At 34.9% G+C, this 72,089-nt stretch overlaps 3 protein-coding genes across 5 annotated transcripts; 2 read left to right on the top strand and 1 right to left on the bottom strand.

Moving 5' to 3' along the window:
- The first annotated feature begins 20,713 nt into the window (after window positions 1-20,713).
- On the top strand, window positions 20,714-36,331 carry LOC129273336 (putative pre-mRNA-splicing factor ATP-dependent RNA helicase PRP1). Of its 2 annotated transcripts, XR_010295366.1 has the most exons (13): window positions 20,720-20,840; window positions 25,609-25,933; window positions 26,430-26,629; window positions 27,480-27,681; window positions 28,149-28,325; window positions 29,060-29,314; window positions 29,923-30,181; window positions 30,493-30,684; window positions 31,309-31,431; window positions 32,000-32,190; window positions 33,020-33,189; window positions 33,581-34,344; window positions 34,483-36,331. XR_010295366.1 is itself a non-coding variant. In XM_054910359.2 (12 exons), the coding sequence occupies exons 1-12, from the start codon at window positions 20,776-20,778 to the stop codon at window positions 33,690-33,692; spliced, it is 2,271 nt and encodes a 756-aa protein (XP_054766334.2). In that variant the 5' UTR covers window positions 20,714-20,775; the 3' UTR covers window positions 33,693-36,331. The 2 variants fall into 2 exon arrangements, 1 of the variants encoding a protein (XP_054766334.2); XM_054910359.2 differs by having other exon boundaries at window positions 20,714-20,840; window positions 33,581-36,331.
- A 503-nt stretch (window positions 36,332-36,834) lies between these two features.
- LOC129273337 (BRCA2 and CDKN1A-interacting protein-like) lies at window positions 36,835-48,282 on the bottom strand. Its single transcript, XM_064107998.1, has 7 exons — window positions 48,128-48,282; window positions 44,180-44,254; window positions 43,529-43,609; window positions 42,855-42,953; window positions 42,012-42,199; window positions 40,468-40,639; window positions 36,835-39,058 (listed from the first exon to the last, which is right to left on the bottom strand). Exons 1-7 carry the CDS (start codon window positions 48,269-48,271, stop codon window positions 38,888-38,890), a joined length of 930 nt encoding a protein of 309 aa, XP_063964068.1. The 5' UTR covers window positions 48,272-48,282; the 3' UTR covers window positions 36,835-38,887.
- Window positions 48,283-48,472: 190 nt separating this feature from the next.
- LOC129273334 (uroporphyrinogen-III synthase-like) lies at window positions 48,473-61,955 on the top strand. 2 transcript variants are annotated; one of them, XM_054910357.2, is made up of 9 exons: window positions 48,473-48,684; window positions 51,047-51,121; window positions 51,865-52,045; window positions 52,891-53,040; window positions 54,237-54,320; window positions 56,098-56,183; window positions 56,924-57,019; window positions 59,051-60,057; window positions 60,120-61,955. In XM_054910357.2, exons 2-8 carry the CDS (start codon window positions 51,062-51,064, stop codon window positions 59,183-59,185), a joined length of 792 nt encoding a protein of 263 aa, XP_054766332.2. In that variant the 5' UTR covers window positions 48,473-48,684; window positions 51,047-51,061; the 3' UTR covers window positions 59,186-60,057; window positions 60,120-61,955. The 2 variants fall into 2 exon arrangements, with proteins under 2 accessions (XP_054766332.2, XP_063964067.1); XM_064107997.1 differs by lacking the exons at window positions 56,098-56,183; window positions 56,924-57,019; window positions 59,051-60,057; window positions 60,120-61,955 and adding an exon at window positions 55,537-55,838.
- Window positions 61,956-72,089: the final 10,134 nt, after the last annotated feature.

Raw genomic sequence — 72,089 nt, 5'->3', positions numbered from 1 at the left:
CATTGTAATGTATCTTTGATAGGAACAGTGACACTACCCCCTCAGAGTGAGGTACACGCACAGGGGAAGTTGACATCATTGCAAGCTGATCTTACTCCACATGGTTATGATGGGATATTTGAACCCTCACTTCATGAGAAGCTTGAAGTAGCAGGAGCAAGATCTTTATCTAGTGCTCAGAATGGGATAATCTTAGTACGCTTGGTTAATCCTTCTTCGATGCCTTTAGAGTTACAGTCAGATACACACTTAGGCCAATTTCATTCTTTGATAGGCGACCAGGAAGAGGAGTACAATGTTGTTAGTGCAATACAACCAGGGACTTGTAAAACTCCTCCAGCTTCTTCCTCTCTTCATAACGTCAGTGATACAGTTAAAAGTCACACCAACTTTATTGATGCTGAATCTGATTTGACAGAGAGTGAACGACGCCAAGCTTTAGAGTTGCTTGAGTCTTACAGTGATATTTTCAGCTCTGGTCCAGAAGATGTTGGAGAAACAGACTTCCTCCATCACAGAATCCATACAACTACAGAGACGCCTACCAGACAAAGAGCCTATCGAACATCGCCAGCTATGAGAGTAGAGATACAACGACAAGTTGATGATCTTCTTGAGCGCAATATCATTGAGGAAAGCCATAGCCCATGGGCTAGTCCAATTGTCATGGTACGCAAGAAGGATAATACTTATAGATTTTGCGTGGATTATCGTGCTTTGAATGCCATTACCATTAGGGATTCACATCCTATCCCTCGACAGGATGACTCCATAGATGCGTTATCTGCGTCTTCCTTCTTCAGTGTAATTGATTTGTCCAGTGGATACTGGCAAGTCAAAATGCACCCTGCTGACAAAGAGAAGACCGCATTTACCACGGGCAGTGGACTCTACCATTTTAACGTGATGCCATTTGGGTTAGTGAACGCTCCCATGACATTTCAACGTTTAATGGAGATTGTTCTTCACCGCTTACATTGGTCTACATGTCTTGTATATCTTGATGACTGCATTGTTGTGGGAAGAGATTTTAATCATCACCTACACAATCTACAAGAAGTGTTTAATCGCTTTCGTGATGCTGGACTAACACTCAAACCGTCAAAATGTCACTTCTTCAAGAGGAAAGTTACATATCTTGGATATGTAATCAGCTCAGAAGGTGTACTCCCTGATCCTAGTAATACAGAGAAAGTGACTAGATGGCCACAACCAAAGACTGCCACTGATGTTAGATCATTCTTGGGTTTAGCCTCTTTCTACAGACGCTTTATACCTGGATTTTCACAGATTGCAGCTCCAATGACTAGGCTTACTCACAAGGGCACACCCTTCATCTGGACCGCAGAGTGTGACGCTGCTTTCTGTCACTTAAAAACTGCTTTGACTAGTCCCCCTCTTCTAGCATATCCTGATTTTAGTCATGGTTTCACCCTATCTACAGATGCTTCACTTGATGCAGTTGGGGCTGTCCTCTCACAAGTACAGCAAGGAAAGGAGAGAGTCATAGCCTACTTCAGTCAGATGCTGACAAGAGCCCAGCAGAAGTGGTCTACGTATGACCGTGAATTGTGGGCGATGGTATGTGCTATTAGACATTTTAGGCACTATCTTCGAGGTCAACACTTCGATATTGTGACAGACCACCAACCTCTTTTGGGTTATAGGAAAGCCCCCATTCAGGATGATGCAACGGGAAGAAGAGCGCGTTGGATTGTTGAGATGAATGCCTACTCATTTGACATACAACATAGACGTGGTCGTTCTCATCAAAATGCAGATGCTATGTCAAGACGCTTAGATGGTCAAAGAAACGGTACGAAACAGGAATCTGTTGAGTGCGATGCGGTGAGGAAAACATCCAAGGAGAAGGTTGATCTAAATATTCATCCTCCCTCTACATCCAAGACTACTGGTACTCAGACGGTTCACCAGCCTCTTTCATTACCGTCATCTACTACTGGTACTCGAACTACATACATTCAACCTACATCAGTTAAATGTGATGAAACTCAGGCAAACAATCTTCCTGACATCGAGAAGAGACCACATGGTGATTTGATTTCTGACCTCGACCTACTTCAACACCAACGGTTAGATGAAGACATCTCTAAGGTTATGGAGTATGTCAAAGATGGGTATCACCCTACTTGGAAAGAACGTCGCCAACAATCTGCTTGTATGCGACGACTACTTTGGCAGCTCCCTCGTCTTGTGATTAAGCAAGGCATCTTATGTAGGAAGACCTATGACAAGCCTAGAGAGATATACACTTACCAAACTGTAATCCCAAAATCATTATTACAGAGAGTTCTACATAATTTGCATGGTCATCCTTCGTCTGGACATTTTGCTGCACAACGTACATTGCAGAGAGCTCATGCATCATTTTACTGGCCTTATATGCATAAGGATATAGTGGATTATGTTAACACCTGTAAGGCATGTGAATCTTTTCGCCTTCCAAATCCACAATACAGAGCAAAGCTGATGACCATTACCACTACACGTCCTCTAGAGAAGGTGTTTGCTGATATAGCACAACTCCCAAGATCTAGGAACGGATATCAATATCTGCTGGTGGTAGTGGATCACTTCAGCAAATACTTGAACGTGTACGCTATGAAAGACCAGACAGCACAGACAGTGGCAAGGCACATTTTTGAAGATTACATCCAAGAACATGGAGTGCCTGAAAGCCTGCACACAGACCAAGGAAGGCAGTTTGAATCCAAACTTGTGCAAGAATTATGTAAAAATCTGGGAATAGAGAAAACAAGGTCCTCCCCATACCACCCTCAGGGTGCAGGTCTTGTGGAGAGAGCCAATAGAGTCCTGAAAGATCAACTAGCCAAGTACATTGCAGACCAAGGTGGAGACTGGGATAGCCATTTACACCAACTTCAATTGGCATATAACTCTAGTGTGCATTCTACCACTGGGTTATCACCCTACTTCATAATGCATGGACGAGAGGCTAGGACTCCAGCCAACGTCAACTTCCCAACGCCAGCAGCTACCTCACATCCTACTTCTACTCCAGAAGGTTATACAGATTCACTGAATAAACGTCTGTCTAAAGCCTTTAGATTTGTGAAGGAGCATACTAGGAGAGCACAGGTAGCCCAACAGGAATATTATGACAAGAGAAATAGGACTATCAATTATTCCGCAGGTGACCTGGTTTGGTTACACGATCCGGTGAACGTGCGGAACAAGCTAGAGCCGAATTGGAAGGGACCATATAAAGTTCTATCATCATGTACTGAGGGACTGAACTACAAGATTTCTAGGAACGGAGATGTAAAGATTGTACACCACAATCGTTTGAAGCCGTTCAGGTCGAGGATGGGAACTCCTACTTCCTCCTTCAGTAAAGCTACTTCCTCCTTCGGTAAAGCTACTTCCTCCTTCGGTACACTTTCTCCCCCCTTTAATATACCATTTTCCTCCCTTAACAGGTCTACATCCTCCAATAGGCCTGCAGACTCTTTTGATATTTGGTGGCAACCACAAATACCACCAATTCCACCCCGCCGGGTAGACGAGGGTCAACTACCAATTCCACCCCGCCGGGCAGACGAGGGTCAACTACCAATTCCACCCCGCCAGCCGGACGAGGGTCGACTACCAATTCCACCCCGCCGGGCATATGAGGGTCAACTACCAATTCCACCCAACCAGGCGGACCAGGGGCACTTACCAATGCCAGCCCCCCAGGTAAACCAGGGGCAATTACCAATGCCAGCCCCCCAAGCAGACGAAAGGTACCTGATACCCATCCCCTTCCCCCAAGAGGATGGAGAACAACTACCAATGCCGGCCCCCCAAGCGGACGAGAGGTACCTACTACCCATCCCCTTCCCCCAAGAGGATGGAGAGCAATTACCAATGCCTGCCCCCCAGGCAGACCAGAGAAACCTGATACCCATCCCCTTCCCCCAAGAGGATGGAGAGCAATTACCAATGCCTGCCCCCCAGGCAGACGAGGGAAACCTGATACCCATCCCCTTCCCCCAAGAGGATGGAGAACAACTACCGATACCGCCATGTCAGGCAAATGTTGAGCAACCGCCACGACGATCACGAAGTGGACGCTTATTAAAACCGCCTAAGAGATTCAAGGACTATGATACTTCGTGATGTCACCAAACCAAAAAAGGAAAAGCGAATAACTTTGATTGGCTGAGAAGTCGTCGTTTTACTTTAGTAACTGTTTTTCTATTGCAATTTACAGAAACGGGTATACTTTTTCTTTTTTTGTAATCCCTGACATTGCCAACTTATAGTATTTGGATAAAAGCTTCTTTTTAATTTTGGTTAATCCCCCTAAAAGTGGTGGCCACTCTTCAAATTATTAACATTATAATTATGAACGTCCTCAACATATGATGTGATATAAAAACTTGATTGGATGTACCTGTTATTTTATACGAAAATGTCTTCGTGAACTTTTTCTCATCAAAATAAGGATGATGATTGTCAATCAAAGAATATGGATAGAAAGCGTGAAAACGGCTGTTGGATATGGAAAAATATCACTTCAGGATGAAGATTATTGAACATTACTTTAGAATACAATATAGCACAAACATTTTTTTAGATAAATACAAATGTTATCCCAAAATGATTACTTTTAGGATGGAGGGTAGAAGGAAGTAAACTTGCAACATAATAGTATGCTACCCAGCTTTAATTAGGCTTGATTCCGGTGGTACCTTTGTGTATCATGGCATGATGTCTATTGTCTACCATCACTACTGTAGTGCGTATACGATGACGTGAAGCAAGACAAAGTCTCAGTAGAGACTACGGTATATTTAGTGGTATATAATATACTATACATAGCAAATGTAGAGAAACTGTTTTTAGCACATTTGATCTCAAATCGAGCCATCATAGTTATAAATATAGATGGGAATTGCTCTATGTGTCTTTATGTGTACAATGCCAAAAGGAAAATTTCCATTAGACAGACCCTGTGAATTGGAATTCATAATTTCCCCCAAAAGGGCAATTTTTTTTTAAACGAAATATAATAACTCATACCTGTATAAAACCATTTCTAATACATGGAAAATAGAAAAAAGTTCTTGTCATGGTTTGTAGCTTTGTGAAAGGAAATCACTTCACATCTAGGACAAGTGTTCAGAAAGCCATTAAAAAAAAAATCATTAGTAAGATACCAAAGAGACATATGGCTTGCTGAATAGGTCCTTTCACTTTTTTTTTTAGGCCAAATTTTATACCATTGCAATGTTGCACAAATTTAACTGTTTGTCATTTTGTTTTTGTTTTTTTGGTGAAAAATACAATAGAAGTTGGAATATTCACTATGGAAAAGTAAAGTTTTCTTTAGAAAATTATCAAGGATTTTGAAATGGGGAAACAGATATCTACACATTTTGAATTTACTTGTAATGCAGAATTTACTGTACATGACCTACCAGCGATTAGTACTTTGCCAGCTAACAGTGATTTTACAAAAGAAACATTTATCACTGGTGCAGTTAGCAAATGCAGAGTTGAATGTACAGTGCTTGTTTTAAGGTTTGTGGCCTTGCAATGGTGTAGTTTGGAGGGTAGCGTCAGAGTACAATGGTATGATGTTGCAAATTTCAATATCCATATGTTAGTATAAAGCAAGTTCTGAAGGCATTGAACAATAAGATTTTCATCATTAAGCTTGAATTGTACTAAAATATTTTTTTTCCAATTTGGAGCTGATGTTTGCAGAACTGACAATGGTCATTGACCTGTGTAGTATAGTAGAAAGCGAAAGCTACCTGGTCATAGCAAATTTGTTTGTGTTTTTGAAAACATGTTTATTAACTGCATTTTCGTGGTAAGTTCAAAATGATAAATATGGTGCCCTTGCACATAGTTTTTTTTGGAACATCAACTTTTTATCAGTACACAGTACATATGTTTGATTGCATTGAAGGGGATACTTGTTTAAGATGATTTCGTATCTCATTTCATGACAACTTTCATAGTGAATTGAGTTATTTTTCAACATTTGGAAAAAAAAAATATTTCTTCTGACAATATTTGGAGAAAAAAAAAATTCTTCTGACAATGAAATCTTAAATAGATTTCCCAATTTCTAAAAAAAAAAAAAAAAAATGAAAACATGAAAATGCAGTATTCTTTCAGGGATTCATTTCCATGCATTTTATTTTCATATTTTGGGAATGGCTGTTGTTTTCTATTCAGGAACTTGTTATCTTGAGGATTTGTGTATGCTAGGTCTCAAACATCTTAGTTTACTAGTATTTTTCATGATTTAAAAGAAAATACACAAATCAAATATTTTTGCAAAGTCGTTTTTTTTTTTACAAGAACCTTTCCACAATATTTTTTTTTAATACATGAATGCTGTTAATATAAAAAAAAGGTTAAAAAATTTGTCTGGTGTACACTGTATGATGATGTTTAATAATACATTACAAGACTGATTTTGGTTTAAAAGAAGGTTGGTTAAAAGAAAAAGAAATGGGGAAGATAGACCATTTAAAGAAAAATGAGGACATTTTTACTGTAAGAGAGAGTATTATGTAGAGCCTTATTTCCATAGTTCAGAGAACTTTATATTTTCATGTACAGGTTAGATGCAGTTCAGTATTCTATAGGTCAGAGAACTTTCTTTATAAACAAGTTGGAATGTTAGATGCAATTCAATTCATCTGCTCAGTCTTTGTGAATTTCACTTCTTTGTTAAGACATGGAGTTGACCTGGATTACCGGTACATGCTTCAATTCATTGATTCTCTGTATGTTCTGTTACACACACATTGACTATACAGTATAGGGCCTACACACTGATTGCTGATTGGTTAATGATTATGTTAATTCGATGTCTATGATTTTGGAGAGGAGACAGAAATAAAGTGAGCCACGTGCTCTTGGGCAGTTCCAGCCTAGCCTTGAATAGAGAGACTTCTCTGTGTTTTTATATTACACCTGTGTAGTGAACCCTAAATCTAACTCCAGTAGCCACCCTACAACAGTTTATTCTTTTTAAAAACCTCCATTGAAACTTGCCTCACCTCCTTTTAAATTGGCTTCACCATAATTCTTAGTACAGTTTATTCTTTTTAAAAACCTCCATTAAAACTTGCCTCACCTCCTTTTAAATTGGCTTCACCATAATTTGTAGTACAGTTTATTCTTTTTAAAAACCTCTATTGAAACTTGCGTCGCCTCCTTTTAAATTTGTAGTACAGTTTATTCTTTTTTAAAAACCTCCATTGAAACTTGCCTCACCTCCTTTTAAACTGGCTTCACCATAATACAGTTTATTCTTTTTAAAAACCTCCATTAAAACTTGCATCACCTCCTTTTAAATTGGCTTCACCATAATACAGTTTATTCTTTTCAAAAACCTCCATTGAAACTTGCCTCACCTCCTTTTAAATTGGCTTCACCATATACAGTTTATTCTTTTTAAAAACCTCCATTGAAACTTGCCTCACCTCCTTTTAAATTGGCTTCACCATAATACAGTTTATTCTTTTTAAAAACCTCCATTGAAACTTGCCTCACCTCCTTTTAAATTGGCTTCACCATAATTCTTAGTACAGTTTATTCTTTTTAAAAACCTCCATTAAAACTTGCCTCACCTCCTTTTAAATTGGCTTCACCATAATTTGTAGTACAGTTTATTCTTTTTAAAAACCTCTATTGAAACTTGCGTCGCCTCCTTTTAAATGAACAGGGCCGGTATTCAATGCTACTCTTAAAGCCACAATTTCAAATATATTTTACTCAGTATTTTGCAAAAGTAAAATACTTATCCATCTTTGGTATTCAATTGCATTTTTTTTGGGCTAAATATTTTGCTTAAATGTAAGTCAGCCATCTACTAGACTTAAGTCTACATATACAAAAATGATACGCACAGAAATACATTCACACATTTGGCACTATTTGGCTCAAAATTTATAACATCACAATGGGTATTAGTATTTAGTTCAATTTGGATAAGGTAAATTCTGAGATCTGATCTGCATACAAGTTTAAGCATTTTGATAAGCCAGCCAAATTGCTAAGTAAAATACTTACAAAAGGCTTAGAATTTAATAGGCAGCCGAGGTATTATTTTCTTCCAGAGGACATGTACAGATTTCTTGTTGACAAAGGATGACATGATGATTATTTTGCAAATATGGCTTATTAAAAAATATATTATGTATATTCCATTTCAGTGACAATTGCATTTTTGGGGAGGGGATATTACGTATTTGGGAATGGAAAAGTTCAAAATTAATGCAAACTTAACCTATTTACGCAGGGGGGGGGGGGGCTCTGAGCTCTGCGATTTAAAAAAAAAGTCTTTTGCATGTTTTGAGACCAGTTTTGCGAAGCCCGGGTACTGGGTTCTAAAAATTACCAAACAATTTGTAAGTGCATATCAGACAAAAATGGCTCAAAATTGTGATATTTGTGTACCACGTCAATGGAATATGCGTTTTCAACCAAAATTCATGAATGCCTAATTGTTTTTAGTTTTGTTGAACTAAACTGATTTATTTTATGCTGTTACGAGAGTCCGAGCATCGTTGAAAAAAAACAATGCAATACAAAGGTAAAAACACAAGAAATACATTATCGAAGAACACCACAAAGAGTTTCTAAACCAAAAATTAGAACATTTGGAGCTTTATTTAGGGAGTTAGAGGAATAGGTATAGTATACTAATTATGCACAAATGAGCATAATCAATTAATAGCAATTTGCATGAAATAAATAACTACACAATTTTGTGGATTATTAAAAGCAATTGCGATCTTTTTCTTCACTATTCATTGTTTTTAGAAACCTCATTGTATAGACTTGCCTCATGCACCTCTCAAGATGGCTTCATCATTTGAATTATATTCTACACTTATCATTCTTTAAAAAAAATCATTGTAGACATGCCTCACCTCCTCTCAAATTGCCTTCACCATAACTTGTAATACAGTTTATTCTTTTTAAAAACCTCCATTAACTAATTGCCTCACCTCCTTTTAAATTGGCTTCACCATAATTTGTAATACAGTTTATTCTTTTTAAAAACCTCCATTGAAACTTGCCTCACCTCCTTTCAAATTTGTAGTACAGTTTATTCTTTTAAAAAACCTCAATTGAAACTTGCCTCACCTCCTTTTAAATTGGCTTCACCATAATACAGTTTATTTTTTTAAACCTCCATTGAAACTTGCCTCACCTCCTTTTGAATTGGCTTCACCATAATTTGTAGTACAGTTTATTCTTTTTTAAAAACCTCCATTGAAACTTGCCTCACCTCCTTTTAAATTGGCTTCACCATAATTTGTAGTACAGTTTATTCTTTTTTTTAAACCTCCATTGAAACTTGCCTCACCTCCTTTTGAATTGGCTTCACCATAATTTATAGTACAGTTTATTCTTTTTAAAAACCTCTATTGAAACTTGCGTCGCCTCCTTTTAAATTTGTAGTACAGTTTATTCTTTTTTAAAAACCTCCATTGAAACTTGCCTCACCTCCTTTTAAATTGGCTTCACCATAATACAGTTTATTCTTTTTAAAAACCTCCATTAAAACTTGCCTCACCTCCTTTTAAATTGGCTTCACCATAATACAGTTTATTCTTTTTAAAAACCTCCATTGAAACTTGCCTCACCTCCTTTTAAATTGGCTTCACCATATACAGTTTATTCTTTTTAAAAACCTCCATTGAAACTTGCCTCGATCACCTCCTTTTAAATTGGCTTCACCATAATACAGTTTATTCTTTTTAAAAACCTCCATTGAAACTTGCCTCACCTCCTTTTAAATTGGCTTCACCATAATTCTTAGTACAGTTTATTCTTTTTAAAAACCTCCATTAAAACTTGCCTCACCTCCTTTTAAATTGGCTTCACCATAATTTGTAGTACAGTTTATTCTTTTTAAAAACCTCCATTGAAACTTGCCTCGCCTCCTTTTAAATTTGTAGTACAGTTTATTCTTTTTAAAAAACCTCCATTGAAACTTGCCTCACCTCCTTTTAAACTGGCTTCACCATATACAGTTTATTCTTTTTAAAAACCTCCATTGAAACTTGCCTCACCTCCTTTTAAATTGGCTTCACCATGACAGTTTATTCTTTTTAAAAACCTCCATTGAAACTTGCCTCACCTCCTTTTAAATTGGCTTCACCATAATTCTTAGTACAGTTTATTCTTTTTAAAAACCTCCATTAAAACTTGCCTCACCTCCTTTTAAATTGGCTTCACCATAATTTGTAGTACAGTTTATTCTTTTTAAAAACCTCTATTGAAACTTGCGTCGCCTCCTTTTAAATTTGTAGTACAGTTTATTCTTTTTTAAAAACCTCCATTGAAACTTGCCTCACCTCCTTTTAAACTGGCTTCACCATAATACAGTTTATTCTTTTTAAAAACCTCCATTAAAACTTGCATCACCTCCTTTTAAATTGGCTTCACCATAATACAGTTTATTCTTTTCAAAAACCTCCATTGAAACTTGCCTCACCTCCTTTTAAATTGGCTTCACCATATACAGTTTATTCTTTTTAAAAACCTCCATTGAAACTTGCCTCACCTCCTTTTAAATTGGCTTCACCATAATACAGTTTATTCTTTTTAAAAACCTCCATTGAAACTTGCCTCACCTCCTTTTAAATTGGCTTCACCATAATTCTTAGTACAGTTTATTCTTTTTAAAAACCTCCATTAAAACTTGCCTCACCTCCTTTTAAATTGGCTTCACCATAATTTGTAGTACAGCTAGTTTATTCTTTTTAAAAACCTCTATTGAAACTTGCGTCGCCTCCTTTTAAATTTGTAGTACACTAGTTTATTCTTTTTTAAAAACCTCCATTGAAACTTGCCTCACCTCCTTTTAAACTGGCTTCACCATAATACAGTTTATTCTTTTTAAAAACCTCCATTAAAACTTGCATCACCTCCTTTTAAATTGGCTTCACCATAATACAGTTTATTCTTTTCAAAAACCTCCATTGAAACTTGCCTCACCTCCTTTTAAATTGGCTTCACCATATACAGTTTATTCTTTTTAAAAACCTCCATTGAAACTTGCCTCACCTCCTTTTAAATTGGCTTCACCATAATACAGTTTATTCTTTTTAAAAACCTCCATTGAAACTTGCCTCACCTCCTTTTAAATTGGCTTCACCATAATTCTTAGTACAGTTTATTCTTTTTAAAAACCTCCATTAAAACTTGCCTCACCTCCTTTTAAATTGGCTTCACCATAATTTGTAGTACAGTTTATTCTTTTTAAAAACCTCTATTGAAACTTGCGTCGCCTCCTTTTAAATTTGTAGTACAGTTTATTCTTTTTAAAAACCTCCATTGAAACTTGCCTCACCTCCTTTTAAATTGGCTTCACCATAATACAGTTTATTCTTTTTAAAAACCTCCATTGAAACTTGCCTCACATCCTTTTAAATTGGCTTCACCATAATACAGTTTATTCTTTTTAAAAACCTCCATTAAAACTTGCCTCACCTCCTTTTAAATTGGCTTCGATCACCATAATATTCAGGTAAGGTATATTCATTCTTTTTTTAAAAAACATCATTGTTCACTTCCCTCACATAGATCATTTGGCTATATATAATACCTTTTATTCTACACTATTCTTCCCTTAAAAAAAACCTGATTGTACTCCTGCCTCCCCTGATCTGACATTTGCCTCTCAACGTACTGGAAATAGATACCCTTTTTTCAATATTTTTGTGTTTTTGACACCCTTAATTATCACGTTACGTACGTAACGTGCCCTCTCTTGAAAAAGACATCCTTTTTACGTGTTTTTTTGGTCGCGCATGGTATAACTCGTCAATGTAAGTGGCCCCCCGGGCGTACTGTACATAGTGTTATTTTATTATCTCTTTATATCGGAAACTTCGTTTTACCGAATTGCCATGCACTCTCTCCGACGCGTTTGAAGTCTTAGACAGCATGGCATACTACCAGCCGATGGTACACACACGCACACACACACACGTTATTTGACAACTTGTCTCTGGAGCCAAAGTTCCTATAACTATCTGCATGCCTAGCCTGCACGCAGTGTGTATTGAACACGCACGACCACGATCTAATGAATATTCATCGGCGAGACTGACGTCATTTTACGAGTCTCCTTTCAAACTTGGATCATAAGTGCCTACCACAATTTTTCAAATTACAAATTCTATGGTATTTTTCATTGGTCAGCGAAAAAGAAAAATAAAATAGTTTTTCCTATTCTCGCATACGAGACATGACATGGAAATAATCTTGATTATTTTTTTATATATAGGCCTAAGTGAAAAGGGTCATTCTCAAAAAAATGTTACAATTCACAAAAAACGTGTAGATAACCATTGATCCTAGATAACCATTGAATTTAACTCTTCATCACTCAAACTCTTGTATTTTTTTTAAATCAAACATGATTATCATGTCACGTACGCTTTTCCATCTCTTTCGTTTTCCTGTTGATCGACGAGGTCCGTCTGTGAGTGCTGGGGCTGGATTCTGGAGACCTTTAATCTCTCTTTTTCTTATTTCCTTTTCTATTTTAATTTCCCCTATTTCCTTTTAATTTAACTTGTTCATGCTCTAGTTGTTATTTTGATTTTTATATGTTATGCAACGACAAGAATATTTATTAGGAGGCTGCACTCTACAAGCTCCGCTTTTTAGCAGCCTCCTCCATTTCCAACCTGATATGTAATAATCTTGAATATAATTTTTGTACAGGAATACTTGAAATATGTTTTGTTATCTATATGTTAAAATGTACAAAATAAACTGTAATTGTTGAAAATGGAAATAAACGAAATGAATGAAATGAATGAATGAATGTATCGACGTTCTTATGGCCGCTAGCTTCACAACCTTGAACATTTTTTTACAAAAATATTATCAAGACAATGACATTAGCTCCACAAAGCATATATATGCGACCAGTGTCCAGTGACTAGTAAAGCTCAAATTTTATTACAAAAGCCTTTTATTTTTGCTTTTTGTTAAAATCGACACTGTCTCTGCATGGTCAGTTTTAGATTTTAATATCATTCTCTGTTATAAGTAGTCTGTATTTCTTACCTACATTAATGTCTGGTGAGGGCAGCTTGGTGTAAACGTCTGACTTATTGCGCTTATCCTAGTATTTGATGATCACTTTGTAATTATTTTCACTTTTAACTTTGTCCCAAATTCATTTTAACCTCCGTAACGAATAGTGCCACAAGTTTTTTCTCCCTTTCAAACTGACTGATATTATATGATAATGTGTCTGCAAGTAGAGTGATATTCATTCATAGATAATTGATAGGGAATTATCATATGTGTTTCCTGTATTACACGGAAATGAAGGACTATTTAAAAAAAAAGAAATGTATAACTAATCAGCTTTAACATCCGTAACACACCTTAGGAAAATATGCACTTTGGCAGTTCTGTTAACGATTCAGTATTATAGGATAAGAGACACCTTTCATAATAAATACAGTTTTCAAAGGTATAGGGCTGCTAAATAATACCACGGTCACATTTGCTCTACGGCGGCCGTATACGGCGAGTCGGAAACAGCCGTTTTATTCGTTTTTATTCAAACCACCTACATGTAGCTGGTACAAAATATGTTAAAACGGCTGTTTTCGATTCGCCGTATGGCCGCCGTAGAGCAAATGTGACAGAGGTATAAGGACCACGTTGGACCATAAAGCATAAAAACATTAACCTCCGTAACGCATTAACCGTCCGTAACATTTTTTCTTGAATATGCTACAAATTTGTGCTTTACTGAATCACTCTGGATCATACAGATATAAAATACCCTCCACCTAGGTACCCATAAAAATCATAGCTATTCATCCTTGTCAAATCATTATTACACAACTGATTTTCAACATCACTTTGAAAAGAGAGAAAACTGCCAACAAAAGCAATTTCCCGAGAATTATTTACGATAGTTAATGCTTTGGAAATTGAAATAATTCATACTACAAATTTTGAATATTGGCATTTCTAATTTCCTTTGCTATATAAGTTATTTCAGTAATTGTTACGGAAGTTAATACACTTCTCTGCTGTACTTTGCTGAGATTGATAGTACGAATCTAGTTCCACAAAAGGTGTGGCTTTGTCTAATGCTCATGAAGTCGGCAGAAACGGTGGAAAGGGAAGAAGGAGAAACAATAAGCTTTCATGGACAAGGAAAGAGAAAGAAAAACTATTTGCAATGACTCATGAGGGGGATTAATATATCACCAACCACAAATGTGAGAGCGAAGCGCGACCTAAAACTTTTGTATAGTCTAACCTGAAAACTTGACATTCTAAGCATTTTTTTTAAATATCAGGATGTTATCTGAATAAACTATTAATACGAGTGCAAAGTGCTAAGCTGATTTTTTTTTCGTATTCTGACTGCCGCTTGACATTATAAACACTATTTGTACCAAATACAAGGATGCATGGGTATCTTAATTGATGCGACTGAAATTTTTTATATTTTGATCTTAAAAAATAATTAATGGACGTTTTAATTTGAGAACAAGATATATAGCCAATGAACAATTATTGCAAATGTAAAACGTGCGCTTTTTGAGGTTTAGACCCCAAAACGGGACATTCTATTGACTTTTTGTAATCATAAAAAAGGGTGGATGTCTTGCTAACTGAGGAAATGATGCGCAGCGAGTGCGAAGCGCGCAAGCTGAAAATATGTGTCATTTTAATATGAAAGCCAGACATTTTAAGCACGCTTTCAAATAAAGAGGATATATAAATTGAATAAAAAATAATTTCATGCAATAAAATACAAAAGAACAAGTGGGGATTACATGTGTAATATGTACACCATCAATGAACTCTTGTAATATTCATGAAGATATGCATATAGACTAAACTGTTTCACTAAAATAATGCAAATCTTAAAAATGGCATAACTCCGTTATTCCTTGTTCGATTTTGAACATATTTGCAGTATTTTGTTTGTCTGATTATTATCTGCTCAGATCACATTTTTCTTTCATTTTTTCAGCCTGGATGACCCCTTTAATGCGCATGAAAAGCGCTGAAATAATTGATATAGGCCCACTGACATGAAAACATGGAAAGGGATATTTTAAACACTCACGGTTTGTTGGAATTTATAGGAATGAAATACGTATTTCGATAATCAAACATTTTGGCTATTTATCATTTTTTAAATCACGAACAGGATGCGTAATTGCGTATCTCGATGAAACAAAATAATGAAAAAAAAAATATCGCGATTAGATAGATTCCATTAATAATTTGTGTATATTAACTTACAAACGTGAATTTTTAGCCTCTTGTTTCATTCACCTTCCTTTTTTTATTCATTTCCCCATGTCCTTTTTGCTTTTTTAAATGTTTTTTCTCTCTATCTTTTTGGCTATTGGCAAGCGGCTGGATTCCTCGTAACCCTGCAGAAAACTCATCCTGGTTACGGGCCTGCGATTGTTATATTTTGTTTATTGCCAGAAAATTTTAAGATGAACTACAATTCTGTGGCCCGGTTTTTCGGTTTTCTCATTCCAACTGTGAACAACAACGACAACGAAAAATACAGTTGTCTGTTTCCTGTTCTGTTTTTAACATTTTTTTTAGGGGGCGGCAGAATTAAGCTATGCGTTCCACATTTATTTTTATTTATTAAAAAAGGTTATACGAATACCTAAATATGGATTTTCCTAAGCTAACAAAATAAATATTGCAATTTGTAACTTGATTAAACTTCCGTAACAAAGATTGACAAGGTTAAATGCCACTCGAGGATTTGATTGTAAAGTATTTTGGGATTCCCAGAATTGGCCATGCGTTAATATTGCTTAGGATCTTGCTTAGGATTACTTAGGGCCAGAAACTTTTAAGATGAACTACAATTCTGTGGCTCGGTTATTCGGTTTTCTTATTGCAACTATGAACAAGAACGACAAAAAATATGACAGTTGCCAGTTTGTTGGTCTGTTTTTAACATTTTTTAATGGGGGGTGGCAAAATTAAACAATGCGTTCCACATTCATCTTTAATAAATTAAAAAAATGTTATACGATACGAATACCTAAATATGGATGTTCCTAAGCTAACAAAGTAAGTATTGCAATTTGTAACTTGATTTAACTTCCGTAACGAAGATTGACAAGGGTAAATGCCTTTGAGAGGATTTGATGGTAACTATCTTTGGATTCCCATAATTGGTCATGCATATAGCTTAGGATCTCAGGTTCTGGATGAAAAGTTATTTTAAGGTTGCCTCATTCAAATTATGAACATTAAACTAAACGAAAGATGTGCAATGATTTTTATGGTTTTTTCTGTTATGTTATTTGGTAAAATCCTGCTTCTGAAAAACAATATTGAATATTTTTTTATATCTTGCAAACATTTTGGCTTCAGTAAATGAAATTGTTGATACCACACTAATATTGAATTGTGTGCATTTCTATTTCAATCATTTCAAAAGTGATATAACTGAGTGACATAAGTGGGCAATGCTAACGATTAACCTCCGATAACATTGATATATATATAGTGCTTCAGTATCCGGTCAGTACTTCAAATTGACGCAACAGCGACTTGCCCCTTTTCTGTTGCCACTTTCTCATACATGGTACTTTCACAATATGCATCTTTCAACCCACTCTGTAGACTTCATTTTTACGATTTTTTCTCCCATCAATAATTTGGTGCATTTTTCTGAGAATAACCCTAAAAAATAAAGTAAGTTTCACGAACATGGTAATGACAAAAGTGAAATGAAAATAAATTGGTCGCAGCTAGCTCGGAAGGAGATGAAGCTCTAAAGGGTTTATCGGCTATGGTCTGGGGGCAATTAAGCCCCCGCCCCCCAAAAAAAGAATAACAATAATAAAGAAAATGATATGAAAGGGGTGAAATATTTCAGAATGAATAAAAATCTATCAAAAATAAGATTTTTTATAATAAAAAGGCAATTCTTTAATTCAACTCGCTTCACTCGCTCGTAGCTTTTTTAAGAAAATTAATGGAATTATAGATTGTCCAATTCCAATGGAAAATCATTTATGCATATCAATTAAACCATACTATACAAATAACGCCGCCCCCAAAAATCGCACAGGCCACAAAGTATAAGTAAATATATTTTCTTCTTCTTAAAGGGATGGTCCGGGCTGAAAATATTTATATCTTAATAAATAGAGTAAAATTCACAAAGCAAAATGTTGAAAATTTGATCAATATCGGATAACAAATAACAAAGTTATTGAATTTTAAAGATTTGCATTATTCCGGTGAAACAGTTCCAGGCATGTCTTTATAAATATTCATTATTTTTAGCTGGGCTGATGCTGTCACATCCCCACTTTCCTTTTTCTTATGTTATTACATGAAATCATAATTGTTTAATTTTTTCATGCATGTGTAAATTATGTGTCTCCATATTTTGATGAAATAAGTTGCGCCAATAATGCACTTAATCAGTTGTCAATCTAGTTGTTTTATTTCTTGGTATAGTAAAAATTTGAATAAACCTAATTTCATATAATAAAATACAAAAGAACAAGTGGGGATATGACATCATCAGCCCACCTCATGAATATTCATAAAGACATGCCTAACACTGTTTCACCTGAATAATGCAAATCTTTAAAATTCAATAACTTCGTTATATTGTTATCCGATTTCTTCTCAGCTTCTTCTTCTTCTTCTTCTCAAAAGGAATACATTACAGGCATTAATTTCAAAGTGTGCAAAATTTCTATAATATGTCCGTGTTAACTAATGGTCCGGGCTGTAATCCGATTTTGATCAAATTTTCAGCATTTTGCTTTGTGAATTTTACTCTATTTATTGAGATATAAATATTTCCAGCCTGGACCACCCCTTTAAACCTCCTTTACTTCTGATCGTCACCCCTGATCATTATGCCTTGTGTTTTGTCATTTTAATTCTTATATTCATCTCACCTTATGTAGTACTTGTATAAATTTTTTAATGCTTTTTATGATGAGTCCTGAATAAATTTGAATTCTTCTTCTTCCTTCTTAATTCTTCCGGCTTCCGGAGTCTAATTAAGCTGGCCTTAATTTTCCCATCTTCGCGTGATCTGCTTGTTATTTTTTAACACATGCACACGTTCGTATATATAATGCAGAAAGTATAATGCATAAATGTAAAGGTGCTGCTATTAGAGCAAGAGTCAGGTGGTTAGAAAAAGGTGAAAAGTGCACAAGTTATTTTTTAGGTTTAGAGAAATATAATTCAGATAGAAAAAATATTACCCAATTGTTATCTGTAAACAAAGATAAATATTGTACTAAACAAACAGAGATATTACAGGAAGTCGTAAAGTTTTATTCATTGTTATTTAGAAAATCTGATATCGATAAAACTGAGAGAAATAATTACATCAAGTCAGTTCATGTTCCAAAGCTGAGTGATGAAGGAAGAAATAAATGTGAAGGATTGTTAACAAGTGCCGAATGCAAACGTGCTGCTTTTTCTATGAATAAAATCAAATCACCTGGTCTGGATGGTATTCCCATAGAGTTTAACCAAACCTTTTGGGACGACATCAAATATATTTTATCGAGCGCTCTTAATGAATGCTTCACAAATGGAAAATGTCTGAAAGTCAGAAAGCTGGTCTTATTACAATGATTTATAAGAAAGGAGACCATAGAAATCTAGAAAACTGGAGGCCAATCTCACTTTTAAATTGCGATTATAAAATAATGACCGCAGTTTTGGCCGCACGATTGCAATCGGTTATTGGACAGATCGTTAGCGAAGAACAAACTGGTTATATAAAACATCGCCTGTCTGCCTTTAATATACGTCTTACAATTGATGTCATTGAATTTATGAAAAGAAAATACTTAGATGGTGCTATAATGATGGCAGACTTTTCTAAAGCTTTTGATGTAATAGATATAAATTTTGTGTCCTCATGTCTGGAAAAAATGAATTTTGGAAATAATTTCCAGACATGGATAAAAATGTTGTACACAGATGTTCGAAGCTCTGTATTAGTAAATGGCTGGATATCAGAGTCCTTTTCAATACAAAGGGGAATTAGACAAGGCTTTCAGCATTACTCTTTGTCCTCGCAGCAGAATTTATGTCTAACAAAATAAGAAATAATGAATACATAAGAGGTATACCTGTTTTGAAACCAGAAGATAATTGTGAGGTTAAAGTACTACAACATGCTGACGATACCCTGTTCTTTGTGTTAGATAAAAGATCACTAAAATTGATAAATGAAGAACTTGAGTTATTTGGGAATGTAGCAGGTCCAAAACTTAATAAAACTAAAACAGTGATCATGTGGGTGGGGAGAAGTAACTCCAAATGGTCACTCAATGATATTGGTCTATCATGGACAGATATTCCTACAAAATACTTAGGGTTTTACATCTCACCTGATATAGAAAAAGCACGTAAAATGAATTGGGAAAATAAACTAACGAAATTGCAAAGATTATTATATAATTGGAGAAAAAGAAAGCTTACTATTTTTGGAAGAGTAACCATTGTCAAAACTCTAGGTTTAAGTCAGTTAGTAGTTAGTACATATTCTCATGGTTGATATTATTCCTGAGAAAATGTTAAAAAGACTGAATTCTCTAATATATACTTTTATTTGGCATACAAAGATTGAAAAAGTAAAAAGACCTATAATGACCAACAAACTAGACAATGGAGGGGTCAACATGATTAATCTATATACCCCAAAATTGAGCTTTCGACTAAGATGGCTGGGGCGCATTCTTGCGTCAAGTAAAGGAATGTGTTGTAAATTCAGCCTTTATTGGTTTAATATTTTAGGTGGTTTGAAACTACTCCTTAATTCAGACTTTGATGCTTGTAATATAAAACATATATATGCAAGCACCATCTTCCAGTCTTTTACATTAAAATATTACAGGCCTGGTTAAAGATAAAGAATAATGCTTGTTTAGAATATCACCCTAAAGTACATGGTCTACAATACGAAATTTTGTGGCACAATAAAAATGTAACCTTTCGCAACATCACCCTATTTTTTGAAGGATGGTATAAATCTGGGATATATAGTATTTTTGAAAGATATTCTCAGGAATGGAAATTTCGTGGAAATTCATTCCCTTCTTAAATCGCAGAAGAGTAAGCAAAGATTGATATTCGACTACACATTATTACGTCAGGCTATCCCTAAAATCTGGATAAATGATAATACATTACCTTGTACCAACCGCAATAATAAACCTTCATTAGAGTTTCCCAAAATAGATGTAGGAGCAAAAAATCAAATTAAAAATTTTCATGATATTTCAAGTAAACAATTCTATAGACTATTATCCTTAGATTCATCGAGCACTATAACAGATGCTATTTGTATTGGGAAGAGATAATTGGGTCACCATTAGATTGGACAAAAACTTTTAAAAGAAACTTGTGTCACTGTAAAGAAAATAAACTGAAAGAATCAAATTTTAAGGTTATATATAATTTATTGCCAGTAAGAAAGAATTTGTATGCTATAACAGATGGGAGATGCCCGCATTGTTACGTGGACGAAGATAATGTACATGCTTTCGTTGAGTGTAATTGTAAACCAAATAAGACAAGAGATTCTTTTCTTATATTTGACAACAGTAGCTAAGTTTGAATACAATGTCGACCTTCTTACTCGATACTCTCTCTGTTTTGCTGCATGCCCTCTACGGTAAATACCGTCGCATTGAGTAATTGTTTTTGCCTTTTTGCGCTACTGCAGCGAGAAATCCGAAGAGAATGTCAAAAAGACGTTTAGATATCGATGATTCATACAGTAAACGGAAGGGAGAATCTGATTATAGGTAATGACGATGACTTGATACTGATTTGTGATATTTTCCAATCTATTAATACGTGAAAAATTGTTTTTTATTGTCTTCAAGTGAGAATGATATTGTAATCGTGACATGTGCATTGACCATTGTGGATACCGGTACGGTACGTACGGGTGTCGTTGAGTGATGAGGATGCAGCATGGCGCTCGCCGCTGCATGCTGCATCGGCTATATCTAGTATGAGTGACTATGGGCAGGGAAGTGTTATAGATGAGTCTGACTAGCAGCAGTGATGTGTGACTGTGAGGCGCGATGACCCGTGGCGCCTGGGACGATGCTGTGCTGGCCTAAAGCTAACCTAAGTAAGATAAGTTTTTTTAAAAATGATTGTGCGTCTCAAAGACAGAGTCGAACAAAACACAACTTTGAATTGCATGGCATGGCTGTGTTTATATTACTAAGTAGTGTATCGTTCATGTACTTCTTCATAAAATAAAAAAAATATGGTGCTAAATGGCAGTTTCGCACCGCCACGCACCGGCTAACTTCGCTCAAATTTCCCCAAACCACTCATTTGTTTGCAAATGTTCCCGTTCCTGATTGCGATATTCGGAAAAGCAATTGGCATATTATTATTGACCCTAATTTAAAATGTGATCGAGACTAGAGACTTGCTTTGACTATGAGTGACATTTGCAGAAAATTATTTCTTTGAAGTAGGCCTGCGCGAAACTGCATTAAAGGTAAAAAAAAATATTGGGAAGGGGTTGGGTATAGCCTTGAGGACTCTGTGATGATGTTATTAATATTTTTACATATACTTTTACATCACGGAGCCTTGAAATCGTTGCCATACATTTCAAACAGTTCATATATTAAAATTATTAATTATAATAATATTCTCAAATTTTATTATTTAATAAATAATGATTTTATTTTTAATCTATGAATTGTTCTTCAAAACGGCACTTCGTAACATAGACCAAAAGCTTCAGTCTCTGTATTTTGGTTGTTCCGCTGAACTACGTTGGCTCCACTCACCATACATAGACTGAAGGGGATGGGGCCCCGTACCTACAGCCAACGTATAGTGAACTAGCGTTTTATAGATCGCGATTTAAAACTGTTTTTTAAGCAAAATTGAAAGTTTCATGGTTTCCATTATCAGGGAAATATTAATAACTTAAGTAATTGCATACCTTGGGCCGGAGTTATTGAAAAAAATCCTCTGGATGATTGAGAAATCTGTCATCTAAGACATTTTCACCTGACCTGACGGTCTTTCTTGCAAGTTGCCATCTTGAATGACGTCATTATCGTATTAACTTAATGTCTCGAATCGATATATCGCGATTATAACTAGTACTAGTACTAGTATAACTAGTATCGTTTATCTTCGGTTTCGTTCGCATATGGAGCAGATCGTATAATATCGAAAGCAATATCGATATCACATTCGTGATTGTTGACGTTCGTTTGTAAATATTTTATAGTTTGGCTGCCATTTTGACCATTTTTATCGTGTTCAACCCAATTAAACATCGGTAAAGTATATTTTTCATGCCTTTTTCATCTATATCGTTTAAAGTATTTAAATGTTAAAATACAAAGTTTTAAAAGTTTGTTGTTAATACATCCTTAGATTGTAAATTCGATGTGTAAAATTACATCAAACTTTGAACTGTGAATTGACAAAAGGGAGGGAATGAGAACACATGCGAGCCCACACGTACACCCTACCGTCGGTAAATGGGGATTACAGTAAAATGTCAGAAATTGTTGAATAAATCCCCAGAAACGACGGTTATTCCTGTCTATTCGTAACATAGCTCATAGAAGCTACGTCATATCGAAGCGGTTCAAGGGTCAAGCCTATTGTATTTGTAGTGTTTACGAATGGATCGAGGGATCTACATGAGATTGGTCTGGTACGAAACCTCTCATTTTTCATATTTATACTAACATATTTTACCCCTTCAAGTTCAGGCTTCATACACATAAGGCGTATGAAGGTTCATAGATAAATAAAATCAAGAGAAACAAACCGATTTCACCCTCTAAATATGGATTTCCTAAGGAAATCTATCTGTGTTGACAAGTCTCGCTTAGGCATGTATGGCGACCATTTCAAGTAAAAGTATATGTAAAATATTAAAAAACATCACAGCGTCCTCAAGGCTAGGTTGGGTACAGGTTAAATCTTGCCTCCTTATTACAAAATTAGTCGCTTTTCTGAGATGCGCCTATATTCGACATGTGTCATGATTCAACATGTTTATCAGACTTTTTTCACAAGCCAGTGCAGTCAATCACCACAGCACACACCAAACACATACACAGGCACTATCACTCTCCACCTGTGTTATGCAGGACAACAAAAAATTCAAGAGCTGTTACTGTCCCAAAGAAAGATATAAAAATAATCCTTAATATCAAATTCATCATGTGAAAACACTTTAAACTTTACTTGTATGTATAGCATTGTAAAATACATTTAACTTCTGAAACAGAACAAAGTATCTGCCAAAAGTACAGATGTCACCGGTAACGCAAAGCCATAGTGTACGTACTATTAATAGTGTGAAATTCTAATTGTGTTTGAACATGACAACGCAGCTTCTTGAAGTTCATCAAATGGATCCCAGAATTTTCCTTCAAGTAGCTGCAATGCCAATTGCTGTTTTATGATCGCACTAAACAAAACCATTGAGGATGTGGGAGAGTGTGGATTCATTTCAGGGGTAGGATTTGTGTTACCCTCCAGTTCTCCACATCCTGAATCTGGCCTGGGAAGGTAATTACCTCAGAGTGGATTCAGTGGAATCTTAGCTCTGTGTCCTTCTGACACTCCTCAGTGAAGACAAACATTTTGGAAAATTTCGTTCAGATCAAGTATGCTCTTACTGGCACCAATGGTTGCCATCCATGGACCAGTCAACATGTGATGAATGATACCAAGGCATCGGACATCTGTCTTTGCTTCTGTTGTCCATGTGTTCATGAATGCTCTGTGCAGGTCATTTGAAGGTTTCATTACCTTAGTAAAATATTTTGTTATCCCATCTCCTACCTCGCTTACTTGCTACACTATGAAACAGGATATTTGAAGCGGTTACCAACCAAAGGTGGTAAATAATTGATAGAGCGGTTAGAGCCTCTATCCTTCAAGGTCTTAATTATACAATATCCCAGTGGTAGCATTGTTGAAGCTATGCTGAGCAGCATGTATTAGAGCCTGTGCATTACTTTCCCCTCGCCGATGGTATGGCATTGCGTTAATGTTTGGAACTATCCGCTCCTTGTCCTGTGATGTCAGCACAGGATCAGGTTTGTTTGCGATTGAATCCAAAAGGTGCATCCCACATCTAAACTTTTTTGACCTTTTCCCAATCTTCTCTTCAAGTTGTGCATCCACAGTAGCATTGGTAACACACCTATCTGTCATGGTATTGCTACCCTCTCCTAGCACATCACTTTCAGCACACCGCGTAATTGCATGGATATAGTCAAGTGGCGTAATTTCCTTCAGCAAGAAATTTATCCACACTGTGCTGCACTCAACCCAGGTGAGATGAATGGGTACCCGGCAGGAAGAAATTCCTTCAATGCTTTGAGCGCCTAGGTAGCCCAGCTAAAGCCGGGGTAATAATAATAGCAGGGCCCGCTGGGAGAACAGTTTTCGGAACTGAAGCGGCTTCCCTGGGTAAATATACCTGTATTATTATTATTATTATAAGTGCTAGACCTGGCTGCTGGTTCTTTCCCATTAAATAAGTTTCGCTTCAAGAAGAAACTTTCACCTCTGCAATGTGCCCAAGGTTCCCTTTCGTCGTTCTATCATACCATACTTAAGTGTTAAGTTTCCTTTATTATAAAGAGCATCTGCAACCTGAATTCGGCATACATGTTGATGTAGTGCTTTCATTTCAGCATCAAGTCGATACTCTTATCGGATATTACTTTCTTTCAGGCTACTCATTTCTTATTGATTTCCTTTCTAGCTACTGATTGTTTCCTTATGGCTTCTTTTTCTCTCTGTGTGTCTTTTAGCCATCAGGTCCTTGATATTTCCTTCCAGCTCACTAATTTTTCCTCAGTACATTGTTTCCATATATGCAAGTTTTTCATTGTGTCGCTGTTCAGTATTGTTGTTTGTCTCCAACAAATGTGAACATGATTGTCATGTTGTCATTTCTTTCCTTCCTTCATTTGAATTGAGCTTCACATGCATCTCTTACCCCATCGCGATTGACAGACTTTTTCATCCATGTAGCATTAGGACCCCTGATAATGCCTTTTTTTTGCATTATATCAGTCGCTCATCAAGTTTGTACCCACTCATGTCATGCAAGTAGATGGTGAGTGGCGCTTAATATGTGCAATGGAGAATCCCTATTAACTTTACCTTCAAGTTTCCATTCCAATGCGTGGCTCTCATTTTCTTCTTGAGCAAACTGAGAAGGAATACCTTTCCAGCACATAAGTTTTCTCTTTTCATCTTTCGGGCTACAGTGTACTTTGATGTGTTCCAGTAGTTAATCATATTGCCTAAAGTTATAGGCCTAATTGGGATTAAATGGTTGTCTCCATGGAATCCATGGAATTGTAACTTTCATGTGAGAATACCCAGAGCTATGATGGCATCCTTGCTCTCTATTTTATAAAACATGAATTTATAAAGTTTTGAAATCGGTTGCAAAGTTACAAATGAACATCCTCAAATCAGTTGCAAATTGTTGCATGTATTAAACTAGACCAACCAGTTAATGAATTCTGTATTGTTTTTTTATACCAGGGACAGGGATCGAGAGAGGGAAAAGAGGGACCGAGATGATGACAGAGATCGAGATCGTGATAGGGACCGTGATAGAAGAGACCGTGACAGGGATAGATCACGATGGGAATCCTCAGGGGTTACCAGTGCACCCATGTCCGTACCAACTCCTACAGTAGTTATCAATCCATTGAATCTCACTCCTTACTCACAAAAATACTTCACAATCCTGGCCAAGAGGAAAACACTGCCTGTCTGGGAATACAAGGATAAGTTCATGAAGATGCTGGAGGAACAGAAGATTATTGTGCTCGTAGGAGAGACTGGTTCTGGTAAAACTACACAGGTAAGATAGAGAGCATACAGGTCAGTCACAACAAAGAAACTGATTCCAGACTGACACAAGCTATTATGTTATTACTAAATGACATACTATTGGTTGGTTTGGAGTTGGTTTCATTGATGTACCTTATAGTTGATGACTCGACTAAGATTCTGGTAAATCAACCATGTGCATGAATGAACAAGAATATCTGCACTTTCAAAATAAGTATTTGTGTGTGTAATTTTCAGAACTGTACAGTACCCAAGAGTGTTGGTAAATGTAAGTGTCAATTGACTATCATAGAGGATGTTGGGATAGATTTTGACTTTGTGTACTTTGTGTGCAACAGCAAAGTTAGACATGAATGTAAAAGAAGTTCTAGGAAGGGGATAGTGAGAATAGGGAAGATGAGCATGTTCTGCACTGATATTGACTGAATCGGGTAATTTGTTGGCTGTAAACTAAACAGTGAATGAAATTTATTTAATTCCAACTGTTCACATAACTTGTTTTACAGATACCTCAATGGTGCATGGAGTATGTGAGGAGGAAGTTCCCAGTTAATAATATGAAGGGTGTTGCTTGCACCCAACCCAGGAGAGTAGCTGCTATGAGTGTAGCCCAGCGTGTTGCTGATGAAATTGATGTTGTTTTGGGTCAAGAGGTCGGATACAGCATCAGGTTTGAAGACTGCACTTCAAACAAGACACTTGTCAAGTAAGTTTTTATTTACCAAAAAGGCTGTTATGTGAATACATCGGGGACTTTGGAGTTTCAAAAAAGACTTCCACATCTCAGGGCGTAGTGCTTAAAATTTTAGCAAAGGATCAGTAACATGAATTATATTTGGCTATCATTATATGTCTGCAAAATCAGAGAGGCTGTTTTAGATATTTCCTTATAAAAATTGTAATTTGACTGTTGAATTTCTAGTGCCATCTCGGCTAAGTGGTATAAATTTTCTTAGTAAAGTGCATCCAACATTGTATGAACCTATTTATTGTGTATCAGAAAACTTGATGCAAAGATAGCATCCTGAAATTGTTTGTTCTATTAAATAGTTTAAAGCAAACTGGTTTTGTATAGGCCGGGGCGAACATCCGGGCACTTTCAATCTAGAGCCCTAGCAACTGACCGATGAAAACAATTATCTAGCGACCCGTACACAAACATTGCATTCTTACTTTGTGCTGAACGTCGTGATAATAGTGTTTACCAATTTCTTTATCTGGAAGTTAACAAATCTTTCTGAAAATTTAAGTGCTGTTTCTGACATTATTTCATTATGTTTCTTAAACTTTGTTTTCATCGCACTAAGGTCAGTGCTATCGTCGTTAAGCAGAGGTGACGTCACTCTGCCTTCGCCTATACTAAAAATTTTAATTAGACACTAGATCTAAAAATTATGTAATTTATCTGATAAAACAAATTTTAATTTTGTACCCTTCACATCACAACTATCATAACAGGGCAAACACAATAGTGACTTGGCACTCTGGGGATTTACCAAAATTAAAGATAAATTGAAAAAAAAATTAGAATGTTTAATTCTACTTTTATATTCCAGATACATGACAGATGGTATGTTGCTTAGGGAGGGTATGACCGATCCTTTGCTTGAGAAATATGGTGTGATCTTACTTGATGAGGCTCATGAACGTACCTTAGCTACAGATATCCTCATGGGTTTACTTAAAGAGGTGGAGAGGCAGAGAGCAGATCTCAAGCTTGTTGTCATGAGCGCCACACTTGATGCTGGAAAATTCCAGGTACTTAAACATTTTTTGTAATTGTAAGCAATTAATGCATTCTGTTAATTTTCTGATTTTATTGCCAAATTATTTTAATATTAGATATTTCCTTAGGCTTATTATGTTTGCTCCCTCTAAACGTATTTTAATTTCTTCATAGATTTTTCTCCTGTAATATACATCTGAGTCAGGGCTGCACGCTATTGGGTATTTGATCATTTCAAGTATTGACAAATAATCGTCTCACACCGTCAGCTAAGACTAAGAAAAGGGCTTTTGCATCCTATCCATTTAATACCAAGGTTGTGGGTTGCAAAGAGTGACTTGATGATTTGCAAGAAGATGATAGGCAGTGGAAGGATTCCACTACACCGAGATGCTTCCACAATGCCTTGGTAGTTACATGAATACATGGTTTATAAAGCAGCTCATGGTTTATAAAGCAGCTTATTGAATTGATGATTGGTTAATCCTGAATCTCTTAGCATTATTTTGACGATGCGCCTCTGATGACTGTCCCTGGACGTACCCATCCTGTAGAGATCTTCTATACCCCTGAACCTGAGAGAGATTACCTGGAGGCTGCTATACGTACAGTGGTTCAAATACATATGTGTGAGGAGGTGGCGGGAGATATCTTACTTTTCTTGACTGGTCAGGAGGTGAGGAAATATCACAGCATTCATTCTGCTTTATACTGACATCATTATGAATATGAAGTTATTATAGATGTATTTTTTTATTGTTATTTAATAATTGCCAAAAAATTAAAATCTTACCTAAGTTAGTTTTCTGCATCAGACCACGTTCTGAATGAAATACAGCTAGTGGTGTCATTGCCTGATTATTATTATGATTATATCCCAAGTGGTGCAAGTGTTTAACTTTTTTCTTCTTGGAACTGTCAAATATGGCTTGGGCAATTATTGTATAAGAGTGGGCTAGATTTAAGCTCCAAGCCCTGTAAGAAATATGTTAGGGTCCAAATCATCGTATTGCATTTTTGCAGTGACAGATTAATTCTGCTTGCTTATTAAAAAAAAATCACACTTTATTCTGCCAGAGTTTAGCAGTTGATGAGGTTGACATTGACAATAGCCTTTACTACTGTAGGATTCACATCTTTAATAATCCCATGACCAAGACTCATACTTCGATGGAATGGACATGATTAAATTATCTATAGCTTCAAAAGTGTTGCAAATGGTGTTTTACAACAAGGGACAAAAAATCCACCCAAAGTCCTTGCATAGATATTTGCAGATGAGGTGATATTCAGCATAGTTAGATTTGATATGAATTTCTGTTACACGTGGTTCAAACTCTAGATACTTGAATTATTTATTTGTATGATACTTCATTTAATGTGCAACGGAATCCCTTGTCACATCTACAGGAAATTGAAGAGGCCTGTAAACGTATAAAACGAGAGATTGACAACCTTGGTCCTGAGGTAGGTGACCTGAAGACCATCCCGCTGTACTCCACCCTCCCTCCTCCTATGCAGCAGAGAATCTTTGAGAGTGCTCCACCAAACAAGGCCAATGGAGCTATTGGGCGCAAGGTGGTGGTATCTACAAACATTGCAGAGACGTCATTGACTATCGATGGTGTGGTGTTTGTGATTGATCCTGGATTTGCAAAGCAAAAGGTTAGATTTATGACATCGTGAAAACAGATGTCCTGATTCAGTGCATGGCTTTATAGTGTGAGATTTATAAAGAAAAACCCTTATTGAAAAATAGCCTTTGAATAAATAAGAGTTATAGTTATTATATAAGAGAGTCTTTGGAAGCAAAAAGGGAAAGACATATTTAAAGGTTGAAAATTTAGATGATCATGAATTTAAACTTCAGTGCCACAGGGTTGACGCAATGTTTCAAGGGTGAAAGTAGGACTTTTCTGTTGTAGTCATAAATACAAGAACTTGTTGGTCAATTTAATAAAATACATAGGCCCATGTTTAACTCCCTGTATGTGGGACCTTCCTGAAACTATATTTTCTAGTTGTTATGAAAATTTGTCATGCTCTCAAATGATTATGACTAGGGCAGGTCATGAATTGAAGTAAGGACAAAAAATTTTGGGATCAGAAGTGAAAAAGGTCAATTATCTTATGGAACTGCCCTGTTACAACTACTAACACAAAAACACTCATCATCTTAACCATCCCATAGTTTCTCTTGTAAGTTTGACGAAGCATAATTAATTTCCCCCAAAAATGAACCACCAATTTTGACTATTCCACTGTTTTGACAGGTGTACAACCCTCGTATCAGGGTGGAATCTCTGCTGGTATCACCTATTAGTAAAGCCAGCGCACAACAGAGGGCAGGTCGTGCTGGTCGTACCCGTCCAGGGAAATGTTTCCGTCTCTACACTGAGAAAGCATATGATACTGAGATGCAGGATAACACATATCCTGAGATCTTGAGGTCTAATCTTGGTACTGTGGTTCTGCAGCTTAAAAAGCTTGGTATCGATGACTTGGTTCATTTTGATTTCATGGATCCACCAGGTGAGGGCACCATTTCCAGTTTCATACTCATGCAAAAATTTTCAGGCAGCCTGTGTTTTTTTTCAAATGTTGAATGAAATTTGTTATTTAAACAATACTTATCTCTGTAATATAGCAATTATTCATTGTTGCTCATATCATTTTAAATGAATTCCAGAATACACAATATGTGTTGACAATCATAGGAATTAAGAAATTTGTTTTTAAATATTGTTCAATTAAAGTTTACAAACTCAAGATGTCAATTTAGTGGACATTTGACTTTCTTTAATAAAAGAATAAAGCATACTTCATTTTATTTCTTTTAACAGCTCCTGAGACTCTGATGAGAGCTCTAGAGCTGCTGAATTACCTGGGAGCCTTGGATGATAGTGGTGATCTTACCCGTCTAGGGTCGATGATGGCTGAGTTTCCCCTTGACCCTCAGCTTGCTAAGATGGTCATTGCCAGCACAGATTACAACTGCTCCAATGAGATCCTTTCTGTAACAGCCATGTTATCAGGTAATGCATCATGTGTCTGGTTTGAATGTGTCTGTCTGGTGCCATACATATATGTTCCATGTTAATATTATTTTTATCTCTGTTACTCCTGCCATTACAGATGATAATGCTTTGATTTGGTTTACAGGTCAAACATATATTTTGCAAATAGGTGCAAGGGAATATTGCAAGTTTTCATGATGGTGTAACAGCTTGAAAGCATTTGATTTTGAAGTTCTAATAAGAATGAAATGGTGTTGGGAATAAGTTAGTACTTTTGAATATAATGTTAACGAATATTTTTTTTCTATTACAAAAAAAATATGTATCATTTGAATCATATCTAGAGAATGGATTCAAGCTCTTTGTGTCACGTGTGGAATGATATTGAAATAGATAGTTTGAATTGGGTAGTTAAATGATAACAATTACCTTGTTTTTCTTGTACTAATATTCCTCTTTTCATTGTCAATGATGTGTTGGGTTTGAGTTATGGTGGGGGGGGGGGGGGGTTCATATACAATATATCTAAGGTAGTGTACCCCACCACCCCTACCTTCCCCCTTGCTGTTGGGATGCTATTGCTGCAGTGGTCTAAACAGTGCGGGGAATCGGCCGGCGGCCCCCGATTTTAATTTTGTTTAGTCCCACAGTGCTTCCTACGACCCAACGAGGCCAAGAAGCTGGCTGACGAGGCTAAGATGAGGTTTGCTCACATCGACGGCGATCACTTGACTCTACTCAATGTCTACCATGCATTCAAGCAGAGTAAGTTTTGGGGAAAGCTTGTAGATATGATTATAGGCTGCTATGTATATAAACACATTTTGTGCATGTCAATCCTACCAGCATATTATAATGATATGAATAACAACAACAATAAAAATGATATTCTGCTTTTATATAGCATTTTATACATCATAAAGATATCGCTTTACTCATGGTTTTACCCGGTCACATTTGCCCTGTCCTAATTGTTTCCTTTACAGTAAATATACTATAAAGGAATGGCTAGATGCATTTTGGAGTGAAGCCACATTAAATAGAATTTTTATGAATACATGACATGATTACACTGCATGAAAATCAGTTGAAAATGGTCTCGTCCCATCTATAGAACTCCTATTTTTTAAATCTAGTTTTCAAATTCATTAATTTCCATGCAATTCCCTCTAAAAATTAGTATTCATAAGTCAGAGAAAATAATTTTTTATGCCTGCACAAAGTACTTCTTCTGGAAGCGGATGAGTGGAGAGGCTTATTGCATCAAGTTTTTTTGTAACTGAGATTTGCCTTCATATTGTTCAACATATCTCCTCATTTTTCACCAACCCAGACCATGAGGATCCCCAATGGTGCTATGATAACTTCATACAGTTCCGTTCCCTGAAGTCTGCAGACAGTGTACGGCAGCAGCTGGCTAGGATCATGGACCGTTTCGCTCTACGGAGGACCAGCACGGATTTCAACAGCAAGGACTACTACCTGAACATCCGCAAGGCTCTGGTCAATGGATTCTTCATGCAGGTAATGACCATATGATCCCAAATGTTTTATTTTTCAAGGTCTGAACATCTTATATTTCATTTTAAACGGGGAACTGTTTATCAGATATACCAGTATTCAGGATTTTGCCCAATATCAGGCCCTGACAAGCTTCCCATTTTAGGCCTTTTCAGGCTTAATAGTGTACAAGATATTGGGCTTAGTTGTTTTCTGGCTTTTTCAGACCCAGTGCTTAAAACCGACTTTTATCATTGGCTTATGCAGTTTTCCTGTTATTTCCACAAATTTGTGGTTACCATGCTCTTTGTATAAAATATTCCATGTCCCATTATTTTCTATTGCTGAAAGAACATCTGGAGAATTCTCACTCATATTTTCGATTCTACATTGGTCATGTTTCAATGTAACCCATTAAATCTAGTAATGTTGAGGGAGATATTTTTTCTTCAGACATCTGGTTGATTTTTTCTTTTTACTAGAGTAATAGCAACCAGTTGGTGTGCAACAGCCAAGGGCATCTGGAGAGCATTTCATGAAGAGTTTTGTCAATTATTTTCATTGATTACTTTGCTCTCAGCCAATCAGGTGCAAGGATTTCTTGTAGCTTATAACATCTCTAAGAGAGAATGACTGGAAAGAAAAATCTTGAAATAAAGAATAACACTGTTACAATTGGCGCTAGTGATTTGATTTGATTTTAGTCTCAGAACTTCCCAGTTTCTTCTTGTACGAGAGAGTTATTTCTCTATTTATTCACTGTGCTCAGAATCACTGAAATTCATGAAAGTAGTAGACATTAATGCAACGTGCAAAATATATTTTCACACTTATTTGTAATGTCTCATTACAGGTCGCTCACTTAGAAAGAACTGGTCATTACTTGACCGTCAAAGACAACCAAGTTGTCCAACTTCATCCATCCACCTGTCTTGACCACAAGCCTGAATGGGTTCTTTACAATGAATTTGTACTGACCACTAAGAATTATGTCCGAACGGTCACTGACATCAAGGCAGACTGGTAAGTTCTTTTATATTCACTTAAATTGTGTCTATTTCCCAGAAGAAAAGGAAACAGGGATTCTAAGATTGATTTTACTTGACTATTAGTATCAAATATTTAATAAATGTATTGTATGATTGTGATATTTATCTCTAAAAACATGTTCCCTTTTTTCTGACTATATAATCATAATTTGTACTAATAGGACTGTAAATTGTGACTTTACATCATTGAATTTTCTAACAAAATCATTAGATTATTGCAAATAATAAATATTTTACAATCAAGAAAAATGAATGTATTGTATCTTAGTGACCAGCATACCACTTAATGTTCTAACATTATTTTGTGAAATTCAATGTATCACATGAAATCTGTAAGTATTCTCTACTATTGTTTCTTGTGCTAGGTTGATGCGACTTGCTCCACAGTATTATGACATGGCCAATTTCCCACAATGTGAAGCCAAGAGGATACTGGAGAGGATTGCTATGAAGATACAAGGATGGGAAAAACAGTAATATCATGTGATCAATCATGTGACTCATTTCGCCACACCAAGGACTCATTGTAAATTATGTGAAGATCAAAAAGACTTATTTTCAAACAATTTGCAAGTTGTATAGCACAAAGTACCTTTGTTATATGTCTACGTCTGTAAAATTGTTTCTTGAAGTAATGTAAGCATTTGAACATTGCTCACAAATGGGGGTAGCATTTGCTCCAAGCGAGTGCTGCTAATTATTTTTAATCACCCTAATGAATGTAATTATTTCAAAGATTGTGATATTTAGAATGGTATGCATGCAAAAACTATTGTCATCTAGTTACAAACCTGCACTGTTATTGTACATGCAATGTATTTATCATTCTAAAAATGGATTCAAATTATGATATTGTCTTGTAAATGCACTGTATCAAACAAAGTGCTATGAATTAAAACACCTTATCTTGCAATATTGTTGTCAGCTTTCATGGGAACTATGAGTACTTATCTACCCAGCTTTGCAACATATTTAGTAACCTGATATAATGCATTGTATGTTCCACATATTGCCTCATACGGTATGTATTTTTCTGGCTGAAAAGTGCCTGAGGTCAAGATGAAGATATGTTTTTGATGGGAAAGTAAGTTGTTGGCTCCACTAATGTCACGTTATCATCCTTTTTTTTGTCCTCGTTTACAATCTGGGGCCTGTTGCATAAAAGAAACTCTAGCATTTTTTTGAGTTTTTCAATGTATTTTGATTGCCCGAGTTTCGGTTTATTTACCAGAGTTTTTCTTTTTTAAGCGAAAGTTTTATGCAACAGGCCCCTGTGTCACCTCGAAAGCTGACAATATAATACTCGTGTGGATGTAACCTGTAAATTTCAGTGTGGTTATCATGCAACTTTTGCAGAATCTGATGAGACTGGTGAAACAGCCTATACGTTAAGTTACATTGGTGAAAAAATGTCTTCAATAATTCCAACTTGAATGACTTTTGGCCATGTGAGGTTGACTTTGCATCATTCAAACAGTCACTTGTCCATTGTTTCACACATTGAAGTGACAACTATCTCTCTATTTCCTTATGAATTGATTGAGCCTAAGTGAGGCATCTATGCACATGAATTTTCAATCAAGTTTGGGGACAATTGCTTAATTTGACTGTCTACTTCAATTGTAAGGTTTCTGTATTTGACTGTTTTTACACATCAAGAATTTGACATCGAAGTTGACAGTATATACTCTGTTCATTTCTACCAGCTATCAGTAAAAAACCCCAGCAAGTGCTACTACTCTATAACAGGTGATATCCTTTCCATTGCATATATGAATGGATGTCAGTGCATTTACTATTTAGCTTCCTTACTTTTTCAGCTTACTTTACAGCAATTTGTATTGCTCTTAAGAATCTGACCAAAATATTAGACCATAAAGGTTGAGAAGCTTTTACAATTCTAATTTATGACATCATACAAGGTGAGTTATATTAGACAATGTTAGTCGATGCAAATGCATGATCAATTCTGAATATTTTTATACTTCACTATGAACCACAACACACATATTATGTTTCCAGGAAAATTTATTCGTTTACCCAGTAGCTTATTTATTTCTTTTATAAACTTTCAGCTACAATAGGCAGTATCAGAGATATGGTTCAGAAAAGCCACCTCACCAAACCACACTCCTTTGTTGAAATCAATTTTCTGATGATAATGCTGGTCAGTGTATGTTCTTGACTTCCATTTATCTTCAAGAACAATGTTGAAGTGAAATGTGTAAATTTCATTAAGTACGAATATAGATATAATACACATTACTCATTAAATTTGTGAATTGTAATATAAGACAAGATGTACTTGGTGAAAAGAATGAAATATGTAATGATGGCTCCAATAATTCCATGAGACAGTAAGGTCTATTTTTAAAGCTGTGTAAAGTTAATTTCTGAAAAAGCCACTTTGTGAGATCTATTAGGTATGGCTGGTTTTGCATGGAGTTTACAGCTGCATGAGTGACATAACTTTGAAATGCAATGCATAAAATACTTCTAATAATAATGGGTTCTTATGTTGTGCTAAGGACTATCAGTATCAGGTATGAGATGACCTAGTGGGTGTTGCACAAAGAGTTTCACAAAATCTGAATAAGTCTTGCTTATATGAATTTTCATGCATAATCTGATTGATATATAGGGCATCCCATGAAAGTGATCTGATCAACAGGGAATTAAGATTCAATACATAGTCAAACTTTAATATTTGTGAAACACACCTTTGGTGATCAAGAGCATGTGAAGTTTGGTACTGCCACTACTCTTTATTTAAAAGGACTGTCCTGCCTGTGAGTTGGCCTAGTGACTTCATTCATTTGTGTATAGATGGAGAGTTAGGATTGAGACAAGACATTACTTAATCATCTGGTCAAAATTTACATCATTCATTGCCCAATCAATCTGATATTACTGGTGAAATGTAACACAAGGTAGTATTGTTGTTCATTTAATGTATCTGGATGTGTACATAGTTTATGCCATTATGAGCATATTATTTTTGCCTCCATGTTTTCTATGTTTATTTCCATTTTTATGTTGCCAAGTGCACGGCTGTCAAATAATCATAGGCATCACAATGCTTAATGTAATAAATAGTGGAAAACACTCAGAAATAATTTATCTGTCTTTTAGTTTGAGTTTTTATTTCAATTTCCTCCCCCCCCCCTATTTTCCGTATTACCTACAAATAGGTTCCATTACAGTACGACCTCACTGTCTGTACCGGGAACAGTTCCCCTCTGTGTAATGAGATATAAATACTACATGTGTCTGTATTTCTTTCCCTGGTGGTTGAGACTTAATTTTGAATATCTCTGATACCTTTCTGCATCAATGAGGTAGAAGTGCGATGAAATGAATTACAATAAATATCCCTTGTAGGTAAAACAGGATTTAGAATAAAAATGGAAGGTGGTGGATGTCCCATAAGCTGTTCATAAATTATGAGACTAATGACCCTTTCTTGGGAGTTAAATAAAAACCAATGATAATTTGTGGTATATCATTTCTCACAAGTCTTGCTTACAAGCACTCGCAACTTATGAACATCTTTATGGAACGGTCCCTTGGTTGGGTGACATCAGACATGAAAGGAGGTCAGAAATCAAAACTGCAGAAATAGAACTTAACGAGCTTATAATTCTTGAAGATCTACACAAGTGAACTATGTTTGTTGACATTTACTTAATATCAAGATTGTAATTGAATTAAACAGTGCATCCTACAAAAAGGGAAACCCATCTCTAAAGCTAGACATCACAATCATTGAATATGTTTAGATCATAAATTTAACATTTATAGTAAGAATGATACGTCTTCTTTGATTGGTGTGCAAATAATTAGTGGATTGTTCATGCATTACAGAGTAAAACTGAGGCATGTCAGAAACGATTTGCGAGATTAGAGAAAGAAGATTAAGAAAGAATACAAAGGATATGCCAACAAGCCATCCCTTTCTATCACAAAATGATTGCAACCTTATCAAATCTCAACCTATTTTTCTGCGCAGCTGGGTTTTTGATGTTCTAGATCATCTATGTGTGAGCTTTTCATATAATATATATCAAAATGAAGAAAAGCTTAATTTTATGAATATTTAAGTGAAAAATGCTATGTTGAAAAATATAACCAGGAATTGTTTCCTTTTTTGTAGGATGCACTGTATTTCTGTAACTACACATAATTATAGAGACAATATTTAAAAGAATACATTATATTTGCAAGTAAAAGCAAAGCTTATTGTGATCCTCATAAAAAGGGAAAGATAGGTTAAAATGCAATATGTTTGAAATCAACAAAAGGTTCAGACATGATCATTTCTGGATGTAGCATGACAATTGTGTAAAGAAGTTCTGTCAATATCATATCAATTTCAATGTCATAATTGAAAATTTACACATTCCAAACAAAGTATAGGTTTAGACATTATACCAATGACTGGTTCACTAGGATACTTGTACTCAAATATATAGGCTCTCCTTTTTTGTGTGTCATGTATAAACAATTTAAGGGGTAAGCCTAACCACAAAAATAAGTTGATTTAAATGAGAAGAGAAAATAAAAATAGCATACTACTGAAAGTTTCATTAAAATTGTATGTATAATATTAGTACGAAAGTTGTGACATTTCTCAGTTTTGTTTATTTTTCACAAAACAGTTATATTCACATCCTGGTCAGCATGCAAATGAGGGGACTGATGACGTCACCCACCCATGTGTTTATGAAATGTGAAAAATCTTTATTATTATTTCATTATAATGTGAAAAAAAGATTACTTCTTCCTTGAATATGTTGGTTTTCCATCATTGCAAATTGTTGTAAATCAAAGTAGATGCTCATTGTCAAATCTGTAAAATTTGAAATATTCTACACTTCATATAATAAAATACAAAACAAATGGTGAGTTTGTTGCATCATCTACTTTCTTGTTCCCATTTCATTTGTGTTGTGCATTGAACTATTCCTGAAAATAAACAGAAATTGATGCCATAACTTTCTTATTTAATCTTGGATTTTGATGAAATTGTCAGCATTATACTTCTTTGATTTTTCTCCATTTATTGAATCTACTTTTTGATTTGGTTCACTTACCCTTCAAGCATATGGTAAATGACATTCATTTGAACATGTTTCAGAATTATTTACAATATCATGGAATTTAATATTAAATTTTAGATAAAAATATAAAATGTTGCTCATCAGTGAGCATTGAATGTCAGTAGTGTTGCATCGATGAGGTGGATGCTATACAGTCATACTTTACTAGAAAGTCACCAGAAAACATGAGGGAATACAAGATTATCACTTGTATGGATCTTTTCATGATAATTTCCCTTTTGCTATGACTACCTATCTAAAACATTTTATAAAATAATTATGACTAATATATGATTATGATGATAATTACATATCAGTGATAAGTGCTCCATATTTGGTTGGCTTACATTGCTAAATACCGAAGAACAGGTCCCAGTTGCGCATGAAATATGAAACATTTGTGAAAATATACTAGTGTCAAAGGAGAAAGGAAGCAGAGCAGAGAAAAGAAATATCCCTTCTTTCTCCCAAAATGTCTTCTACCACAGTGACAACAATATCCATCCAATGGCTGTTCCAAAGCAAAGCAGGTAAAAATCTGTCCATATTATCAGTCTATCATCACTTGATATATCATACAGCAAACGCCTCCTGTATCTCTGCGAGTATATTGTTCATTTTGCTTGCAGGTACAACCATGACGACTCTAAATGTTTTCATCTCTGTATCGTCATCCTTCCATTTCCCATCGACAGCTCCGGCCTGGTCAATTTGACTTGGGTAGTGTAGGGTGAGGACAGACTCCTAATTTCAAAGAATAAATTACACCAGATGAATTATTAATGAGAATTGTGATTTCACTTGGGAAAGATCAATGTTGTAACATTGGATACAGCTTCAGAATTTTTACCATAATTGTAAGATCTAGCTTTCCTAAATGTTCATTAGTTTACTTAATTGAAAAGATTCTCCAACCTTGCTTGTGTGCATGTTTCGATTCAGTAAACAAAACATAACTGACATGACACATAAAAGGGCTATTCTATAAAGTAGTCAACCTTTTCATACGTCCAAGCCACATTCTTATCAGCCTTATAAATTTTCATAAGACCTAGAAAAGAGGCAAATTATTTCTAGAGGGTCAAACCTACATAAAAGGGACTTTTTTCATAAATTCTAGAAATCCTGTGGATCATTTGTCAGTTTTCTCAAAAACAAATAGGGATCATTTCACTTTGTGAGCAGCTGATTTAAAACCTTCTCAAAATAAAATGTATATGAGTGCCTGTATTTGTCCTCAAAATCCCCGAAACAGACCACAATATAGGATGAAAACTCTAATTTAGACAAAAGTAGCAATTTATTAGCCTAATATTGAGAACCGCCTGTAAGACGCATTCAGCCTATTCCCAAATTCAAAAAGTCTGTTAGCTGTGTTGACTGCCTTCTGCTGTATGTAGGTCATGTATGGTGTCATCTAGAGTTTGTGTGTTGTGGTGCACAGATTCGCTGTATACACATAGTCATTGAAACCAACTCCCAATTATTTTCAAACTTTGGTTTACATCTCCAAAGTTTTAAAACAGTTCCTTTACATGTGATACTTTGAAACTTTTGGGATTGTATTTTTACAATATAAGCCTAATGTTTAGCCCGTTTTCAAGAACCAAAATGAGAATTTTAAAATCAGAACAAAGTGAAATGATTGCTTTAATGCAGTACAGGTCAATAAATGAGTTCTTTGGGACCAGTGTAATTTAAAAATTGAAGCAATATTTATTTTTATAACCTCCTAATTTCTGATTTTTTTCATCAGAAACAAAGACTGGATTACTTTTTTGGAAGTATTGGTATTTCATATTGTGTTAAAATCTTTTCATCAGGCTGTGTTCAGTGATATTTGACATGAAAAATTCTGGCATTTGGATGACAATAGTTTAACAACCATCTCTCTTAAATGAACACAAACAAGATACAAAATGTGTACGAGGCTGGGAAGAATGACACTGGGGCTTTGGGCAATTTTCCCCCTGAAATGCTCACAACAGAGCCCTGCTATTAAAATAAAAAAAGAGATCCTCAAAATTCCTCATTCACTGCAATGTTTAAGCTCATCAAATGTTGCAGATTTCGGCAATCATTTGTAATAAGTACCTCCCTATAAAACCCCAAGTTTTTGCACGCTTTGAAGCCGAATCATGTGTTCAACTTACTTTGAAAAAGATACCATCTTCAGCGTTGGTAAAAATCCATTCATTGATGTCTTGAGCTTTAGTCTTTTTCTTTGAAGATGGAAGCTGTGGTTGCTGGTATGCTCTGCTCATTAAGAGATAGTAGTCAAACTTCATCTGTGGGTTTTTTGCTCCTGCTATTCTTATGTCATTTCTGAAAGATAGAAACAAGCTCAAGTTAAATGGGAATAGCTAAAATTTGTATTTGAAAAAAAAATATTCCTATTATTTTTAATAGTCCTATTTTTCATTTCATCATGGCAAAAATCTCAGGAAAAGAAAGGAGAGCTTCAGAATCTGTTGAATGCAAAATTAGCCTCTAACGATTAGAAATCCTTATGAATTAGAAATGGTCACCAATGTATAAACATAAAGGCCTTTAAAAATGTGAATGGAAAAAAATAGTCTGGAATAAATAAATCATGATAAAAATTAATGGAAAAAATAGCCCCAAACTAAGAAAAGATGCAACATAAATAACCCATGCGTAAGACAGGATATCATCATCCTAATCAGTCTTAATGTAGATTCCAGAAAGATGTGTCTCAATATCAATGGTGCTTCCTTAAACTTCAGCATCTAGGTATCTTGAGATTGCCCTATTTTCTTCACAAAAGGGGGCAGGAGCGGAGTCATTTGTAAACAAATTTTCAGCATTACTCCTATGTGATTAAAATTGCATGCTCGATCTGTGATGAAAATCATAAGTCAGAAAAAATTCGAACCAGTGGGATTCGAACCTGCCATCTACTGCTTTCTGGGCAGCGACTTAACCACCAGGCTATTCTGGTTCATGGCTAAGTCATGATGAACTGAAATTAAATACCCTCAATCCTCTTCTTTCTGACTCATTAATAGGAAAATGCAGTCCGCCATGGACAATAGATAGTAAATAAAGAGGCTTTAAAAGGAGGAAATTATGATTTGTAAACAAATTTTCAGCATTACTCCTATGTGTATAAGATCACATGGTTGATTCTGTGATGAGATTCATAAGTAGTAGATGGCAGGTTCAAATTTTTTCTGACTTATGATTTTCATCACAGATCGAGTATATCTTAAACACATAGGAGTAATGCCAAAAATTTGTATACAAATCATAATTTCCTCCCATAAAAGACTCTTTATTTACTATCTATTGTCCACGGCGGACTGCATTTTCCTATTAATGAGTCAGAAAGAAGAGAATCGAGGGTATTTGAATTCCATTTCATCATGACTTAGTCATGAACCAGAATAGCCTGGCGGTTAAATCGCTGCCCGGAAAGCAGTAGATGGCAGGTTCTAATCCCACTGGTTCCAATTTTTTCTGACTTATGATTTTCATCACAGATCGAGCATGCGATCTTAAACACATAGGAAACATGCAAAAAATTTCTTTACAAATTATAATTTCCTCCTATTAAAGCCTCTTTATGAACTAGTGGAGTAATCTTGAAGATTAAAATTACTCTTTACATTCCTCTTTTATGAAACATTACTTGGGAGAAAAGTACTCAGTCTTGATTTGACATGTTAATACTCACTGAAGGCTACTATGAAGAGGAGGAGCAAGTTGAGGAGGGATGTTGACGAAGCGTTCACACAGCAGAAGACCGACGTTCCGGGAATCATCCCCAAGAATCTGGGAGAGTTCATTGACCTCCGCTTCTGAGTTGCATGTGGAACATTTATCCACAATGAGCTTGTGAATTTCTTGGATGCATTCAGTGTTCTACAGATAAAAACGGAAGAAGACACTCATAAGTCTCTTTCTGTCACATTTAGCATGCCAGACTGAACTAACTACACAAGCATGCTAATACAGGCAACAAAACAAGTAGCACTGAAGAACTCTGAATAATAAGCAAATAATTACTGTCAATGAAAGTGATAGTGCTGGGGAGATACCATCATCTCCAAGGTTATTTGAAGCCTCTCTGAAGCGAAGCTGAGGAAAGATTGTGCATCCATACATATCACTAAGGAATTGGTACTTTTGTCTGATCCACTGAAACCAAAGGTGATTATTTGCTTTATACTCCACACTGGAAAATAATGTCATCATAGAAACAAAACAAAGCTTTTATTCTGAGACATCTAAAGTGAAATCATATCTAGCCAGATCTAAAAAAAAATGCTATGAAATTCAACCTCCACTTAGAATATGCCCCTTGCAAATCAATTTAGTGAAAACAATTGAAGGTTTTTTAAGTTTTACATTTTTTCTTCCCATAAAAAGACTTGCTGATGGCAGTTAACTTTAAAAGAGAAGTACGGAAACTGAAAAATCATATCACATTTTTACACTAAGTTATATATTAATCTACTCTAGAGCTAGTAAAGCCTTTCTGATTCTAAGTACAAGATTCTCAAGAATATTCATTTACCTTCTTCTCAATAATGTTCAGTACTGTCGTGAATCCAAAAACATCATCATCATTATCATCATCAGAATCACTCTCTTCTACAAGTTGATCATCACTTTGCTGCAAAGTAATACAATATGAAATAAAGAAAACAAAGATTATATTCCATGATATTCATTAAGATCTCTATAAACATGACAGAAAAAAATACCAGTAAACATTTTTTTGAACCATAATGAGCTAATTTGACAGATTTTATTTCATTATTTGGTCTTTAGTGTTTATATTCAACATGTTATGAGATCAAAGTAAATACAGAAAGATACAGGTGTAATGTCAATATTATATAAAAGTGAAAGTCATCTATGAATCAAATGAATAGCTTGTTCAATGAAATTTAGTGTTATGTTTCATTTGCACTACCAAGAAAGGCACTTCACATTATAGTAATGCATTCAGTATGATACAAGCAAATTTTTCAGTCTGGAAAATATGGTACTAATGGTAGTTCAAATTTTAAATACCCCATTTTTTTCTTGAGATTTCCCATGCAAACTATGCCACATCTTTGTAGTATACAGATCAAATGGACATGGAAAAAAATGATGTCAGATTGTATACATGTATGAAGAGGAAATACATCCATACATGGAATAGAAAGAAGGAAAGAAATAGTATTTGAAGAGTGATGTTACCTTTAATACACAACCAACATGGTTCTGGGATAGTATGAGATCAGTGAGTTGACTGGTGTTTACTTTGGTCCTTGAAAAAAGCTGAACAAATAAAAAAAATATATAAAGAGTCAGAGAAAGAAATATGTGAAGATATGATGAAAGTGAAAAAAACTAGACTGACATCAAATCAATTTCATTTCAAGCAGAATTTGATAGAAGAATTGTGAAATCATTAAGTTGATTAGTTTCTACAGCAATCAAAGGTCAACCAATGCAACTCTTGTGTTGTGTATCTTTCAAGAGCAGTCACTAGGGGAGAAGCAGGGCTTGATAACATTTATCACTCAAGAAAAATAGTTCATACAATCACTTGAACATAGCATAAATTTTTTGGCAAAATTTTTCTTTTAAAGGGAGAGATTGCTTCCCATGAAAACACAATGAAAAGTTAAAAGACTAAATATTATTTGACTGGAATCAATTAAGTTCACATTTTCCTAATAATATTGATTCATTATGAAATAAGATATTATCACATCAGACAAGCAACCCCCCCCCCCCAAAAAAAAAGTAGATCTAGATTCTGTGCCCTAACTTTTGAATATTGAAGTTAATTTAGGTAATTTAGAAAGGGAAATTTATTTAGCTGAAAAACTGATGAAATCTTACATGCTGAAGAAGACGCTTGATGCCATGAAAGTCGTTATCTTGAGGGGGAAATGCTTCAAATTCAATCTCAACTTCCTGTGTTGTAAAAAAAAAAGGTAAGAGAATAAATTTGTAACTACACAGGGCATATTTTCTTGGGAAATCAAAATAATCAACATACAGCATCAACTTTTGGGTCACAACCAGTAATCATTATTAATGTGAATTAAACAGGTAGTTCACCCAGAAGAAAAATAACAACAAAAAATGATTAAAAATATCAGTGAAGGTTTGAGGAAAACCCATTAAAGATTAAGAAAGTTATTCAAAGTTTAAGTTTTGGATTTGTGATGTCATAAACGAGCAGCTGCCCCATATGAATGTAATATGAAATGCATAAATTTCAATTTTTTAATGCTTTGTGATGACATTTTTTTTTCTTTTTAGGAACAGGCATTTCATGATTTGTCTATTGATTTACTGAAGCCAAGGTACAGTAAAAACCATTTTAAATTTTCCGAGAGAATTACATTTCGTTGGTTTTTTACCGGGGTTTTTTACTGTACGATATGTAGGAAAGCTGCTTACATATGACGTCCCAAATCAAATAATTCAAATCCTAATAACTTTTTATTCTTTGGTGACTTTGTCTCAAACCTTCGGCAATATTTTTCATTATTTTTTCTGCTGTTTTTACAATAAACTTTTTGTCAGGGTGAACTTCCCTTTTAAAGAGGAATTTCACCGTGAGTTTGTCAATTTAGAAGGGAAAAACATGACAAATTAAACATTCAGGATCATGTTCTATACAGCTGAGCGTACGAACGCGCCAGCCAATCACGTTGGTGTTACCATTTTTAGTAACACGAATGGTAAACTGAACGTAATTGGCTGGCGCGTTCATAAGCTCAGCTGTATTTTATACATGACAGCGAAAGATCGAGAAGAATCCAAGAGAAGAACCCGAGTGTTTGTCATATAAATTAAAGACAATATTTTCCAGCATATATTTCGGAAAGGTGGTAAGCTGATAATATTGAATATTATTTTTTCTTTATTATTGCGCCCCTTTTCACCCATCAAAAGAAGGAATTAAGCAGTTATTGAGGAGGGTGTACTCGCGCACCCTTTTCTCAATATACACTGTAGTTAAGCTTCGATCGAACCTCCTTACAAGCCCAATGGCAGGCCTTCATCTGTGTAGGACAAGAAAATCAGAAAATGTTTTTTAAAAACTCCAAAACAGCAGCGGATATATCATTATCAGTCTAGGCTCAGTGATGAAAAGACCGAAGACAAAAATATGAAAATATCATCATTATTATGTTAATTTGTTATTTGTTGATAAATACACAAAATACATACAGACATAAGCAAAATGGAATACATAAAATTGAAATACATAATAAGGCTACGGCCGGCCGCACATCAAAGCAGTTAATTACTTAATAATATTTTTTATTAATATGCCTCCTAATCATGACATTGAAAAAAAAAGTTTTTGTTCTTTATTGTTTTTTTTTTGCATTGTCCATCTCTCTCTCTTGTATCCTTCCTCCGTTAAGGTCAGAGATTGCTACTTGCTAGTATCAGTAGAAATGAATGCAGACACTTCATGTCGACTAATCATATTGCAATTGCATTGACATTGTCGTCATGTCATGACTTGTAATGTTAATAGGCACTTCAGGTGAAAATTAGGAAAGGCTGTTCCAGCATATTTGATAGGCTCACAATGAGGCTCAATATCTACGATTCACAAAACTGTTTGAATTTTCAAATTCCGATATCTAGAAGTCAAGTTATTGTCATCTTTGTGATGAAAAAACAGGGCTTTTCGTGGACAAAAGAAGATTGCGAAATCTTATTATTCTCTTTGTTTTGGGCATGGCACATTTATAATACATAGCTTATGGGGAATTGTACAAGCTTTTTATTCAAATCTTAAAGTACTCAGATTGATTTGACATATTGGCATATGATTTCTTTGGTTCAAGGGCAACTACCCCTGGACGATAACCCCCCACCCCCGGACAATTCCCCTCCCCCACCCTGGACAATTACCCCCCCCCCCCCGGACAACTACACTGTAGTCTGTACTCTGTACCCCTATCCAAAAATCTACACCTAACCTAACCTAACCTAACCCTATTTCGGGGGTAATTGCCCTGTGGTAGGTTTGTGCACAGGGTAAACATGACTTGATATTGATTTTCTTTGCTTGAACATCAGAAATTAAGTTTTCAATGAATATTATTTGTAATCAAAGAAAGAGAATTAAAATAATAATCTTAGGATTTCTATCAAAAAATAAAAACAGATTGATTTCAATTGTCTATTATCTCATTATTGTCTTGTTATTGTGGTCTCAATAAAATTGTTGATATTATTATTGTCTCATCATCGTTTCATTATTATTATAATTATAATAATTATTATTATCATGATAATTATTTTTGTTTCATTAATATTATTTTCTAAATAATTATTGCAATTATAATTACTATCATTATAGTAATTATTGTTATAATTATTTCATAATAATAATTATTATTGTCTCAATAATTATAAGGTCTTAATTATAATTCTGATTATTTTTATAATTATAATTATAATTTTTATAATAATAATCATTATTGATGACTTATCAATATTACTGTCTCAGTAATTATTACAAGTACTTTCATTATAATTGTTATCATTATAATTATTTAATGATAATTATTATTATTGTAATAATAGTTATTATTGTCTCAATAATTATAAGGCCTTTAATTATAATTATTTCTACAATTATATTTATTTTAATTATAAATAAGTATTATTATTATAATGATTATTATTGATATCTCATTAATATTATTGTCTCAGTAATTATTACAAATCATTATAATTGTTATCATTACAATTATTTTATTATAATAATGATTACTGTAATAATTATTATTGTCAATAATTACTAGAATTGATGTCTCATTAACATTGTCTAAATAATTATTACAATTATAATTATTATCATTATAATTATAATTGTTATCATTATAATCATAATTTGTTGTTGTTATTGTAATAATAATTATTATAATTGTCTCAATATTTATTGTCTCATATTATTAATGTCTCATCATCACTGTTGTCTCATTATTGTCTTCTCTTATTTTTTCATATCTTCAAAATAATAATTAACACCATAACAAAGGTCCATAAATCAGATATCAAATTCATGAAACACATCTCATGTATGTAAACCTATTTCTAAATTAAATTCATGAAAGGAGCTTTCTGTGCCATTCAAAAATACGACTTTCATTAACAATACCATATTCTAGACATTCAGACGCATTCCAACAAAAAAAATAACTTATCAAACAAAATTCTTGAAGTTTACTTGCAGGTAAGTGATACTCCGTCTTGTATATTTCCGATGTTTACCGAAGATGTACGAAGCAACCGCGGGAATTTTTGACCAATCAAAATCAGCGGAATAAAGGAAGAAACTGACTCTGTCTTTTCGAGCAATGCCGAATGCAACTCCAGTGCTCGGCCAAAGTGCCGAGCGGAGCGACTGTGTGTGTTAGATATGCGCTCGCCATTCACTGCAATGCAAAAATCTACGTCTAGCGCTGTGTCCGCGCGATCGCCCGCCCGGCTGGAGTGAGTAATGTTAATGACAAAAATGTTAGTGTTAATTGTTAACTCCTCCTCGACTCGTACTATAGCTCCTCGACTTTATCAGTTTGGGTTTATTCCAAATAAATGTCTAATATTTGAAATTTCGTAGTTTCTGTCTTTCTTTGATCTGTGATTCTATGACGAAATTTTATCATACAACAACCAAGTCCAATTTACATCGAACAACCATTTTATTCACGCCCAACAACATAAATGTGCTCTTGTGGGACTGAGGAAAATAGTCTGCTCAGATTAATACATAAAATTTGACACAAATCACACTCAAATCATATTTACCTCATTTACTTCTTCATCAGAGGATTCTAAAAAGTCATCGTCATCATCTCCGATATTCTCATCGTCCATTTCCTCCTGACCATCGCTGGAATCGGTCTCTTTTTCCTCCAGATCAACACGTTTTTTCTTCGGGTAAGTCGCCATCTTGTGCAATACTGCCTGCGCCTGTCTCGTTCTTATTATGTATTTCATTTTGCTTATCATGTATTTTGTTTATTTAGGATTTATTATGAATATTTCAACAATTAATAAATTAAAATAATTATAGAATATTGAATATATTTCATTTTTATCAATATAAAAATTAAATGAATAAATATTGATTTATAACTCCCTTTGATCGCTCACAACTCAAACGTTATACCGTATAGCAGACGATATTAATAACAGGAGATCTAATACCATCTAACTTACAACAACATAATCATAAACAGGAAGGTTAAATTATTACTAGTCAACGTCTGAGGGTACATAATAGAGTATTCTGACGTCCAAGATCAAGCTACAAAACTCTGTGTCCCAAGTTCTTCTCCTGATGAAGTAAAGTCCTGCACCAGGTATAAATATTATAAAGCACAATTGGTGCGAGTGTGGTTTCGCACCTCCCGAGGAACCATAGTTGAGATCTAGCATTCGCTCGCCGGCTCAGCGGGCGTGTACCGGCTTCGAGGAATTCGTACTTTATTCTGTCGGCACGATGGATGCGAAAGCGCTCTAGCATACTCACTGCTGCTCTTGAATCATGATGGTGGTCGTCTAGTGATGACAATGGACATTGCAAACTGATAATGATGATCAGTGATGATGATGATGATGATCTTTGAGTTTGATGATTGATGATGATATTGATGATGATGATGGTGGCGACTGATGTGTTTTCTTAGACTTAGAATTTGCCAAAAATTTTAGCCTAAAACAAAAGGCTAAAGTAGTAAAGATCTAATACGTTAGCCGTTAGGTCTAAAAGTTAAATTATAGATCTAACTTAGTCCTAGATCTAAATCAATATCATGACACAATAACTTGAATTGAACAGAGACAAAATGATGAATAGAACATGGCATTTTACATGTTTCAAGGTCTGTTTATAATTTTCAGGCTGAGAAAAGGAGGTTAGATTACCTTGAAACATGTTCTGTTAATTAATCTTATGTGTGTGTTCTACGTTTGTCTAATGTTCAACGTGAATTGATGAGCATGATGATTGTGGTTAACCGTTATATTTATACGAAAAACGTTCTACTTACCTTTAGAATTTAATGTCATGAATTGCTCTAGACCAAAAGCTTCAGTCTTTGTATTTGGTCGTTCCGCTGAACTGCGTTGGCTCCATAGTAAAATGTCAGAAATTGTGAAATAAATCCCCAGAAACGACGGTTATTCCTGTCTAGAATCGCTCTTGTGTGTGATGCCTCATTCTAACACTACACGACAGTTGGTATTCATGCTATCATAATCGATTATGATATTGGATTGTAAAGTTATTCTGATGGTTTGATGATGGTGATGATGATGATGACAGGCACGTAGCCAGCTTTTATTTCCACGCACGTGCCACGCTCTGTGCAAGAAATTATCAAAATTGCCTTTCCGCTTTGTTTCCCACACCTTTTTTTTACTCCGTTTTCCCCCTTCCCAGCTATGTATACTCTTGCCAGAAATTATAAAGTATACATCAGATGGGTGTAAAAAGTATGAAAAGTATTGTTTTAAATTGCATTGACACAAAATTTTGGCTCTTCTGTTCGGAGCGGGTATACATCACTGTCTGTCCCCGAGTTCCCAAATGCTTTTTTTTTTCCTTTGTTCAGCAAACAATTTTGGCAAAGTAGGCCCTATCTGCTCAGAGGGGGAGGCAGTAAATTCTTGCCATATTATATGCAAAAATAGGTATGATGAAACTTTATTCTATATCGCTGCACATCCATTTCCTGTCTTGTTTTGCGCCATAATTAGACATTTTGAATATAACTGAAGTTTCTTTATCATACAAAAAGAAGCGCTTATTTTTTTTTCTTCCAAAATAAATCACAGAGGTTTCTGTGCTTTGCTTGCATGGGAATTAATTCCTTTCCATTCCTTTCACATTTTGAGCCCTTTTTTCTTCGTAATCGAGTTATATAATCTAAGAAATATCACAATTAGAGCAGGTTAAAGTTTCAGATAATTTTCTAAAATTCAGAGTTTCAACGCCATTCGCGGGAAGGATTATTTCTCCCTATACATATGCCCGTTTTCTACTCTATTTTGCGAGTTAAAAAAATTTAATGTGGCTAAAGTTTTTGCAATAAAATCTGATGTGACCAATTAAATTATAGGCAATTTATATCACTTATGTTCTCAATTTTTATAAAACATTTTAGCTTCTGACTTGCTTTTGAAAAAGGAATTATTTCAAATTCCTGAATCTTTTCCCATTTTGGGGGCCCACATAATTTCTTTTTAAAACAATTTTTTTTTATTCACAGTCAAGTCAATTGAATTTGAGTTGATAAGGGTTCTAGAGACGCAAGTGACGTCTTCTTTTGATTTGATTTGCATTTGATGAGATATCAAAACTTCGCCCTTCGCGCAGGAAGTGGGGAAACTCTCCCCTCCCTGCCCCCCCCCCATGTCTGTAATTGTTGGCACGCTTCGCGTGCACTTACCACCCCCTCCAAAATTAAATCCTGGCTCCGCGGTGGATGATGATAGTGGTGGTTATGAGGGTGATGATGCTGCTATACTGCTGATATACCCATCAATTTTTAAATTTTGTACAACAGCCTATGGGAGAGGTTTGTTTCTTCACATCTAAATGGACAAAAAAAATCTTTAAATATTGGCTCCTATGGCCATAATCTGGTCAGTGATTGCTCAACAAGTCAAGATTTACCGTGACTTTTATGATTTTGATCTTGTTTTTGTTTTGTTTCGAAGGATTTCTTTGCCAAGATGAATACTTTGCTATTGAGGTCTGCCCAGGAAAATGATACAAAGGACAAATATCAGGAGGTAAATATCTTTTTGATTGAGTTCAGTTCATATGACTCAATCATTTAAACTCCAATCAATAAAGATCACACTTTGCATGAACAACAATTTTGAATTTACATAGTTCAAAGGATTGTAGGTGCCCCTAAAAGCAAAGCTTGATGAACCTATACATGATAAATAAAAATAAAAGTAAGGTAAAATATTAACAAGTCTGAAGTTTCATGAGAATTGGATATAGTCATGAGACTTAATGATGGTCCATTTATTAATTTTTGTTTTCCTCCATATTTCCTTCACTTATGGTCCCCATTGTGTTTTTCATCTGAATTTCATGTATTATATGATGTGAATTGAATTTGTATTCTGCAAATTGCCTGTGGGGAAGTTTGGTCAATGATGTGAATGAACAAGGCTGCCTGATGTAAGTTAATTGAATAGAATCAAAATGGTTCACTAGACAATTCTATGTCAGCCAAAAGCAGAATTAATCACTAAATTTTCAAATGTAAAATATAGAGTACCGTACATTTACAATATAGCAATAAAAGGAAAAGTTATTATGGTTTCTATGAAACAGAGCTGGATGACATTTTGTAACCATTGTGTGGTTAGCAAATACACTTTAGATGTCTCCTATCTGCACAAACAATCTGCTCTTCACTTTCAATGTTCTGTGTTAATATTGGATAGCAATGCAACACTAAATTAAACTTTTGTTGCTTTTTTTAGCTTAAGTCTCTTTTACCCATAATCTTCTGTAGTCATTTCGAGAAACAGACGTAGACTGTGTCTCTGTGTCACCCATTGGCTTTGAGTTCATCAACCTTGAAACCCTGTATGCTCATATCTCACATCCTGAAGATCACTCGGGACTCATCTTTTCAAGTCCAAGAACGGTCCAATCAGTGGCTCTCTGTCTCAAGAAACATGATGAGAATAATGGTATGTATTCACTGAGTTGGGGGGGGGGGGCGAGAAGAAATCATCCAGCCAGTAATTGCTCTATCTTTAGAACATGATTAGAATGACTATATTCATTTATGAGGGTGTGTGTGGAAGGGGGGGGGGGGTGTGCACGGATTGACCAATCAATTTGCTCTCTTTGCCATTGTATTTGTTATAACATCACCTTGCGATGGACTTATTAATTAAGTCTCACCTTGTCAGTGCCATCATGTTCTTCAAATCCTTCAAAGAGAAGGGTCCATTGTAATGCAGTGTAATTTCTCAATTCTATGGTGGCAGGCCTGGGATATCACTGCAAGCAGGTACTGGTTTGAGGGAACAGTCATCTTGATCATCGCATGGTTTAAATCCTACTGCTGCCACCAAAGCATTGATGCTTTAAGTATGAAAGTCGCCTTCCCAAGAATGACAACATACATTTAACCAATGGACAGACTGCATGGCCCGTATTCTGAAGTCGGGTTTAAGTTAAACTCTGGTTTTAAGTTGTGGTTTAATATGGAAAGCCAATTGTTACATAAATTTTTTAACAGTAGAATTTCAATGTATCAGCTTATTTGACTCCCAAAACATTATTAACCGCCTGGGAAGGATAAGTATGACAATTGTCTTCACCATTAAATAATTATTAAAGAGCACAGTTAACATGAGAAGCATTACTGTAAACAAAATTTTGAAACGTTGGCTTCCCATAATTTTAGCACAGAGCTAGACCATGGTCTATGTAAAACTTGACTTCAGAATACGGGCCCATGGGTTTGATATTGTAAATTTGGGCCAATGTGAAATGTCTTACAAATGTAACTATCATTACATTTTAGAATGGGATGCAAGATTGAGGGATGAATGGAATAAACTTCCTGCCTTCAGTGTAGGAACATCTACAGGAGGAGAAGTGAGGAAACTAGGCCTTCATCCTGTAGGAGAAGACTCTGGAAATGCTGAAAATCTTTGTCGTATTATCTTAGAAGGTAAACTAACGTCGTAGATAGTCAGGGGCATATCCAAGATTTACCAAAAGGGGGAGGCAAATATTGTCTGTTGAGGAAAACACAAGGTCACCACCATCGGAGGCACTTTCTTTCTTACAGAAGGCTTTTCAAACGCTGGAAGCTGGGTGTCCAAACGTGGTGCAAAAAGTATAATCATTTGGAAATAGAATATCTATTACCTACCGTATTTTAGTGGATGAAAACAAGACACAAAAATTTAATGAAAAGGTAGGTAACAAGCAGTAACTTACTGTTTACCAGCCCTACTGAATCACTGAAACTCAGATGTTGATTGCGGCTTCGTTCATTTTTTGTAAGCTTGGATGATGTCATCATGTGCGAACTAGCGCTTGTACTAGCACTCTGAGATTGAATGTAAAAACCCTCAAATACGCGTTACAGATTTTGGCAGATTACTTTGCGCTTGCACAGAGCTCTCAAAATTCCTTAATCTCATACGTCAACATGATTAGTGGCAGAAAATGAAAAATTGCTTACTAAGTCATTTCTGACAACATCACACCAGTCTCAGTTGAGTTAGGTTGATACGTAATTAAAATTATGTCAATGATGTTGTATTAATTTGCAGCCATTTTAAAATTCAGACTACCGTAATAGTTACTGTCTGGAAGGTGGAAATGTGAGACTCCTTTTCTTATTGTTCATAGTATTATTCATTGTTTAATGAACTCATCATGAATGGAATTTTAGAAGCATTAACGATGTCCAAGCACTACATTAAAAAAGAAAAGATGGATCATTGGTATTTTGTTCTATGAGTATTCTCTTATTCTGGCCTATATCCTCAGGTTAAACAAACACGAGAACGCTGCCTCATGCATTACCAGGGGGAATCCTTGTTTGTTTTCCACCAGTCACTGGGAGTTTCGGCCCGTTAGAAACAATACTCCCTCTTGGTGGTGGGCCAGCAGTGCAAAGCACCACCTTCCCCACTGGTAACAGAAAAAAAGGAAAGAAAAGAAAAGAAAGGAATAACGACAAGAAAAAGTTTATAAGTTCTGTGTCGTCTTACTTCATTTACTGGGTGTAAAATTTGGTTTAGGATGAGAACCGATGGAAGATGTAGCTATTATTTTCTTCTTTATTAGTCTGTCTATCCATCAAAAGAAATCAATGTATGACACATTGACTCTCTTGTCTTTGTTAAATTTCAGCTGTCAAGTCTGGATCAAAACCACTTCTCTATCCCTGTGGTACAATGAGAAGAGAAGTTATCCCCAAAACATTACAGAAAGAAGGTAAGCTGTATAGGGTATCTAAGCCGTTATGTGTATGAAAAGGAAGTACACCCTGTTTTAAAGTTGGTTCTTTTGTCAAAAATGAAGATTTATATTAATAAAGTTTTGGAGAAAATTTATCAAAATAATGCTTTAACTTTGTTTATTGTTTATTGTTTATTCAATAAGGGGTAGCCCATTCAACATCAGTTGATCTCCCATGGGGCCCCTATACACAAGAACATAATAACTGAAAATATTTACAGATAAAAACATTCAAAATAGCTTAACATGTGCAAAAAATGTAATACAAGCTGAATTGCGAAGACATCAATAATAAACATTGCAAAATTAGAGAGATTATTTCAATGGTATTCAAACATTCAAATACATAAATTTTACAAAGTAGTAAGTGCCAGCGTAAACCTTAATTGTCAATCGACCTGAGATGTTTTTTAAGATTATATTTAAATGAATTTAAAGATGACGATTCCCGTATGATGACCGGCAAGCTATTCCACAGTTTTGGACAGGCGTAAAATAAGGAATGCTTGCAATAATCAGAACGACACCTTGGAATAACAAGATCGTGTCTGACGGACTGCCTCGTATTTTTCGAATGGGTTTTGTTTAGATCCTGAAAATAATTTGAGTAGTATTCTGGTGCGAGTCCATGAACACATTTATAAACAAATATATATCGAAAATAAATGATTCTGTACTTGAAGGTCGTCCAATCTAGATTTGAAAACATTTCTTTAGATGGGGTATATATGTGACATCTAAGCATCAAACGGGCAGCTCTTTTTTGGAGTTTGGTAATTCGATCCACATGAATCTGAAAACGATTTCCCCATATCTCACAACAATAATTCATTTGTGATTCAATAAGGCACATATATAATGATTTCAGAGTATCATTTTCTACAAAAGGTCGAATTCTTTTTAACATAGCAAGTCCAGCAAATATTTTTTTACAAACAGAATCTACTTGATCATGCCACAAAAGATGTCTATCAATTATAACACCTAGACATTTGATACTAGAGCATTGACTTATCTCGTTACCATTATGGTTTATGTGAATACAATAATTTCTATATATATGAAGTTTTTGTTTACTCCCAAAAGACCATGACTTTTGTTTTCTCTGTATTGAGATATAATCTGTTATCTGAAATCCATTTGCATATAGAATTAAATTCAAGTTGTAATTTATATTCTACTTCTTGAATAGAACTACCGGTGACATACAGAGTGGTATCATCTGCGTACATGATTACATTTCCATCCTTTAGGACACGGACCACATCGTCAATGAATATCAAAAAAAGAAGAGGTCCTAGGAGCGAGCCTTGGGGAACTCCAATGGAAAGGGAACGTTCATTTGATATAGTTTGTCTTATTGAAACTTGTTGTTTTCTATTCGTAAGATAGGATTTAAACCAAGATAATGAGCCATGTGACATAACTTGCAACCTGCTCATTTATGTACTAAACTGGTATTCCTGTCAGACAGAAAACGTTGCAATTGTGATTGCAACAGTTGCCTGAGCAGTGATTCTTTATTTTGAGTTCAGGTCAAAGTTACTTACTGTCTTTAAATTATTAATAAAAAATAGATCTGTTCATCTGGACTTTTTTTTCTGGATGAATCAAAACATACATCAGTTTACTGCCTTTATCTTCACTCTTTGCTTCATAGAAATGTTGCCCTCTCTAGGAATCTTACACTCAAGTTTATTTTCTGACATTAAATCTTTCTATCATTGGTGATTCTTATTTTTGTCTTTACTAGGAATCCCCTTTAGAGAAGATGTGGTGTACCAAACCATTCCCAACCCAGATCTAGAAAAAGAACTGTCAAAATACCTGCAAGCTAAGGTAAAAGGATTTCTTTCTCAACTAAAAATTTAGTCTGTATCAGATATAAATATATGACTTCTATGCAGTTGCAATATTTTGGTTAAGCTATTTCCTTAATTTTTATCCTCATAGCTTACAATTATTTGTATGAGTTATATTGATTTTTCATACCATGAGGTAGGGAATTCAGAAGACACATGATGTTTAATAAGAATTTCCTACCTAATTTTTATCATGAAATTTACAACAATTCTGCATGAAAATTATGGCTCATGTTTTGTGCAAAATATACAAACCAGCTAATTACAAATAAGTTCATACAAAGCATAAGAATAAATCGCTCTGTTCAGAGCCATAGGATTGCCAGTCTGTGTTGTTGTTGTTTTTTATTCCCCTGGATCACAAGAGACATTGCTAAATTCAAATTGAATTGCACAAAGTAGCTACATCGTCATGGTTATACCAGTAGTGGTATTGTAAACTTTTTGTTAATTTAAACTTTTGGCTATTGAATTCTGCAATCTACATAGGCTTTGTATCACCCATTCCCAACGGGCATTAGTTTAATATACAAGAAAACTAGTGTGCACGTCATTCTCAAACAGATTAATGAATCTAACATCATCAGCTTTGGATATATCTTTTGTTTGGCTACCAGTTAGACCACTGGTGTAAAAAAATAGTACACATTCTTCCAATAAGGGATTTTTTGGAATGTTGAATCAGTATTTAAAGCATGATATTTTTTTTCCTATTAGGGTTCACCATTCTGCATAGTGTTCTTCAGTCCGTCCGGAGTTCAGTATTCCAAAGATGTGCTTCACAAATTCAAATCTGACTTACAGAATACAAAGGTATGGAGAAACAAGGATTATTCAATGGTGGAGATTTCTGTATAGTATAACATGCAAACCTGATGCTTTATTTTGATAATTGTAGAACCTTGAGGATTGTGAGCGTGTGTCAAACACCTTTTAGGCCTTGACAAATTATTGTCAAATCATTCACATGATGCAAATTACAACTTTCTATTTTTAATATTCAAAGACACATTAGCTTTGGATTCATCAGGTCATTTAGAAAGCTTTCCATGAATGTGAATACAGAGCAGCATGACATGGGAAGAGGAGAGACTGCCTCTTCCCCCCCCCCCCCCATGATTTATCAGGCTGTGAAAAAAGGGAGAAAAGAGGAATAAAAAGCGGAAGAAAAGGGGAGAAAGAAGAAAGATAAGTATAAAAAACAGAAGTCTTGGCTGTTATTCAAAGGGCTGAAAAAGTGATGTCACTTTGGGATCTTCTTGCGCTCCCCCCCCCTTAATCAAAATGCCCCAATATTTATGGACATTCTCATGTGCACGAGAATAATATTTTTTTCTAATTTTTATGTTAAATGATATCACGTTACAGAGTCCTTATTAAAATATTTTGTTCCACTACCCCCCCTTCTCTCTCTCTCTTTCTCTTTCTGTCTCTCTTTCTCTGTTTCCATCTATCTGTCACTAACTACTCTTTTCCATCAAGTTATATCTCTTTACCCTTGCGTTCTGTATAAATCTGTCAATAGACACTGTCCAGGGGAGAATCTTCTCCCATCAATCAAATATCCTGTCACCGATCATATATGATCTATCATATCCTTAGATCAAGAAAGATGTTACCTCTGTGTATAGGATAGTTAAACACTTTTATATTTCTTTATAAATATTAAAAAGGGTTTTATCTTCCATTAGAGAGGTATTTAATTACTAAATATTGTTTTTATTGGTAATTATAGAGTAATCGTACTACCATGTACAGCTATATACCTATAGTCGTGTCGGCGGTTCTCTACACAAAAAATTAAAGTAGAGATTTGTATACAATTTATGTCATCATTTGTGGTAAATATTCTGATGATATATAGATGAATGATGTTTGTGCTCTACGCTAGCTTGGATTATCAAACAAAAATTATTGGAAATTGTTTTGAATTTATATATAACATTGATTTAAGTCAACAAATATCTGTACCTTTTTTAATTTTATGTAATTATTGTTTACACCTAATTCTTCTGACCAAAACTCTGAGGAAAAAGCTCACACCTTCAAACAGATATGTAGGTTAATGACTTTATGGATCATGGAGGGAAAAGCTAAAATTGAGACCCAAACATTTTTGGGTCTCAATTGATTTATGCTTTATATTTATTTCTTTGACCACTGTGAATGACTGAATATGTGTAATAAATTTCAATATTTTAAATAGGCCCCCTTTTTATGTTTTTTATAAACTATTTTCCTCACTCTAAGACCTTGGGAGGTACTGGTACCATATTTCAAATTCATACAAAGTAACATCATTCCCAGTTTAGACTTCGTGATATTCAAAATCTTTTTAAACTCACTTTCTCAACACCTATTTTTTGCCTTTTCTGTCTTGTGAATGGTCTTCTGATTTCCCTAAGCATTTAGGTTCAGTATTGGCATATTTGCTCCATGCTACTTTTCTCTCTTTAGTTACTTTCATATGTTTCTATAAATGTCTTTTCTATATCTTGCTTCGTAGCACTTAATGAAAGTATTGTAGATTATTTCTATCCCTTTCATTTTATTTTTCACTTTGTTAGTAATTTGCTTGTTGTTGTGTAATTGTTGAAAAAGAATCATTCAAAATATCAAAAATCCTCCTATACTTCTATTTTTTCAATCAAAGATATAAGAGGTTTTTTGTAAATCCATTGTGATCCAAATTTTTAATTTTATGACACATTCTATATTATGCAAATTCTTGCATCATTTACATAACCAATTTTTAAGAATCACTGATTGATTGATTAGATATATGAAATAAGAAATTTATGTTAAATTATTGGAGTGATTTTATTATTTTTATTTTTTCTCTAGTTCTTGGCTATTGGTAGGACTACCCAAACTGCAATGGAGGAGCATGGGTATATGGTTGCTGGTGTTGCGGAGAAGCCCAACCCAATAGCATTGCTTCAAGCAATCAAACAATGTCACGATGGATCAGATTCATAATGGAGAAAATGAACTCATCTTTTGGATTCACTTGTTCTCAAAAACATACTAAAATGGACCTTTTACAAAAGGGGCAATACAAACTGTGCAAATATACAGGAGAGTCCAACTACAGAAAATATTTTGTCTGTTTAAATCATATTGAATGGGTAACTTGTAAATTGGTCTGTATCTATTTTGTCTACATTTCATCCCACATGGTTTAATCCTAGTACGTCTACAACCGGTTTTTATCGAACCGTTTGGTCTAATTGCCATTAACCCCATTTATAATTTTATCTAATTTCTAGTTAGGTTATACCTGTTTGGTCTAATTGCCATTTAGTACATTTGCCACTTTGTCTAATTTTCAGCCAGTTTGGTTTTGCCCATTCTGTCTAATTTCCACTTTGTTTGCCACCTCTAAGTGTATATGATTAGATGAAGTATTCATGAATCAAATTTTCATTTGATAAAGTGCAAAGCGATAAGTAGATGAATGAGAAATAATGCTATCTGGGCATTAGACGACATGACATTTAAACCAAATGAGTATTAGACTGATTGGCCCGTATTCTGAAGTCGGTTTAATTTAAACTCAGGTTTAAAGTTGTGGTTTAAGTATGGCGAGCCAATTGTTACATAAATCACTAACAGTAGAGATATAATACTTCAGCTCATTTGGCTCTCAAATCATTCATAATTGTCTAGGAAGAATAAAAAGATTATTGGCTTCACCATCGATGAACCAGGAAAGAGCACAGTAAACATGAGAAACATACAACTTAATAACAAATTTGATACTTTTGGCTTCCCATACTTAAACCACAACTTTAAACCTGAGTTTTACTAAAACCCGACTTCAGAATACAGGCCATTGAGTATTAGATCAAGTGATAGTGGGATTACATAGTATTGAGATGATCTACTTGTAGACCAAGTTGATACTATCCAGCAAAGGTAGCTCAACCAAAAAAGAAACCTTTATCAATCAGAAAATGTGTGCACTGCCATGGGTGTTGACCCTCTATTTCTGCTTTGGCAGGAAATCTCTACACTTGTGCAATATATGTATGTAATTAATGAAAATTTCAGTCATAAAACAAAACGAAACAGATTTCCATACCAGGTAGACAATGCTATTGATATGAATGTCTGCTGAAGTCTCCAGAATGGAAATGATCCCAAACTGAAAACAAAGATTTGAACAGGATTTATTTTTTTGTTTAATGGTCATCATTGGTCATGTTGTATTACTCCACTCAGGGATGACTTTGATCTATTACTGTGCAACATTTTGTCCATACTTCCATACCACTATATCTTCATACCTGTTTTGATACAGTGATATTTTCTAGCCTTGATATATTTCTCTGGCTTGGGTGAGCATGCTCTCAATATCCTTGTTAAATTGCGCCATCATGAGGATAATGGAATCTTTTTAGATGAGGCAATCTCATTTGATTTGAGGAAACATTTTCATAGAATAATATTAGCAAGAGGCTGATTGGTGTCTGATACCGTATTTTTTTTGGTGTATTCTAATGTTTTATCACAATCACCCAATTCAATACCATTATCAAATTTCTCTTTATTTGTGAGTCTTCTTTCACTCTTAATTCAAATTTTATATACTCAATATGTATATTTTATATGTATCTTATTATTTGAAATATATCTAATATATATTTTATCACAATATGGGAACAGTAATATATTGTGTAATGAAAATAGTATCTCTCAAATTATATTAAGTTATATAGGATAACTAATTCCTTGTGAAATGAAATTGTGGATATATTTGATAAATAAACCCCTTAAACCATTGTAAAACTCAAAATTGGCAATTTTGTTTGTCAATGGTGATAAGTAGTAGAGTTGTATAAACAATTTGTAGTTCAATCTTCGGGTCCTTTTCTCAGTCGGTCATATAAATTTATCATTTGTCAAAGGCTTATTATGTACATGAAAAAAAATGGAGCTAAATTTGTATGTTAAAATCCAGTGTGTGTAATTTTCATGATCTGAGAAAAAATTATGACTTTATCATAACTTTGATATCATTAGTTCAATTTTGTTTTAACTTTCACCAATCTCTTTGTGTGAATTTTCATGCTCTGTTTCAAACAACTTGCCAATGATTTGATTTGACTATTTTACCTTTCCTAGGCTTGCCCATCCAATTCCTTTAAGTGTGCTCTGTATTTCCATTAGGATTGTTAATAGACACTTATTCACTCTTGTTATAGTGTGTATACTGTGCAACACAGTTTAGTAATATCATCCATGAGGTTAGTAAGATCGATCATAGTTATTCATTTGAGAGATTGGTTGAACATAAAATACCACCTGGTGAGTGATAGGCCAAATATTCACGTTAGTTCTAACCATTCAGAAAGTAAAATTCTTAGATATTGATAATAGAAACCATGGGCCTGTTTCATAAATACAAAATAGCCATTTATTGCAACTACATCGGTAACCTTGATTGTGATTGGCTGCTGAGCATTGTTACCATGGTAGTTGCAATAATGGAAAGTTGCCATAGTTGTAATTTTTTAATGAAATGGGCCCCGGGTATAATAGGTTTTGTGTAACACTGACTTTGAGATATCCAGATAAACATTTCCTTAAGGATAGTGAAACTTCAATATACAATATAACAGCGCTTTCAAATAACATGTTTTATTTTGTAAATCTGAATACTTTTTTTACTGAATCTAATGACTGAACAGGTATATGGTATGTATATATATATATTTCCATATTAAATATATTGTTTATTATATGATGTCGTTCGGATTGAGTTTTATTTCTATGCAGTACTTAAAATATATATTCTTTTACATTTTTTGGGTGAGGAGGCAAAAAATATTACAAACTAAAGTGGAAAAACAATTTATTTTGATTTGAGAACATTTTATTTGATATTTCACTATCAGATTATTGGATAGGTACACATATTACCTTCATACAACATATTATGGTTAGTGTTTTTAAAGGACAATGTCATTTATATATTATCATAGATTTGAATATGTGTTCTTATAATAAAGGATTTGAATACATTGTGAAATGAGAGTGAATGCATTTTCACAGATCATTTCACAGATTGTAGAGGAAAGGGTAGAGCCATGAAAGAAATGAAAGTGGGAGTCGTTGAAAAACAGGAAACAGAAGAAATGAAAAGGGGGTGAGTGATGCACATGTAGATGGAGAAATTGAAGAGTACGGAGGAGAAAGTATGACGAGTGGGTATGATATCCCATGAGTGGAAAATTAAAGAAGATAAAAGTAAATATTAATAGAGAGAATGAGAAGAAAACAACAGCAAGGAAAGATGAGATAGCGAGTAAGAGATGGGTAAAGAATACTGATGGCATCACCATCACAGAGTCCTAACGACGAAAGTAGCACATTTAAATCTACGATCCACTGGGTTTTACAGCTGAAATTCCCGGCTGGATCTTTTTGTGCGCAAAGTTCTTACTGTCTGCCTCGATCATAGAAATGGAAAAGAAAGGGAAAAGTGAAAGAAGATGGCCCGAAGAAAGCAAATATATGATAAAGAAAGGGAGAAAATGAAAGTGAAAACTGGATAGATAAGTCTAAATGAGGCAGGTATGTAAAAGGAAGAGATTTCAAAATGTGTTAAAAGTGGATAAAATGGTTGAATGCTGGTCTCTGACAGTTCCAGGTCGACAGTCTAAAGAAAGTGAGACGATCCTATCCAAATGTTGTCAAGCCGGAAGGATTTATATCCACCGTTAAGAATCACTTTGTATGGATGAAGACACAGAAGCCTTTTGAAGTCACCGCCGACCTTCAAGATGACATCGAGAAACACCCTGAGGAACACCTGATCATTTAAAGTGTTTTAAAAATAGCAAGAAATCAATCCTTTACACGAGTATGTGCGTGTGTATAGAAAGATGACATCCATGTGCAATGATTGATAATGAAAAGAACTTTGAGTGCTAAAAATAGATCATGGACGACTTGAATTATGTAATACCTAAAATTACTTGAGTTAATATAATATTTAGGAGGCCTCATATCAATTCTGTCACTGCATGATACTTATTAATTTAAATAATGTTTGGGTTTGCTATAGTCGGCTCTTTTATCATTTAAGAAAACCTGAATATCATTTATAAATAAAGGAGGGGATGATTCGATGAGTGTTTTCTGATAATCTCGACTTTATCCCATAAAGAGCTTCATATCAATTGCGATTGAAATAGGAGTCCAGATTACACCTAACCCTGTTTCTTTTCTTACTCTTCATTAAATTTCGTAATTCTAAACACAATGACAGAAATGTAAAAACCTGGTTTATCTCGATCAGATTGAAAATGTGGGTACAGAAACTCGTCTTGCGCAATGGGGGGGGGGGTAATTTTTGCAAAACAACTTTTCTTCTTTAAAAAAAAATACTTTGTGAGCAATGCGGTTGGTGTTATTATATGCACCCTAAGACGCCGGCAGTCACAGGACTACCGAGTCGATTTTATTAGGTATAATTCTTATGGGATATCAATCCATCATTAATTTAACATAATTCTATTACTGTGATTCATCTATACTTCATCGTTTTATTGAAATCAATTATTTTTGTAACAATGTATATATCATTGATCTGCTATACGCTTATTGGAATTTCATTGTTTTGCATTTATTTGAACTGGATTGAATTGCAATGCATTGAAGGAAATTTAAATAAATGGAAATGAATGTAATTTAATTCCATTTCATAAATATGAATTTGAATGAATTGAATTAAGCCTACATTACATTGAATATATATATTGCATTAAATTGCATACAATTTATTTGATTTGAACATGATAGCATTGATTTGAATAAGATTGATCGAACCCCAATTAAATAAACTGAAATTGTGCAATTTTATTCCGTTTTCATTGTAATGCATGATTAAATTGAACTTGGTGTATATTGCATAGAATGAAAATGAATTGATTTGAATTGTGTTATAAAGAATATAACTAAGCGATTAGAATTGAATTCCATTATTGTTATTTGATTTGAATTGAAATTTATTTTGTATTATATGAACAGACATTAAGTAATTGAAATGATATGAATTAGATAGAATATTATTGATCTGAATTTCATTGCGTTCAATGTATTTTACTTTAACCATGCATTGAATTAAAATGAAGTGAATTATATTTTAAATAAATCGAACTGCAGTGACTAATTCTTCATTGAAATGAAATGAAATTTGTGAAATATGTTACTGGGTATTTCTTATTTTCTTTTCTTTAAAAATACACACAGGGTTATATAATCCTTATAATATAGGTTCATATATTACCTATATCAAATTGTAAGATACAATATCATACTTTAATTATGGTCTCTTTCTTTATATTGTTTGAGGTCCTGCATGATTTTTTTTTTACAAAGTCTGTTGGTCTTTTCAATGTTTAGAAAGTCGAGTACGCATGTATCATTAAGAAGATGTCAGAAGGCGCTTATATAAAGATGTTTTAGATATCTTGGAATTCTTTTCTATAATTCGCGGGGGGTAAGAGTCAGACAATCGATTGTCCACTCATGTCAATAATTCATCATTTTAACAGGTGGCAAAGTGACCTTATTCTCTTCATTTTCCAGCGATCATTGAAAAGGATAATGTGAATAAATCCCATGCATCCACATTGCGGGGGTATGATCTATAATAGAACAATGATCAATGGTTCTATAGGATTGATTCTCCAATGTAAACCTAAGAGAAGCAGTAATTGATCAGTTGGCTCAGAAACTCATGAGAGACGTGATGTTTCTGATGGTTGATAGATTATGTGAAGAAGTTCTCAACAAATCAATTCTACTTCTGACTTATTCACACCCAAGTATCCACTTTCCGCGTCGGGAATAGTCTAGTACATGACCCATTACAATGACAGCAAAAGTTATGAATAAACATTTTGAGCTTTCTTCATGAAGTTGAGGTCCAAAGTTTATAGTATTTTTATTTTTTGGAGAGGGAGTCAAGTCTATCATTTCTACTCCACCTAGCCCTCTAGGTGACGATGACGCACAGAAAAAAAAATTTATTTGTCATCATAAGAACATTTTTAACGATCGTGCAAATAAGTAAGGTGTATCTTGGGGACACGTGCCCTTCAAAGAAGCCAAAAAAATAAAGTTTAGAGGCTTTTTGCGCCCCCACCCGAATTAAGGTAAATGCATCATGTACCATTAAAACCTGTTACTAGAAGCTTTAAAAAGCAAACACTTTGGAAAGCTACTAAAATATTTTTATTGAAGCTACCATTTTTATAAGCGTGGTCGGAGTCCAGAGTTTGAAGCATATAGAAGGCTAACAATTTATTTGAAAAGTATGTAACCGCTGAGGGTGCTCTTTCTGGGAGCAAAGAAAAAAGAAGACATGAGAAAAAGGAGAGATGGAATCGTACTAATATTAGGTAATTGCACGATAAAATAACCTGAGGGTTAAAGGAACACATTACTCTGGAGCTCGGTCGCTTCGCTCCATCGCGTTTTCTTTCAGGATGTTATTAGATTTTACAGCATAAGTTTAAACATTAACTTTAAATAAAATGTAACCTCACAAGCGGAAATTTGAGGGGGCACAGAATAAAAGGGGAAGAAAATTGGGTATTTAGGAAGAGGGGAAATTTATCAAGGATTTCGATAGTTCTACTCCCAAACTTTAAAACTAAGAAAACTTTTTGAGCATCTCTACCTTTCAACATCAGCGTAATTTTTTTTACTTTCGTGGGCAATGTGCACCAAAAAAAAAAAAAAAAAAAAAAATCTAATTTTTCTAATTAAATTTTGAATTGATGTCCATACTTGGTCGCTTCTCCTTTTCTTTATACCATAATGGACATAGTGCAGTTGGGGAGCGAGAAGGGGGGGGGGGACACGGTCGTAATAATGCCTAGATATGCCACTTAACGAAAGGGAAGTCTGTACGAAGCATTTCTCCTGAATACCGAAATTTTCGTTCCCATATTAAATCCTGATAAACAAATAAGTACAATAATAAGAAATAACAAAAGCTTATTGCTCAGTCATGTAATGCTGCGTAAATTGATATATGGAGCGGGCATTCGTAGAAATGCATCCAGACCATTCCTATGATATTTGAAGATGATTCCATATACCCAATCATTAAGTAGTTACATAATTCCCATTATGATCTGTATGATATTTGTCTACAGCGGCTTGATATCTGGCTATTACCTCAGAGTACATAAAGGATATATGGAACATGAGAGGAAAAAATACCACTGTGGTGGATCTAGAGAGGTCCCCAACCCCGAAAAGGAGGAAGAGAAGGAGAAAGAGACAGAAAAAAATAGGAGATGAGAAGACCAATTTTTGCTTGCTTGTTACCAAAACGAAATGGAACAGTTTCCTGTGCCCCTATTATTAAAGGAGAATGAAACCCTTGAAACCAGCTGAATCCATATCAAAGAGAAAAATCAAAGAAACATATTGTTGAAAGTTTGAGGAAGATTAAATGAATAATAAGAAAGTTATGAGCATTTGAATATTGAGATCACTAGTGCCATGTAGATCCTCCCATCGGCAATGCGACCAAGATCCGTGATATCACACACGTACAACTCCCTCATTACTTTAGTACTTATTTCACTTATATTCTCACTTTTATAGAGTCTATCACAAGGTGAGGTGTTCTCTGTATGAGATGACAAGTACAGAGGTTTCACAACATTATATCATTGATGAATCGTTTGTCATATGATTATAATGAGCAAAAAGAGATGTTTTGGGGTATATTTTCAGTGTCCAAATGGGAGAGTTGTACGTGTGTGACATCACAGATCTTGGTCGCATTGCCAATGGGAGGATCTCCATAGCATTAGTGATCTCGACATTCAAATGCTCATAACTCTTTTATTGCTAGTCCTATTTTACTCAAAGTTTTGTTGATCTTATTCTTTGATTTTTCTGCTTTCACAAAAGCTAACTTGCTCCAAGAGTTTCATTCTCCTTTAATGAATATCTGGATCTGCCTCTATAGATGACCACATCCTGCCCCCTTAATGAGAAAGAATAATCAAGACAAGACGAGACTGAAGTCAATAAACTCTATTGAGATCATGAAGCGGGCAATATGAAACGATAATAAATGAAAACCAGCGATTCTGATTCGAGTACTAAGATTATCCCCCTCATTCAAGAATATACCTTGTCACATAAAAGGGAGAAAGGGTCAATGATCCGTGCCCAGGGTTTAATCATGTCTCGTCTTTTTAATCTTGATAAGAAATGCTACCCCCTGGAAGTTTGAATTGAAAAGGTGGAATGATATGAGATTACTCTGAGAGTTTCATCAAAATAAACACGATAAAGCCTTTCTCCTTCGTTTCTGACATGATTTCAAACACTCAATAAAGATGCAGAAGATAGGAAAGGTTTTTATTAACAGGTATATACCTAAGCTTTAAATTCATTGTACAAATATGGAAGATACATTATGAGGATTGTTGCATGATTTGATACTGTACCACTAATCAATTGCGTAATAATACAACAATTTTAAGAGGGCGGAATATGGCGTACGGGTATGATTTCTATCAAAAGAATTGCGAAAAAGCGGAGCGGGCGAGCCAAAAATGAACTTTTTTATTACGAATATCTATCTTTGTGACAGAGTTTCACATGATTTCATTTCACTTACTTCTCTTCGCACATAAGTGCCCATCTGTACGCCATTTGACTGATAATTGTGTGCACGTTTTTTTTAAATAAAAATCTATATATTTTGCGAAAATTGTGTATTTTGGTCATTGTGAGAAAGCAAAATTATACTAGTTTTTGCAAAGGGGAATTTATGGATGCAAATTTATGATCAATGGTTGCGGAACACATAATAAAAGAGCGGCTTATACAGGGACGATAAAGCATTAGGAGCAATGATGGAGACCCTAGATGGGTCCTGATGTTCTGTACGTAGAAAAATAAAGTATATTAGTACGATTGAGTGGGTGGATCCCTATTATTTAAAAATATTGTGCAACATGAACCCCCTTTCCCCCCCGCATGCCTCTTTATGTTTCGATTGGTCCTTTTTGTCCTGCGTGAACCTTTTCAAGGAGTCAATTATTTATTTCCACTTTGGGAATAAGGAGCCCTCGATTCAATACTCCAGGGAACTGATGTTTTACTTTCTATTCAATTCAAGTGTTGCATCCTTGTCATACGATCACAATGAGAGGTGCTGAGATAATCCGCGGGAAAATAATCTCAATGGTAACAGTCGCTCATGTCTCCCCTTTATGCTCTCTTCAACACTTACCGTTAACGAGTAACGCACATTAGCTGCATCATTAATACGCATTTTTTCTTCTCTTTTTTTTGCGTGAGACGCGCTCGATCGCTAGATCCCTGTGATTGGGGGACCAGCCCTTTTTATAGTTATTTTTTATATCTTTTATTCTTTTTTTTCTTTTTTTTCCTGTGACATCAGTAATGTGTACAAAATAACTTCGTACAAGACAAGGTACTGGTAAAAAATGTATGGATATATACTTGTAAATAAGTGGTCTTTTATTTGCTTAAGAAGAGACAACTAGAAATGAGGGGAAAATATCACAAACGTTTATCTTTCCCCTTTTTCCTTATGTAGATTTGTTAATATTAACTTGCAATGCCCACCCTCGCCCACCCACCCTCTCCACAAGCATGGCAGACTAGATTATTGACCATGGACCCTTAAAGTTTTATGGTAGGGTTCATGATTGGACTTAAAAATTCATCATTCTTGTCTGACATAAAATAGACCCTTCATGGACTGAAAGATGGTATTTAAAAGACTAAAATGATGTGGTGTATGTGCGCGATGGTGTTTATTGTATACACACTAAGAAATCCTGGTGCAAATGAGGTGTACGATACGTGCGTACACCCCTTGATACCATGAGGTGCAAGTTAGCTCTTATGCGAGAGTATGTGTTTGTTGTACACCCCTGTACTCTTTGCGTGCACCCCACCAGTCTCGTTGATCAGCACAAGTAAAAAAAGAATCAGATCATATCGATAGGGACCTCATCCAATCTCAGCGCTTCTCGCTGGCATAGCAGGAAGAATCTCGACTACAGATAAAACGAGGTAAGTTCGAGTCCCAACTAAAGTAACTAAAAAATCGAAACAGAAATTGAAAGGACCGGAAAGTCTCGACAATCTTTTTGTTAAAGGTCAAGTCCACCACAGGAAAATCAAACTAGCATAACGCTAAAAATTTCATCAAAATCGGATGAAAAATAAGAAAGTTATGACATTTTAAAGTTTCGCTTATTTAAAAAAAAAAACAGTGATATGCATAACTCAGTGACATGCAAATGAGACAGTCGATGATGTCCCTCACTCACTCTTTCTTTTGTTTTTTATTATTCGAATTATACAATATTTCATTTTTTTTACAAATTTGACAATATGGACCAACTTGACTGAACAATATAGTATTAAACAATGCTAATTTCATATGTTCAGGGAGGAATGATTGTTGTTTCACTTGACAATGAGGAGAAAATTTGAATATTTCATATAATAAAATACAAAAGAAATAGTGAGTGGATGATGTCATCAGTCTCCTCATTTGCATACCAATCAGGATGTGCATATAACTGTTTTGTGAAATTAAGCGAAGATTTAAAATGTCATAACTTTCTTATTTTACATCCGAATTTGATGAAATTTTCAGTGTCATGTTTGTTGGATTTTTCTCTGTTTATTCAAATAAACTTTTTGTTGGAGTGGACTTGTCCTTTAAGGGGTAGATAGACACCCAAAATAGGGGTGCACACTGTACACCCCTATTTGGGGTGTATGTGTGCACCCCTAGGGTACTCGTATATGGACAAGCCTGTGCACCCCTAGGGGTGTAAAATTGAACCCGAATTTCTTAGTGTGTATTAATGTATGTTACAGAATATAGAAGAAAGGGAGTGAGCGCGCGCGCGCGACTGTGGGTGTGAGGCATAGGTGTGAGGGTGTGTGTGTGTGTGTGGGTGTGTGGGAGGTAATTAATGTGTTAAAGTAATACCAGGGGCCCGTAACACAAAACTTAGCAATCATCGTAGAATATTTTTCTACGATTGATTGCATTGAGTATAATGTACAATCAATCGTGAAAATCAAGCTTACGATTAATCGCTAACCTTTGTGTTACAGGACCCAGATTGTTTTAAAGGTACTTGAGTCAAATTACGTCGTCCTGTACCTAGATACGTTATAACTGACCTACATCCATGTACACAGGAAATTAAACACCAATGTAGTCAAAGAGCTTTGAAACATACGTCATAACGTCAACGCCATGTTTCTATGTCAGGAAATATTTTCATAGGAGGTGATTTTCTTCAAGGACGGTTAGTCTGGAGTATATCGGTTCCTTACAGGCCTCCATTTTCGTTTAAGCGGAGTCGGTCAAATTATAAAAACGGATTAAAGACGGTGTAAATATAGAGTTAAACTTAAAAAGATATTCCTGATTTCGTTGTAAGTTTAATTCTGACCTTGACTTATACTTAGATAACCTATATCCAGTGGCGTACCGTGGGTCACGGCATTGGGGGGGGGGGGGCACCAGCCAAAAAATTGAGTCACTTAGTGGGCGCGTGAAGCGCGGTCAATTTTTTTATATGCAGACCTAAAAAAGGGACATTATAAGCAAATTTTTACAATTATGATACATACCTGTCTCACCACACAAACAATGCGAACGCGAGCTGAAATTTTGGTTGTATTCAGACTATAGAAAAAGGGACATTTTAAGAATTGTTTTAGGAATTCATGAAGAGCTAACGTATCTCACCAATCCCCTAACGCGAGCGTAAGTACGGATTGGAAATGTTTTATATTCAGACCTTAAAGGAGAATGAAACTCTTGGAGCAAGTTAGCTTTTGTGAAAGCAGAAAAATCAAAGGATAAGATCAACAAAAGTTTGAGTAAAATAGGACTAGCAATAGAAGAGTCATGAGCATTTGAATGTCGAGATCACTAATGCTATGGAGATCCTCCCATTGGCAATGCGACCAAGATCTATGATGTCACAGATGAACAACTCTCCCCTTTTGAACACCGAAAATATACCCCAAAACATCTCTTTTTGCTCATTCTAATCATATGACAAACGATTCATCAATGATATAATGTTGTGAAACCTCTGTACTTGTCCTCTCATAAAGAGAACACCTCACCTTGTGATAGACTCTATAAAAGTGAGAATATAAGTGAAATAAGTACTAATTTATTTACTTTAAAAGTAATGAGGGAGTTGTACGTGTGTGACATCACAGATCTTGGTCGCATTGCCAATGGGAGGAACTACATGGCATTAGTGATCTCAATATTCAAATGCTCATAACTTTCTTATTATTCATTCAATCTTCCTCAAACTTTCAACAATATGTTTCTTTGATTTTTCTCTTTGATATGGATTCAGCTGGTTTCAAGGGTTTCATTCTCCTTTAAAATCACTTTAGGTAATCATGAGAAAGAAGCATAGTATTATGCCACTACATAAAACAATAATAACTGGAACTATAGACCTATTTCGTGTATACTGACTTGAAAAACGGGATGTTTTAATACAATAGAAATTAAACAGACAATGCGAGCACCAGGAATTATGAACACATAGGCCCTAAGCAAATTATGTTTCATAAGTTATGAAAAGTATTTCTTATGTAATATAATGTAATATAACATAGTATAATATATATAACATGCAATACTTTCTTCTTCCCCACTACGTTTTTCTTTCTTTCTCCCTCTTTTTTCCTTTTCCCCGTTTTTTTGTGGTTTTTTTTGGGGCCAGCCGATGGGGGGGGGGGGGTGGCACATGCCCCCATGCCTCCCCCCCATAGTTACGCCACTGCCTATATTGAATTTAGTCGC

Source organism: Lytechinus pictus, chromosome 12, assembly GCF_037042905.1.
Source record: "Lytechinus pictus isolate F3 Inbred chromosome 12, Lp3.0, whole genome shotgun sequence".
In the NCBI taxonomy this organism is placed as follows: Eukaryota; Metazoa; Echinodermata; class Echinoidea; order Temnopleuroida; family Toxopneustidae; genus Lytechinus; species Lytechinus pictus.
The sequence above is the reverse complement of the archived record's forward strand: the minus strand, read 5'-3'. Positions and strand labels throughout refer to the sequence as shown.

Excerpts from the sequence above, each read along its gene's own strand:
- LOC129273336 (XM_054910359.2), top strand. The coding sequence starts at position 20,776 with ATGTCAAAAAGACGTTTAGATATCGATGATTCATACAGTAAACGGAAG. Across the intron at positions 27,682-28,148 it reads TTGATGCTGGAAAATTCCAG|CATTATTTTGACGATGCGCC; the intron begins GTACTTAAACAT and ends TGAATCTCTTAG. Across the intron at positions 32,191-33,019 it reads TCAATGGATTCTTCATGCAG|GTCGCTCACTTAGAAAGAAC; the intron begins GTAATGACCATA and ends GTCTCATTACAG.
- LOC129273337 (XM_064107998.1), bottom strand. The coding sequence starts at position 48,271 with ATGGCGACTTACCCGAAGAAAAAACGTGTTGATCTGGAGGAAAAAGAG. Across the intron at positions 44,255-48,127 it reads CTGATGAAGAAGTAAATGAG|GAAGTTGAGATTGAATTTGA; the intron begins GTAAATATGATT and ends TTTACAACACAG. Across the intron at positions 40,640-42,011 it reads CCTCTTCATAGTAGCCTTCA|AAATGACATAAGAATAGCAG; the intron begins GTGAGTATTAAC and ends TCTATCTTTCAG.
- LOC129273334 (XM_054910357.2), top strand. The coding sequence starts at position 51,062 with ATGAATACTTTGCTATTGAGGTCTGCCCAGGAAAATGATACAAAGGAC. Across the intron at positions 51,122-51,864 it reads CAAAGGACAAATATCAGGAG|TCATTTCGAGAAACAGACGT; the intron begins GTAAATATCTTT and ends AATCTTCTGTAG. Across the intron at positions 57,020-59,050 it reads CTGACTTACAGAATACAAAG|TTCTTGGCTATTGGTAGGAC; the intron begins GTATGGAGAAAC and ends TTTTTTCTCTAG.